At 42.2% G+C, this 72,089-nt stretch overlaps 2 protein-coding genes across 2 annotated transcripts; both read right to left on the reverse strand.

Annotated features, from left to right (window-relative positions):
- Positions 1–35,824: 35,824 nt before the first annotated feature.
- Positions 35,825–39,396, reverse strand: LOC122018702 (indole-3-acetic acid-amido synthetase GH3.17-like). The gene is made up of 4 exons (XM_042576102.1): positions 38,740–39,396; positions 38,568–38,669; positions 37,673–38,484; positions 35,825–36,614 (listed from the first exon to the last, which is right to left on the reverse strand). Exons 1-4 carry the CDS (start codon positions 39,030–39,032, stop codon positions 36,016–36,018), a joined length of 1,806 nt encoding a protein of 601 aa, XP_042432036.1. The 5' UTR covers positions 39,033–39,396; the 3' UTR covers positions 35,825–36,015.
- A 4,774-nt stretch (positions 39,397–44,170) lies between these two features.
- On the reverse strand, positions 44,171–45,786 carry LOC122019002 (vegetative cell wall protein gp1-like). Its single transcript, XM_042576513.1, has 3 exons — positions 45,678–45,786; positions 44,796–45,610; positions 44,171–44,638 (listed from the first exon to the last, which is right to left on the reverse strand). The coding sequence occupies exons 1-3, from the start codon at positions 45,784–45,786 to the stop codon at positions 44,171–44,173; spliced, it is 1,392 nt and encodes a 463-aa protein (XP_042432447.1).
- Positions 45,787–72,089: the final 26,303 nt, after the last annotated feature.

Consider the following 72,089-nt stretch of genomic DNA (forward strand, 5'->3'; position numbering starts at 1 on the left):
ATTGGCACAATTTAGGAAACATATGAAAATACCAAGTTGGGACTTTGGTATTTTCTTAGTAATTTAAAGCAAATCTAAGTCTTAATTTAAAGTACTACTCTTGTGGAAAAATGAAATATGCCAACATTTGAGGAATATGCTTGATTTTAATTGGCATAAATTAATCAAGAGAATTAGAAATGTCAATTTAGGTTTTGGCATTTTCTTAAAGTACTTTTGGGCAATCTAGGTTTAATTTTAACTTAGCTAAGGTTTAAGGACACCTAGATAGGTAATCTAGGCATTTTATTTACGCTAAACTTTGTCATGATTGTTTGTCCATTATATGTCATGACATCATGCTTTATTTTTGCACTCATGCCTTATCATGAAAATATAAAAATACCATGTCATGTCATACATACATCATGTAGTTATAAGAAAATTTTCTTTTGAAAATTATTTCTTTTTGATGTATGTCATAAAATTATCATGCATTATGCTTATTTCCTTAAAATTAAGGACAAATGACATTTATCAACAAGTCAACAAGTGACATCCTAAGTGGATGGTCAATATCCACAAAATGCCTAGATAGATATGCATGATCCCTAGATTAGGGCAAAACTAAATTTTACATCTCACAAAGACCTATAAGATGACTTGTATGTGTTTTGTGCACAATAGATACAAGTGAGATGTTAGGATGATGAACAAAACTCAACATGTTGATTTAGTGCATTTCTTTGAGTTTTAAGTTCATCAAAACACATAGTTATGTGTTTTCCCATCATTGGGAAAGCTAATGTACAAGTCATGTGCATTAAGCCCAAGGAACATGGTGAGATATTGGTTTTGAAAATCATTTTATAATGATTTTGGCAAACCTTGATGAAGATTATCTTTTGATAGTAATCATCATTGAATAGTTGAGCACAAACTAGAAGAAAACACTAAAGTTTTTGCAAGTTCTCTAGTTTGTGTCAATCTTGGAAAATATGAAGTATTTTCTTATAAAATTACTTTTCCATGATAATATATGCCCTAAATAATGTCTACAGAAATTTTTACAATTTTTGGATTTTTGTAGATTTTTCTAGGGGTTTCTGAAGTTGACTGAAATGGGATTTCAGCAACTATCAGAACTCCAATCGATCACCCGATCGATTGGAGTGCCTCAATCGATCGGGCGATCGATTGGGAAGGCAAATCCCGTGAGCAGAAGCTCGCTGGATCGATCCACCGATCGATCCAGCCCTTCTGAATCGATCAGTGGATCGATTCAAGCTGGTTCAATCGATTGGAACCCAACTCCAATCGATCGAAGATGCTGATTTTGGTTGGGAAAGCTTATTTTCAGCATTTTGAACCTATTTTAGTCTAGGTAACCATTCCTAACCCCTTAAAATACATTTATATACATAAAAAAGGTGTTTTCATGTTGAAAACAAGGAAGGATTGGCTAAGGAAGACTAAATTGAAGTTTAGGTTGAGGTTTGATTCAAATTTTGAGCTTTTGAACCTCAAAACTTCTAAATTTGGGGTTTCCTAAAGGTTTAGGGATTCCAAGTCATTGTTGGTGTAATGACAGAAGGTACGACCATGTCTTTAGGGGGAGGTACTCTTTAAAGACATGAAAATTATTTTTCATGAACCTTGGAAGGTGGTTAACCTTCTTTCAAGTAAAATGCTCAAGGTTGAGCATTGGATTAAAATGGAGAGTGGATATCTTCATTGTTTAAGTTATAAATGCTCAAGTTTGAGCATTTGTCTATATTGGGGAAAATGTAGGGTTGATAATGAAGGGTATGAGACCATCATTATCGTGTTAATCACAACGAGTGAAGTTGTGAACAACGATGAGCAACTCTTCAGGGGGAGAGTTATCAATAAGTGATTTTGTTGATGTGTGCCCAAAAATGGGGCATGGGTTGATGTGTGCCAATAGGGGGAGAATGAAAGGGAGTAAGTTATGCCTTCATTACCTAGAGGGAGTTTGCCCTCTTAGGAGGAGAATGAAGGGTTTAACTTATGTAGTCATTACCTAGTGGCATGAAGAAGGTTTAGGCTATGGGATTAGCCTAACTTACATGTGGTATTGTAAGTGGTTGTGTGGCAAATTGGAAGTCCTGGTGAGTGAAGCCAGGCACGGGGAAATCCATATGGGTCAAGGTTGACTAGACATCTGGTGAAAGTCCAAGTAGGTCAAGGGAGTGACCGGATACTTGGCATGATGAAGAAAAGTCCAAGTGAGTCAAAGGTATTGACCGGACACTTTGTGAGGAAGTCCTAGCAGGTCAAAGGTGATCGGATGCTAGGCATGATGAATCAACAGGTCATAGAGTGACCGGATGTTGGCTTGGGGGCTTTGGGACTTGGTTTTGGGCAAAAACCAACAGCTTGATCGATCAGCCGATCGATTGGCTGAAGCCCAATCGATCGGCCGATCAATTGGGGTGTCCCTGCGAGAAGCCTTCATCCCAATCGATCGGTGGATCAATTGGGAGGAAGTCGCGAGCGCACAGAATGCCTCTGGATCGATCAGTCGATCGATCCAGAGGTCCCAATCGATCAGTGGATCGATTGGGAAGGTGTTGTATGTCTCGATAAGCTCTGGATCGATCCGCCGATCGATCCAGGCAAATTTCCAGAGCACAGAGACGCTCTGGATCGATCCGTGGATCGATCCAAAGCCTCCCCGATCGATTGGGAGCATTCCAATCGATCGGGATCCGACCGTTGGCGTCGTATTTAGCTGCAGGCGAGCGTTTCCTTCAGTAGAACTTCACCGATTCATCTTATATCACTTCAGTGCTTCCACAGCTTCTCCACAAAGATCAGATCGCCAGTTCTTGAAGGTTCTTGGAGGTTTTCCAAGTCAAGAGGCGGATTTACAGCTGAAGAAGAAAGCTAGGGTTAGGGTTTCTATACTCATTGTAAGCTTTTTCTTGTATTTGTGTATCCTTTCCCTTTCTTCTTGTAGTGTGAACTTGTAGGGCTTCTCCGCATTCGGCAGTTACCAAAATGGAGTGTTTATTAGTTGAGGTGTGTGTGTGCGCGTGGATCCTTGGACTAGTTACCTCTTGTGAGGTGGATACCAAATAAAATCCCGAATGTTAGCGTTGTATGTTTTGTGTTTCTTGTATTACCTCTGCACATCTTCGAAGAAACAAGTAACATCAAGCACCGAGCACGCGCCGAGCTATTCACCCCCCCCCCCCCCCCTAGCTACTTTTCGGTCCCAACAGGGGCTTCATAAGACACAACTCTTATTCTTTTGCTTGGGTGATCTCTTGGTGGTTGACCCTCTCCCTTCTTCCTCTCCCTTTGCTCTCTTCTCCTTGGTGGTGGTGGTGGCCGGATTTTAGAAGAAGAAGGAAGAAGCTTTTGGGTGGTGTTCATCTTGGAGGATCGTCGCCCACACGACGTCCAAGGCGAGGCAAGGAATACGGCAGAAGATCTCGAGGTCATTAGCTTGCAAAGAGAAGGTATAACTAGTAGTTTTCTTCCGCATCATAATAGTTATTTTTCTTTGTATGAATTCTAAATACAAGAGGCAATTAGATCTAGTTTATCGAATTTATTTTTTGATTTTGTGTTTTCTTCTTTTTCGAATTTGTGATTCGATTGTTCTTTTTGGTTAACCTAAAGTTATTTAAGGAAATAAATATTAGCTTTCCTTAAAAGGCTTTGCCTAGGCGGTGGTGGTTGCTCCCATATCCAAGAAGGTCATGTGCCTCGCCATGCAGTCCTGGAAGCCAATTTTGAAAATTAATATTTATGGAATTAATAATTTAGGTAGATTTGAATCAATAGTGTTAAGTTCCGCTTGCGATTCAAATCTAAACCATTAAGAACAGATAAGTTAAATTTGGAATCAATGATGTTAAGTTCCGTCTGCGATTCCTGATTTAACTTCTAAAAAACACAATAGTTTATTTAAGGAAAGGTTCGACACTTGTACAAAAATTTTTGTACAGTGGAACCGGTACATTTTCCTAGGATTAACCAACAGTTTCAACAATGCCTCTGCCACCACATCATCTTTAGTTTTCTTAAAATATGACTTCGCTTGCTGAACAAATACATAGAGACAAGTTTTCTATGTGAGAAATTATATGTGAATTAGGACTAAAAGACAAAACATTTAACCAACTAAAATCGTACCTTAATGATTTTTTATTTTTGTTTGACAAGTGTATATAAGAGTTTAGTTGATGAAGATGTGGTAACTACATCAGTAGATGAGACAAGGGCTTGTTGTACTTTAACAGGAGGCTCAACATTTTCCTCTCCTTTGCCCTTGGTCATCTCTGTCTCATGCTCATCTTGGAAAGTGAGTCTTTTACTCCTTTTGGCCAAGGGCACTCCCTTAATCTCTTTGGCAGTTAGGGGTGCCCTTCTCTTTGTAGCACACCTCTTTGACCTTGTTAATGGCCAATTGGCAGGTAATGACACAATAACCTTGGCAAGCAACTAACTTTGAAGATCTTTAATTTTTCTATCTTACTCTGTTATAATTTGATCTTTTACATCTATAATTCTATCATTCTTATCAATTGTTTTGTCCTTGGAAGCTAATGAAGTTTCTGCATCACCGACACATAATTTATTCTCAACAATTAACTCACTAATTTTGGCCTTCATCTGGACAATGAGTCAGTCCTTGTCCTCAACCACAGACTCTAAATGAACAATTTCGGCCTTCCTTGCTTGACAATTTGTACAAGCCACTTTCTCATGCTCAAGACATGCTTGGGGATTTTCGTAAGCGTCGGCTTCCTGTTTAAAAAATTGCTCAGGAACTTGTTCAGGATATTGATCAGCAACTGATTGTAAAAACCCCTCAGTAATTTGTTGATCTATATGCTGCAACATCTTCTAGGGAATCGTTTGAGAGTAGATGTGTCTCTAGGTCCAATGGACTTAAATCAATAATTATTTTGACAGCAGGTAACTCTGCGATCTTAGACTTTATTGTCTCCACACAGGAGACTAACCACTTCCATCTACATATTCTTAGAAGGGCATACTGTTTGTAAGGATCCATTATTCTGATATGTTCACACATCCAAACCTGCAATACAATAAAATTATTTAAATAAGATATTTTCTACATAAATCTTATGAGACTATCATTATATTTAAGCACTTACAGCTAGGAGATGTGCGAACCCTTTGAGCATGGGAGCCTGATTTCCCCCAAGACCCTCTAGTTTCGGCCTCTGTGAAAGCATCACACCAATCGCCCCCAACTAGTAGGCTCATATAGTCATATACATCCTTACACCAATTATACCCACCTAAATTAGCAAAATCATCTACACAATCTATTAGTGACTGTACTGTGTTGGTGTAGCGGAGACCGGCAAGAGGGGGTGAATTGCTGAAAACAAAAACAAACTATACCCTCCTCGGATTTCAACTCAGAATTTAAATCAGCAATAAAATAACAACTAAATTAAGGAGACAGAAAAAGAAACAGAAACAGAATTTAACCTGGTTACAACCAAGGAGGTTGTTAATCCAGGGCGATGAAAAGCTCTACTAGTAGAATCTCCTTTATTGTAGGTGGAGAAGCCTTTTTACACTTAGAACGCTCACTTAGTTGCTAGGAATTGAGTACAGATTGATTGCTTGAGTTGTTGATTCATTCCTAGCTCCAGGGGCCTTTATATAGCTCCTGGAAAGTCTATCCCGAGGGTCCAAGGCGCCTCCAACAAGGTTCAAGGCGCCTCTAGCTCGGTCAGCGGATAAAACTTTATCCGCAACGCAAACGGTCAAATCTGACCTGTTGAAGGCGCCTTCAACAGGGTTGAAGGCACCTTCATGATGGAGGCGCCTCCAAGCCTGCTGGAGGCGCCTCCAAGCTGGCAGCTCCATTTTTCAGCTTGGTTTCTTCAGCTTCCGATGCTCCGTTCTTTTGGGTGATTGCGGCCAACCGGAATAGGGCTCACCCGAACCCAATTCCCGGCCTTCTCCTCGAGCAGCCTTCCGTCCCGGCTTAACGTCCCTCGAACGCCGCGCACGCTCTTCACGCCCACCGGAGTACTCTTCCGCAGCTCTCTCGTCCTTCGGACGCACCGAGCCCGTCGGCTCCCTCCCCGTGCCGTCCTTCTCGCTAGCTGCGTCTTCCGCTCGACTTTGTAACATCCCAAAATTTCACTATTTGAAGTTCTAAAAGTTCTTATAAAAATCTGGAAATGCTTTTAAAATATTCTAGAGATTTTTAGGAATTTTTAGAGTATTTTTATGCAATTTTTGGAGTTCGTTTGGTATTTTTACCCAGAGGAAGAAGTTTTAAAAATAAAATAAAAAGAAAAGAAAAAAAATAAAGTTTGTAGAAGCTGGGGTTCGAACCCAGCTCCTCGGCCCAAGCAGAAATCGGCCCAACCAGCTGAGTTACACGATTTTTGTTAACCTTATATGGAGCGAAATATATATAAGCAGTATTTAGGAATGTTTAAATAAATTGAAAATAAAAGTGCGCGGATGAGGAATCGAAGCTGCGACCTGGGATTTTGGTTAAAACTGGGTTAACCAATTGTGCTAGCAGTCATTTGTTATTATAGAAGGATAAAAATTCTATTTAAGCAGTAGTTAGGAAACAGAGAATAATAGGAAATAAAATGGTTGCAGCTGGGATTCGAACACGCGAGTCGCGCCCGAAGCAGAATGCAGCCAACCAACAGACCAACCGCGGGTTTGTTAATAAAACCCGAATCAAGTTGTATTTAAGCAATAGTTAGTTAACAGAATATTAAAGTTATAAGAAGAGAACTTAGGTTTTCCCCGTGACAAAATCTTCTCCTCTCCTCCTCTCGTGACGGCGTTTTTTCCTCTCGGGCGAAAACAGAGACGAAGCTAGGGCTTCGTCTCCGGCGGCCGGCGAGCACCCTTCTCCGCGAGTTCTTCATACCTTTGTGATCCTCTCGTCGAGGAGAGCAAGAAGATACCAAGAGATCGTCGAGGAAGCATATATCCGAAGCCCTAGAAGCCTCCTTCTTCTCGGTTGTAAGTCCAAGAACAGCGAGGTGAGTTGCTTCTCACCTGCAGTAGGAGTAGCTCCGAATTGGCTTTGGTGTTTTTCTTGTTTTCTTGAGTTTTGCCGTGAAGAATCTTGGTTTTTGTTTGCTGCCGTGAACCTTAAAGAAAGAAGAGACAAATTAGTTCAGTAAGCATGAAGAACAGATTTTCGGATTCCTGTGTTGGGCAAGGAATAAGGAAGAGTTTAGTTTCCTTTAAAGCATGTAGTTTGATTTTGTAGAATGGTATGTTATGATACAATACATGAAGAACAACCATGTTTTCCTAGGTTTTCAGTAGCAAATCTTTGTTTGGTTGCAAGGTGTGTACAATGGCACAATATTGGTGAATATGCTGTGAGATACTTGATTGTAGTTTAGTCCTTAAAGCATGTAGGTAAATGTACTGCAGATTTATGCAATTGATATGGAATTTGTGATGTGTTCAGATTATGGTGGTGTAGAATCAATTCTGTTGATGCTCTGTGAACAGTTAGGCTAAGAAATTTTGTAGACAGTAAGTGGTAATATGATGAGCAAGTTGATTTATAAAAGCTGGAGAGAAGATTATTTTATAGCAAATAGAAAGATGTAAGTGCAGGTGGTGACAAAATTAAATCTTGGACGTGAAAGATTTTATGGATCTTAAAAGGAAAACGAGAGTATGAAGCTTTTTAATGTTAAAAGATCTTAGTTGAAGAATTAGCAATGTGAGAGACACAGTAATATAAAGATAAATAAGAGTTAGAGGGAGACAAGGGATAGTCATAACATATGACAGTATTAAGCTCTATAATAAGTCAGATCAGCAGGAATGATGATAAGAGAATACTAGTAATGTTAGATGGATTCTAAGTAAATTGTAGTATATAGTATATTTACTGCAACTCTACTTGCACTATTCAGCTTATATCAGTTAGATCTCTTAATGGCTAATTTAAACATGCAGTGATCTCTTCATTTTGTAGTTTAGTGTTTCAGTTTGAAATTGTTCTGTTAATTCCGAGCACGAACAGTTTAGATTTCCTTTGCCTATAGGTTAATGCTATTGTGAGTAGTTGATCTATTTAATTTATGGTAGTTACTTCACTTATCAGCTTTGGAGATGTAGAACCATGGAACAATTAGAATTGTAGCCTAGATTCTACCATGCACGAATAGTTTTTTTTGAAGCTTGCTGTGAGGTTTCGGTTTGTAGCAGATAAAACAGATTTTCAAAGTGTTAAAGATGGTTTCTAGCGTGCATTGTATTCCTTGGGTTGACTGCAGAATTTCTGGACAGATTAGAAGGAATAGATTTAGGTGTGGTAGTAGATGTGTTCATTGTTTCACTTTTAGTGTAGTTTGCTTTAAGCAACTAGTGCTATAGCAGTGCAGATTTTTTTTATTAGTATGCAGATTTTGCTAAGCTTAGTATACAGATTTTAGATAAGCTTAATATGCAGATTTTAGTTAAACTTAGCATGCAGATTTATGTTAAGCTTTGTATATAGATTTTCAGTACGTAGGGTGTGTTCTAGTGCACACCAAGTGTTCGATAGAATGCTTAGCTCAGTAGGATGCTACAGTAAGCATCTAAATAGCACAGTGAATGCAGTAAGAAGCATTTAATTCAGCTTATATAGTCTTGCTATAGCTTTTATGGACTAGATGTCCAGTGGGTGGGCTCCCACAGTCGCCTCTAGGTTCAGATAACCTAGTTAAAGCAAGGTAAGAAAATTAATTATGAAATCAGTATTTTATTTTCAGCAAAGGCACTGTACTGGATTAGATATCCATTGGGTTGGGCTCCCACAGTCGTCCCTAGGTTTAGATAACCTAGTAAACCCTACTAGACTCGGAACTTGCAATCCCGGGTTTAGTTAGGGATGCGCGCACAGCAAGTACAGTTGCCGGGCCCATCAGCAGCATGATTATTATTTTGATCTATTATGTAAATAGTTTTCAAAACTTCACAAATTAGTTATGTGAATACAAGTTAGACTCAGTTTAGCATTAATTAGTTTAGCTTAGGTATCAATTCAGTTTCTTATTGATACACATGATAGTTCTATGATTAGCTATACATGTTTAGTATTTCAGTTAGTATGATTCCTTTATTGGTTTATGAGCATGATTAGCTATACATGTTTAGTATTTCAGTTAGTATGATTCCTTTATTGGTTTATGAGCATGATTAGCTATACATGTTTAGTATTTCAGTTAGTATGATTCTTTTATTGGTTTATGAGCATGATTAGCTATGCATGTTTAGTATTTCAGTTAGTTAGATTTCTTTGCTATTTATGAGCATGATTAGCTTTTCAGTTAGTTCCTTTGCTATTTATGAGCATGAGTAGCTTTACATGTTAGCATTCAGTTTTAGCATGTTTTTATTTATATACATGCATATCGAGTTTTTGTGAGTAGGATAGCGCTCACTAAGCTTTTAGCTTATAGATACTATTTTCCTCCTACTGCAGATAAAGGAAAAAGCTAAAGTATAAGGAAGAAGGCGACAAGGAGGTGCTGTGACGGTGTGTGATGTGTGGACTATGGAGAGATCCAGAATTAGCTGGCAAAATTGTCAAGACTTTTCTTTTAGTTCTCTTTTAATGTTATATTGAAATTGAGTTTATTTCCGCATTTGTAGTTTGATACCTCCTATTGTTGGAGTGATATGGTTGTTTGCCATTGCTAGAGTAGTTTCATATTTTTATTGTGCTATTATACTGCGTGGTGGTGAAATTATATGTTCCAGCCGCCTGTGGCTGAGTATACATGTTATGTATCCCAGTTTGGGGTCACCGGTACAGGGGAGACTCTGCCGAAATTTTTCGATAGAGTTTCTATGTGATTTTTAATCATACCGGTTAAGTAGAGTTAGTAGTCAAGTAACGGTCATCCTTAGAGTGTAGTAGTAGTAAGAAGGGTGGTCGTTACAGACTTCCTGTGCTCCTAAGCTCCTGCACACTCAGACACAGGGATCAAACACAGCAAGACCTAACCAACTTGGTTGATCACATCAAAATTACCACGGGGTCCAACATACTGGTAATCTAGATATACTGCTAGTAGTAGTAAATAAAATAGAAATAAAGAAATACAATATTAAAAATTGCAAAAGAGAGTATCAGATTTAGCAGATGAAGGTTGTTTGCTGAGGATGATCATCTTGTTCTCTAACTCCTTTTGTGTACACTCCACATTACTGAAGTGTTAAAGAAATGGTGGGGTGGTGGCAGCATGCTGCTGCAAATTTACTACATCGCCTTGGTCTGGGAGTCCTAAAATCAGTGAAACATCTTTCCTTGTGAAGCTAATCTCCTTATCATGAAATATGAAACATCTGGCTTCAACGTCTCAATTGTCAAACATATTTTGTATAAGGCTTCGGATATTTACAATTTCAGGCATGGCTATTGCCCAAGCAAATGGGCTTCCATTGATCATCTCCATCTATCAGTCGTTTATGTGTAGTAATGATAAAAAGCCCTTGAAGTGTGGATAATTACTTTTCCAATGCACTTTCTTACGATATGCCCAGGAAGCAGCAGTTCTCTGGCTCACCATTTAATTCTGTCAAACAAATATATAACATCTTAGTGATACTCAGTTGCCTTTAGTGTAATGCAGTTGGTTTTCACTCATACTATGATACATTATACTGTTATTTTTTTAACCATAATATGATACATTACAATGTATATAATTTCTCCTAGGTAATACAATGTGAGTAGTTGCTGCTAAACATGAGTAGCTGCTATACGTTGTAGTAGTTAAGGTCAAGTAGCTGTTACAATAGCGAGAAGTCAATCGGGATTGTAGGGTTTAACCACGTTGTATCAATCAATAGGGTTCAACTACAGTAGTTGCTACAACAAAGATAAACCTTTTTTTAATCACTCTATTCCCTCAACCATAATCTTAAACCCGAAAGTCCTAAAATCATTAAACCCCATTGTAGCAGTTAGGAGATGAATCAAAACCTTAAAAATTCAAACCCCTAAACAAAACGAGATGACTCGAAACTTTCATCCCTAACAGAATACTTACGATGGAAGCGAATATTTGGATGAGAAACAAGTCGTCACAGTGAGATTGATTGACGAAGACACCGTGTGGGGCACCGATCTACTATGATTGAAATTCTTTCAAAATATTTTTTACACGACGAGTTTAGGGGTTAAACCTTTGACCAATGAGGGTAAAAATGTAATTGCACAGTATATACATTTGCACAATAATTGTAAAAAGGTAATTGGTAAGAAAAGGTTATTTGGAGATCAACAGTATCTACTACGCGTCGTAGCAGCTATTCTGGAATAGCTGCTACAAAGTGTAGCAGCTAATCAGAAGTAACTGCTACACAATGTAGCTGCCACTCTTGACAAGCTGCTACAACGTATAGCAACTTCTGACGACTAGCTTCTTTAACGTGTTGCAGTTGTTTCTACAACGTGTAGAACCTCATTTAATTGATCTAAATAAAAAACTAAGATTGCTATGATCTATTATTGGTTGAAAATGCAGAGTAACATCTTGTTGAGCGTAAATGAAGAAATAGTTGTTACATCGTTGTAGCAACTAACATTCCAAGTTAGCTGCTACAAGTTGTAGCAGCTACATGGAAAGTTAGCTGCTACAAGGTGTAGCAGTTATTTGTCGAAGTAGCTGCTACAATGTGTAGCAACAAAGCAAAGGCGCTGCAGCAGCATAAATAATTTTAAATAATTTTTTAACAAGTGGATATACAGCTACAAAAATATTTTTAGGGTTAATATTTGCTAGAAAATATAGTTATAAAAAAATGACTTACCAAGCGGCTGCTACAAGTTGTAGCAACTACATGGAGAGTTAGCTGCAATAAGGAGTAGCAGTTAACTGTCGAAGTAGCTGCTACACATTGTAGTAGTTGCACGTACAATTAGCTGCTACAAGGTGTAGCAGTTAACTGTCGAAGTAACTGCTATAAATTGTAGCAGCAAAGGAAAGTCAAAGTGGCTGTAGGCGTTTGTAGCAGGCGTCGACCTTGTATGTCGTAGCATAAATCCTTCCTTCCTTCTATGACCACCATTCCAAGTTAGCAGCTACAAGGACATTTTACTGCGAAGTAGTTGCTGCAACATTTAGAAGCGAAGCAAAGACGTTGCATCAGTAAAAAATAATTTCAAATAATTTTTTACCAAGTTGATATACATGAACTTAAATATTTGTAGGGGTAATATTGCTAGAAATGTAGCTACAAAAAAAATGACTTACCAAGTGGTTGTTTCACGTTTGTAGCTGCTACAATGTGTAGCAGCTAACGCGCAGACGTGGCTGTAGCTGGCAGGCGTTTGTAGCCGCCGTCGTCCCTACACGTTATAACATTAATCCTTCTAATATATGTATGTTATAACTGTGGGGAATAACAAATTAAAATGAAACGAATTACTATTGAGAATGGAGAGAGGTAGTATGCTCTCATAGCAGCTGTGAGATTAAAGACGCCGGTGAAACTTTTCCAGCGGGAGCGTGAGGTCCGACGGATGGCGGACGACAGAGACGGAGGGAGCGAGAGAGAGAGAGCGGCGAGGAAGATTTTAATTTGGGAAATTTCTCACGCAGAAATTTTGAATAGAAGGCGGAAGGGGAGAGAGAATAAATGACATTTTTTTTTTATAGGAAAATTGAGCTGGCAATATCACGTCTGCGTCTCACTCACGGTCACGCACAAAGCATTGCTCAGCATATCAAATTCTGTTGACACCAGATATCACACATGCCACACGATATTGCTGTATGCTGATACAGTGAATCTTTTTATAATATAAACCATCAGTTCTTGCTTAATGCGTGTTACTTATTCTCTCTGTGTAATTGCAACTTTATCTTGCTTAATGCCTTGCTAATTCCAACATCCTTTTGAAATTTGAATTGTGTGGATAATAGATAGGATATCAAATTTAAAGAATAAATACAGTGAAATCCATGAAGGTATCGTCACATCTTGATTCTGCATTAAGCCTAACACTTCTTAAGAGTGCTGAATGATGTATGTTTACATAAACTTGAAATAGCTTAAGGAAAAAAATGGTCCTTATCCCACCTTGTAGCTATCAAGATGACTTTGGTATCATCTTTAATGATCTTTTCTTTTTTCTCCAGCTTAAAGAAAATGGCTACGCTCAATTCTTATTTTTCAAAATCTTCTAGGACCTCTATAACATTCAGCAACTTTGACTAGATTTGAGTCTTATCTCCACCTAGATTCAGTTAGGATTTGATCCTGTCCGAACGCTGAATCGATGAACGCTGGACACGTGGCGCTCTTCCAACTGATGACACGGATCTCTGACCGGCCGTACGGATCTCCGGCGAACCTGCAAAGAAGTCGGGCCGGGAAGGGGTTCCCGGCGACGACCCTCCGACGCTCAAGTCAGGCAAGAGGAAAATGATAGTCCTTCAAAGATGTGAGATCGCGTGATTGCGTACCTCCGCCGATGTCTGAGGGCTCTTATATAAAGCTGTGGGGAGGCGTATGCACACCTACCGAGGCGTACACGTGTCCTTTACCATACCTTAGTATGGGCTTGCCAGAGGAACATGCCTGACACCATACTGCTACAGTCCGAGCACCTCTCTGATGGGACAGCAGAACCTTCTGCCGTAAGATTCTGCGTATGGCTTGATCATCGAACATGCCTGTTGTCAGAAGATGTCTCCCAATGTCCCCTTGTCGTTGTATCCTTTTTCCCTGAGCCGAGCATCCCTCCGCTCGGCAGGCATCGATCCGACCGGACATAGATATCGATCCGACCGGGTGCTCGACTGAGATTGTTCTTGCACAGTATTGATGCTTTACGCCTCGGCCAAGCGGGCTACCCGCTCGGCCCAGCGACCCTGTTCACCATGAGCGTCGGAAACCCGACTCCATGTCGGGTTGTTTTTGATTCCGCTCGGATCCGTTCGGCCGATCGACCCACCCCTTCTCAGATCGGCCGAACCTCATGCTGATCCTTTTGACTTTTGACGTCCACGTGGCATTGACTCCCCTCCAGAGGGGGTCCCCCGACCTTACTGCTGTTGGTTGCTACTCGGAAAACCTAAAGGTTCCACTGTACAAAAATTTTGTACAAAGGTCTGAACCTTTTCCTAGCTACCATGTGTTCTTTTAAATTAAATTTTGGATCGCCTGCGGAACTTAACACGTTTGATCCAAAACTTAATCTATTCGTTCTTTTAGGTTTTGACTTGGGTCTCCTACGGAACTTAACACGTTCGACCCAAATCACCTTAAGTTATTAATTCCATTAAATATTAATTTCCATAATTGGTTCCCAGTACTGACGTGGCGAGACACATGACCTTCTTGGATATGGGAGCAACCACCACCGACTAGACAAAACCTTTTATAGAAAGCTAATATTTAATTTCCTAAAATAACTTTAGGTTAACCGAAAAGAACAATCAAATCACAAGGAAAAATAAAACAAAAGAACACAACATCGAAAAACATATTCGAAATACTAGAATCGTAAGCCTCTTGTATTTGGTATTATTTTCATAAATAACTAGCATGATGCGGAAAAGGAAAAACTACTAGTTATACCTTCTAGAAAAACCTCTTGATCTTCTACCGTATTCCTCTTCTAACCTCGGACGTTGTGTGGGCAACGATCTTCCGAGATGAGAAACCACCAACCACCTTCTTCTCCTCCTAGCTAGGTTCGGCCACAAAGAAGCTTTACCAAGGATGAAGAACAAAACACCAACCAAGCTCCAAGAGACGCAAGCTTTCTCTCCTTCTTCTTCTTCTTCTCCAAGTAGTATCCGGCCGCCGCAAGAGCTCCAAGGGGAGAGAGAGGTTCGGCCACCACAAGAGGAAGAGAGGGAGAGGATGATGATGATGGCCGGCCACACCAAGGAACAAAAGAGGGAGAGAAAATAATAGAGGTTGTGCACCATGAAGGCACCCCTACTCCTTCTTTTATATTCCTTGGCTTTGGTAAATAAGGAAATTTATTTATAATAAAATTTTCTTAACTTTCCTTGACAACAATTAATTAATAAAAAAAATTAAATAAATTTTCCTAATTAATTGTATGTGGTCGGCCACCTCATGTAGAGCAAATAGGATAATTTTAATCAACAATTAAAACTTCCTTTTTTGTCTTTGGAAATTTTAAAAAATAAAATTTCCTTTTAAAATCCCTTCATGGTTGATAAAAAGAAATTTCTATAATTTTAATTTTCAACATGTGAATAATTTTTCAGAGAGAAAAAATAAAATATCTTTCCAATCTACAAATAAGAAAAGAGATCTAATCTCTTTCTTTTAATCTTTTGTAGATCTTTTAAAGAGAGATATTTTAATTTTAATTCTCTGTAATAAATTATATCTTCCACATAATAAAAATTAAAATTAAAATTCTTTTTAATTTAATGGGGGTCGGCCACCTAAGCTTGGGTTCAAGCTAGGGCCCGACCCTAGCTTGAACCGCAAGCTAGCTTGGTCGGCCCCCTTCTCATGGGTATGAATGTGGGTATAGGTGGGTATAGTATTCTATAAATAAGAGGCTACGATAGGGACCGAGAGGAGGAATTGGTTTTAGTCTCCCGATAAAATTAAGCATCCCGTGTTCGCCCCGAACACACAACTTAATTTTATCAATAATAATTCATTCCACTAGAGAACTATTATTGAACTACCGCACCAATCCCAAATTACATTTTTGGGCTCCTTCTTATTATGAGTGTGTTAGTCTCCCTGTGTTTAAGATATCGAATGTCCACTAATTAAGTGAGTTACTGACAACTCATTTAATTAATATCTTAGTCCAAGAGTAGTACCACTCAACCTTATCATCATGTCGGACTAAGTCCACCTGCAGGGTTTAACATGACAATCCTTATGAGCTCTTCTTGAGGACATTATCAACCTAGTATCTCTAGGACACAGTTTTCTTCTATAATCAACAACACACACTATAAGTGATATCATTTCCCAACTTATCAGGCTTATTGATTCATCGAACTAAATCTCACCCATTGATAAATTAAAGAAATAAATATCAAATATATGTGTTTGTTATTATATTAGGATTAAGAGCACACACTTCCATAATAACCGAGGTCTTTGTTTCTTTATAAAGTCAGTATAAAAGAAACGACCTCAAATGGTCCTACTCAATACACTCTAAGTGTACTAGTGTAATTATATAGTCAAGATAAACTAATTCCTAATTACACTACGACCTTCCAATGGTTTGTTCCTTTCCATTTTGGTCGTGAGCTACTGTTTATAATTTATAAGGTACTTGATAACATCATCTTCTATATGTGACACCACATACTATGTTATCTACAATATAAATTAATTAAACAACTACAAACAAATGTAGATAAATTGACCAAATGTGATTCTTTATTTAACATAAATGTTTACAAAAGCTTAGGCTTTCAGTATACACTCCAATAATCTCCCACTTATACTAATGACTAAGCTGCCATATCTTCTACCATACATTTGATTCTCATTCCCTCCACATGCCGATCAAAAGCTTTCGCCGGAAGGGCCTTAGTGAAAGGATCTGCCAGGTTATCCGCTGATGCAATCTTGGCGATGACAACTTCTCCTCGCTTCACGATATCTCGTATCAGGTGGTACTTGCGCTCTATATGTTTACTTGCCTTATGAGCTCGTGGTTCCTTCGAGTTTGCAACTGCACCGCTATTATCACAATAAATTGTGATGATTTTGGGCAAACCAGGAATCACATCTAAGTCCATCAGAAAGTTCCTGAGTCATACTGCTTCTTTAGCCGCCTCAGAGGCTACTACATACTCTGCTTCCATGGTTGAGTCCGAAACACATTTCTGCTTAACACTCCTCCATGAAATGGCTTCACCTCCTAAAGTAAACACATAGCCTGATGTAGACTTACTGTTATCCCTATCTGATTGGAAATCTGAATCCGTGTAACCCACAGGGAGTAAATCGTCTGCTTGGTAAACTAGCATATAATCTCTAGTCCTTCTCAGAAATTTTAATATATGCTTTACCGCAGTCCAATGTCCTTGTCCAGGGTTACTCTGATATCTGCTGACCATGCCCACGGCAAAATAAATATCAGGTCTCGTACATAGCATTGCATACATAAGGCTTCCTACAGCCGAGGCATAAGGAACTGCTTTCATGTCTTCTATCTCCTTTGAAATCTTAGGAGACATCTCTTTAGATAGAGCTATTCCATGCCTGAAAGGTAAGAAACCTTTCTTGGAATCCTGCATGCTAAAACGAGCAAGGATTGTATCTATATATGAAGCTTGGGACAGACACAACATTCTTTTCTTGCGATCCCTTATTACTTTGACCCCAAGTATGTGTGCACACTCTCCTAAGTCCTTCATATCAAATTGTTTGGACAACCATACCCTTACGTCTGACAATACCTTGACATTGTTGCCAATTAACAAAATATCATCTACGTATAGTACAAGAAATACCACCACGTTTCCGTTACACTTCTTATATACACAAGACTCATCCAGACTTTGAATAAATCCATATGACTGGATTACTTCATTAAACCGGATGTTCCAAGATCTTGAAGCTTGCTTCAGTCCATAAATGGACCGATTGAGCTTACACACTAGATGCTCTTTGCCTTTTTCAATGAACCCTTCTAGTTGCTTCATATGGATGTTCTCTTCAAGACTTCCATTAAGGAAAGCTGTATTGACATCCATTTGCCAAATCTCATAATCCATATGAGCAGCAATGGATAAGAGTATCCGGATGGACTTAAGCATGGCTACCGGTGAAAAGGTTTCCTCATAATCGATTCCCTCTTTCTGAGTGTACCCTTTCGCAACATGCTTAGCTTTGAAGGTTTCTACCTTCCCGTCTGTCCCTCTTTTCCTTTTGTAGATCCATTTGCATCCAACGGCTTTTACACCATCAGGTGGTTCTACAAGCTCCCAGACCTTATTAGAGTACATAGACTCTATTTCAGAATTCATCGCCTTTTGCTAAGATGCTGCATCTATATCTTGGAGTGCTTCGTCATATGTCCGGGGATCAGGTTCATGTTTACCCGGGATCAAGTCCGAAGACTCTCCCAAAAACATGAATCTCTCAGGCTACCTTACAACCCTCCCACTACGACGAGGCACTGTCTATGGTTGTGTATCATGTGTGACACGTGTTGCAGTTTCTTGTGGTACTTCATCTTGTACTGTTGGTACTAAAATAGACGTGTCCTCTCTTAGTTCTTCTAAAACAACTTTACTACTGGGCTTGTGATCCATTATATAGTCTTCTTCTAAAAACTGGGCATTGGTGCTAACAATGACCTTCTAGTCTTTAGGACTATAAAATAAACCTCCTTTTATTCCTTTGGGATATCCCACAAACACTCGAACTTCTGTACGAGATTCTAACTTATCAGCATCTGGTTTCAGCACATGTGCTGGACTACCCCAAATCCGAATATGTCTTAGACTGGGTTTTCGCCCATTCCACAATTCTATGGGAGTAGAAGAAACTGATTTAGAAGGTACTAAGTTCAGAACATACACTGCTGTTTCCAGAGCATATCCCCAAAACGAATTTGGTAATTCTGAATAACTCATCATCGATCTAACTATCTCCATAAGAGTCATATTCCTTCGTTCTGCCATACCATTTTGTTGGGGTGTACCAGGTGCGGACAGTTGGGATTGAATCCCGGCCTCTGATAAGTAATTCCTAAACTCTCCTAAGAGGTATTCGCCACCACGATCTGACCGTAGTGTCTTGATACTTTTACCTAGTCGTTTCTCCACATCAGCCTTGTATTCTTTGAACTTATCAAAGCACTCGGACTTGCGGCGCATTAGGTAAATGTATCCATATCTTGAATAATCGTCTATGAAAGAGACAAAATATTCAAAACCTCCTCTTGCCTGGACAGACATAGGACCACACAAATCAGAGTGACTAACTCTAACACTTCTTTGGCTCTATACCCCTTGGTCTTGAACGACCTCTTGGTCATTTTACCTTCCAAGCAGGATTCACAAGTTGAAAAATTTTCCAACTCTAATGAACCCAAAAGTCCATCGGCTATAAGCCTCTGAATCCTACTTAAGTTAATATGACCAAGCCTTAGATGCCAAAGATATGCTTGGTTCATTCCCGAAGGTTCTTTTCTTTTATTTGAGTTAGAAGATGAGTTATAAATTTCCATGTTTTGCTTTGTGGAATAAATTAGATTTAAAGTATACAAATTGCCAACTAATGTACCAGAACAGATAATCACTTTATTTCTCTTAATAACTACATCGTTACTGAAAGAAACTGAATATCCATCTAAAAACAGTTTAGAAACTGAAATTAAATTCTTTCTAAAACTGAGTACATAAAGACAATTTCTTAAAACCAAATTTTTATTTCTACTAAAAGATAAGTAGACGTCTCCCACTGCAACAGCTGCCACCTTAGTAGCATTGCCTATGTAGACAGTAATTTCTCCTTCAGATAGTCGTCGGGTTTCCTGGAACCCCTGCAAGGAATTGCAGACATGATCAGTGGCTCCTGTATCTACACACCAGGTGCTGGTAGATAACACCGCTAAACATGTTTCAACAACTAGAGCATGAGATATACCTTTGTTTTGGTTCCTACGAGGACAGTCCGCCTTCCAATGTCCTCGCTGCTTGCAGATAAAGCACTTGCCCTTCGGCTTCTTCACTCCAACTTTAAATCCCGTACTCTGAGACTTATTCACTTTCTTTGCTGAACCGACTTGTTTCTTCTTCTTCTTTCCTCTCGGCTTAGAAGTAGAACCATTTTCAGCATAATGAATTTGAGCATTGTGACGAAATAATCCTTCTGCTGCCTGAAGTTCTGTCAGTAGTTCCGCCAATGAATATACCCTTTTATTCATATTGTAATTCAGGCGGAATTGCTCAAAACTTCTATGTAGTGTTTGGAGGATCATATCGATCTGGGTTTCCCCATCAATTTCTCCTCCAAGGATCTGTATCTCGTTCAGATAAGTCATCATCTTTAGGATATGATCCCTCACAGGAGTACCCTCTTGCATGGTGGCTGTCATTATCTTTCTCATGGCTTCTTGTCTAGAAGCTATATCCTGATGACCAAAGAGTTACTTGAGATTGTTCATAATATCATAGGCTGTTGGTAAATCTTGATGCTGATGTTGCAATACATTTGACATTGAAGCCAAAATGTAACACCGCGCCATCTCATCTGCTTTTACCCATTTCCTATGATATTCAATCTCCTCTTGGGTAGATTCACCAGTAGGTGTTTCAGGACAAGGCTCAATCAGTACAAATTTATAGCTTTCAGCAGTAAGAACAATGTCCAGGTTCCTTTTCCAATCTATGTAATTAGGTCCAGTAAGTCTATTCTGTTGAAGTATGATGGACAATGGGTTGAAAGTCATCATAAGAATCACAAATAACTTTTGGTCAGAACTCTAAATTTAGAATAATATTGATTCCTCAAACAATACTATTTTAAATTAACCAACACCTTAAAACACCGTGAATTTTATATGCCACGTTAGTGTGGACGTATACAAATTCAATATTTGTAAAAGGAGGGTTTTAACCCAATAATTTTATTATCTTGTCAACCTAACTTTTTGACAAATAAAATTAATAGTTGGTGTATTTTGGTCACACAAATAATAGCAGTGACTCCGATGGGGAGGATACTATTAGATGTGTCTAAGTGTATACCATTACTTAACACTAAGTCCATTAATAAGATTATGCCCCTTCCGTTGGGGAAGATCACATGCTCTTAATTAACTTCCTATAGTCATCCAAAAATGGAAGTCTGTTCTAGTGATCCACAAACAAGCTCATCCGTTATGGAGGAAGGCACTCAGAGCCAACGCGCAAGCTTGTTTGCATCACTTACAAACCAGTAATGGAGACCATGGGATTTACTTAAAAATCCCTCTCCCACTTAGTTATTTATAAATGAGGAATTTTAACTATGCTAGCCTACTAAACATGTAAACTAACATACACACACAGCACAATATAAAAGCAATAAATAGAAAATCTAATTTTCAACTATTATGGCTTTTATCTCTAGTTGTCCTCCGTGTGTTGTCATCCCAAGCTGCTGCCATATTTGGCCACCGCCACCGGGTCTAGCTGTCGCATCCATCTCGCTCCTAGTTCCGCTGCGCCTCTGGTCCTTAGAAGGTTCCACGCTTTGCAAGATTCGATCCACGACATAAATAGAATTTTACATTTTTGATCCTATATTCCATAAAAGGAATGTACATGTATCTAGATCAAAAATAAAATCCTAATAAAACTAAATACAGCTCCTGCTGTATTTTTAATACAATCATGCACACACATATAAATGCCCTTGACATGTCCAAGGGTCCAATCACACACATAATAACTAAAAGCCATAATAGTTGGATCATGCATCCACAAAGTTAGCACATCCTACTATTAATCTGCCTAAATTATGTATGACATGTGCATAATTAAACTAATACCAAATACACAGAGGCAAAAACCCTAGCTCTGATACCAATTGTTGGTTACTACTCGGAAAACCTAAAGGTTCCACTGTACAAAAATTTTGTACAAAGGTCTGAACCTTTTCCTAGCTACCATGTGTTCTTTTAAATTAAATTTTGGATCGCCTGCGGAAATTAACACGTTTGATCCAAAACTTAATCTATTCGTTCTTTTAGGTTTTGACTTGGGTGTCCTGCGGAACTTAACACGTTCGACCCAAATCACCTTAAGTTATTAATTCCATTAAATATTAATTTCCATAATTGGTTCCCAGTACTGACGTGGCGAGGCACATGGCCTTCTTGGATATGGGAGCAACCACCACCGACTAGACAAAACCTTTTATAGAAAGCTAATATTTAATTTCCTAAAATAACTTTAGGTTAACCGAAAAGAACAATCAAATCACAAGGAAAAATAAAACAAAAGAACACAACACCGAAAAACATATTCGAAATACTAGAATCGTAAGCCTCTTATATTTAATATTATTTCCATTAATAACTAGCATGATGCGGAAAAGGAAAAACTACTAGTTATACCTTCTAGAAAAACCTCTTGATCTTCTACCGTATTCCTCTTCTAACCTCGGACATTGTGTGGGCAACGATCTTCCGAGATGAGAAACCACCAACCACCTTCTTCTCCTCCTAGCTAGGTTCGGCCACAAAGAAGCTTTACCAAGGATGAAGAACAAAACACCAACCAAGCTCCAAGAGACGCAAGCTTTCTCTCCTTCTTCTTCTTCTTCTCCAAGTAGTATCCGGCCGCCGCAAGAGCTCCAAGGGGAGAGAGAGGTTCGGCCACCACAAGAGGAAGAGAGGGAGAGGATGATGATGATGGCCGGCCACACCAAGGAACAAAAGAGGGAGAGAAAATAATAGAGGTTGTGCACCATGAAGGCACCCCTACCCCTTCTTTTATATTCCTTGGCTTTCGTAAATAAGGAAATTTATTTATAATAAAATTTCCTTAACTTTCCTTGACAACAATTAATTAAGAAAAAAAAATTAAATAAATTTTCCTAATTAATTGTATGTGGCCGACCACCTCATGTAGAGCAAATAGGATAATTTTAATCAACAATTAAAACTTCCTTTTTTGTCTTTGGAAATTTTAAAAAATAAAATTTCCTTTTAAAATCCCTTCATGGTTGATAAAAAGAAATTTCTATAATTTTAATTTTCAACATGTGAATAATTTTTCAGAGAGAAAAAATAAAATATCTTTCCAATCTACAAATAAGATAAGAGATCTAATCTCTTTCTTTTAATCTTTTGTAGATCTTTTAAAGAGAGATATTTTAATTTTAATTCTTTGTAATAAATTATATCTTCCACATAATAAAAATAAAAATTAAAATTCTTTTTAATTTAATGGGGGTCGGCCACCTAAGCTTGGGTTCAAGCTAGGGCCGGCCACCCATGAACCAAGGCTTGGCCGGCCCTAGCTTGAACCACAAGCTAGCTTGGTCGGCCCCCTTCTCATGGGTATGAAGGTGGGTATAGGTGGGTATAGTATTCTATAAATAAGAGGCTACGATAGGGACCGAGAGGAGGAATTGGTTTTAGTCTCCCGATAAAATTAAGCATCCCGTGTTCGCCCCGAACACACAACTTAATTTTATCAATAATAATTCATTCCACTAGAGAACTATTATTGAACTACCGCACCAATCCCAAATTACATTTTTGGGCTCCTTCTTATTATGAGTGTGTTAGTCTCCCTGTGTTTAAGATATCGAATGTCCACTAATTAAGTGAGTTACTGACAACTCATTTAATTAATATCTTAGTCCAAGAGTAGTACCACTCAACCTTATCATCATGTCGGACTAAGTCCACCTGCAGGGTTTAACATGACAATCCTTATGAGCTCCTCTTGAGGACATTATCAACCTAGTATCTCTAGGACACAGTTTTCTTCTATAATCAACAACACACACTATAAGTGATATCATTTCCCAACTTATCAGGCTTATTGATTCATCGAACTAAATCTCACCCATTGATAAATTAAAGAAATAAATATCAAATATATGTGTTTGTTATTATATTAGGATTAAGAGCACACACTTCCATAATAACCGAGGTCTTTGTTTCTTTATAAAGTCAGTATAAAAGAAACGACCTCAAATGGTCCTACTCAATACACTCTAAGTGTACTAGTGTAATTATATAGTCAAGATAAACTAATTCCTAATTACACTACGACCTTCCAATGGTTTGTTCCTTTCCATTTTGGTCGTGAGCTACTATTTATAATTTATAAGGTACTTGATAACATCATCTTCTATATGTGACACCACATACTATGTTATCTACAATATAAATTAATTAAACAACTACAAACAAATGTAGATAAATTGACCAAATGTGATTCTTTATTTAACATAAATGTTTACAAAAGCTTAGGCTTTCAGTATACACTCCAACAACTGCCGGATCACTTGCCTCTCCTTCAAGTCTAGTCGAAGGAGGCGATTAGTCCGACTGACTGGACGCCTGTAGTGCCGAGCGGCTCATTTGAGAAACCATCCCCCGATCGGCTCGTGTGAGGGTAGCTACGGCCTCAGTCAACGCCACCCTCCCTTGTATCTCCTCGAAATTCACGCCAATCTTCGTCATTAAGGCCGAGCACGCGCTTATTAAATGCACTCCAGTAGCCGAATGCCACGTGGCGATGCTGCCGTCATCGTACGGCGGCGGCGTGGTGTCCGACGGGATCGAGGCGGTTTGAAATGGATGGCCCGATGCGTGCTTTGGTTCCCGTGACCTGCATCCGACGGTGGAGGCCGCTCGGGCTCAACCTTATAAAGCCTTCACCTTCTTCCTTCGCCGCATTTCTGCTCTCGTGTGCTCCCCAGTTTTTCTATCTAAGCACTCCGGCGATCCTGCTCTTCTGTTTTCCGACGATCTCCGGCGTTCTTCCCTCGATCCTCCGTTTCGTTGTAAGGTTCTCCTACTTTCTCTCTCTGTTAGCCTTGTGTTTCTTGTCGAGTTTTCGTCCTCTGGTCGCTGTCTAGTTCATCCTCTTCTCCCCTCTGTCGTTGGCCTTTTTTTTCGCCTTTCGCTTGCTCTGCCGTTCGGACAATGGCCAGTTCTTCTCAGTCTCAAGACCCATCCCTCGGCCCGTGGTATACCACCATGGAGTCGTGCTTCGATCGGCGCGACGCCGATATTCTGATGGATAATTTTGACATCCCCTCTGATTTTGAACTTATCTTACCCTCCCCTTCTGCTCGGCCACACAAACCGTCGCGCGGAGCTTTCTGTATTTTCCGCGACCAGTTCATAGCCGGTCTGCACTTTCCAATCCATCCCTTCATCGTAGAAGTTTGTAATTTTTTCGGCATTCCGCTCAGAAGCCTAGTCCCTAACACTTTCCGCCTTATATGCAGCGTTGTCGTCTTGTTCAAAATCCACAACATTCCCCTCCGATCGGAGGTCCTCTACTATTTTTATTACCCTAAACAGTCCGAGCTGGGTACCTACATGTTCCAGGCTCGGCCCGGTTTAGTTTTCTTTAATAAACTGCCCTCTTCCAATAAACATTGGAAAGAGTTCTTCTTCTACCTTCGTCTGCCCGAGCGAGCCGCTTTCTGAACCCAGTGGCAGGTCGAACCGCCAATCTCCCCTGGGTTGAAAAGATTCAAGACTTGACCGGACTACCTTCATGCTACCAACATGCTAGTCGGTCTGAAGTTTGACATCAATAAGTTCTTGCCTGAAGGGGTGATGTACATATTTGGCCTGAGTCCGATCAGGACCCCCCCCTCCCGAGCGGCTTCGGTAAGAATTTTACTTGTGCATTTGCTTTGATTGCTAATTGATTTTCTCCTTTTTCCTTTGCAGTGAATATCGTCATAGAGTCCATGATGGCCGACATTTTGAAGAGGAAAGCGGCGGCGCTCGAGGCCGCAGCTGCCAAGGAGATGGAGGCGCTTGGCATTGAGCCGGTCGGCTCACACGAAGGAGAGAGCGACACAAATGCGGGGGAGTCGGCTGCTCAGGCTTCTCTCCCGGAGCCGGCGGTTGGCATAACTTCCAGCCAGGGACCTTCCACCCGGGAGGAAGGCTCCGCTCAGGAAGAAGAACGCCCTCTTCGACAAAAGAGGCGCCGAGTGGAGACACCCCTTCGATTGGCGACTTCCGCGGTCCAGTCGTACGAGCGGACCACCGCTGATTCCCGCGGCAAAGCCCCAGCGGTGGAGGCGATTTTGTCCGATCGGACTCCGTCTCATCTGGATGCGCCCGCGGACCCCCTCTAGGTCGTGCCTGTCAGCGCCATTCCGCCTTCTCCCGGCTGAGTCCAACGCTCGGCCATTTTGTCCCAGATGTGTGCACCGGCCTCCGATCCTTCTCCAGCTTACGCCCACACGACTCCCGGTCGACACCGCACCATCAGGGTTTCCCTGCATCTCCCCACCGAAGAGCTGATGCCCGAATTCGATCGGCCAACCGTGCCCGAGCACATGATCACCATGAAGGGGCCTCTAGCCGAAATGTGGGTCGACGCTCGAGCACGTGTCGCCATGATTCCGCTCAGCAATCTGGCCAATAGCCATATGCAGCAGGCCACTGGGGTAAGCGTGTTTTCTCAAGTCCTTTTTGCATTCTTTCTGATCGACTATTAACAATTTTGCTTATGTCAGAGATGGGTGGAGGAGATTGCGGTCTCCAATCGTCTGGCTATGGTGGACGAGGAGCTAAAGAGGCTGAAGGCTTCGGGCTGCCCGCTCGGCTCTCAAGGCCCCTCCTACGCCGAGCTACAGAAAGAGCTCAAAAAGACCCAAGACTTGTTGGCGGCTGAGCAAAAAAAGACGGTCGATCAGGCCCATACTCTAGCCGAGCTCGAGTGACAGGTCAAATCACGGGACCACAAAATAAGTCTGGCAACTGAGCGGAAGAACACGGCTATCACCGATCTGGAGAAGAAGAATGTCGAGGCTCGAAGCCTGGAGCAACGGGTTAAGGAGCTGATGGAGCAACTGGACGGTGAGAGGGCGAGTCGCTCGGCCGAGGCAACTAAACAAAAAGATGAACTGAAGATGTTGCAGGAGTCTCTCGAAGCTTCTCAAGTCGCCTTCAAGGAATATCAAGCGGCGGAACCTGGCCGAGTTGCAACCCTGAGGCTGAATTACATCCGCTCGACCGAATTTTCTGAAAAAGTGTGCGAGCGGATGTATAATGCCTTTGAGCTTGCCATCACCGCTACAACGGACTACCTAAAGTCCAAGGCTCAACTTCCCGACTCCACTACTATCTCGGCCGAAGATTATGTGGCGCTTATCTCCTCCATCCCGAATACCATTTATAAATTTCTCGAGTAGTGCTCCTTGTAACCCTTCCGATCGGCCCTAAAGGCCTAAATTGTAATGGAGCTACGCCATATTTTTAGCAACTTAATCTTTTTCTTCTTCTTTTTTTCTTTCCAATGCTTGTATCTTCCGATCGGCTTGCAAATTACTGCCGTTCGCGTCTCCCTCTTCTTTCTTCTTCGTTAATCGTTTCACGAAGTATTCTACATAACCGGGCCGCTCGGCTGATCGCCCCCCACTTTTTTAAATGGGATTCCCGATAAATGTTCGCGAAGTACCTTTGGTTAAATGGTCGATCGGCCCAACGATTTATAAGCCGACCTATTTATTGCCTTCGTCCGGTCGGAGGGGTTATAGTCGCCGGTGCGACTCTCGATATTTAACGTCGGAGCTCGACGGTCTTCCGCCCGGAGGGTTTACAGTCGCCGGTGCGACTCTCGATATTTAACGTCGGAGCTCGACGGTCTTCCGCCCGGAGGGTTTATAGTCGCCGGTGCGACTCTCGATATTTAACGTCGGAGCTCGACGGTTGTTCCGACCGGAAGGTTTATAGTCGCCGGTGCGACTCTCGATTTTTAACGTCAGAGCTCGACGGTTCTTCCGACCGGAGGGTTTATAGTCGCCGGTTCGACTCTTGATAGTTAACGTCAGAGCTCGACGGTCTTCCGGCTGGAGGGTTTATAGTAGCCGGTTCGACTCTCGATATTTAACGTCGGAGCTCGACGGTTCTTCCGACAGGAGGGTTTATAGTCGCCGGTTCGACTCTCGATATTTAACGTCGGAGCTCGACGGTCTTCCGGCCGGAGGGTTTATAGTCACCGGTTCGACTCTCGATATTTAACGTCGGAGCTCGACGGTTCTTCCGACCGGAGGGTTTATAGTTGCCAGTTCGACTCTCGATATTTAACGTCGGAGCTCGATATTCTTCCGGCCGGAGGATTTATAGTCGCCAGTTCGACTCTCGATATTTAACGTCGGAGCTCGACGGTTCTTCCGACCAGAGGGTTTATAGTCACCGGTTCGACTCTTGATATTTAACGTCGGAGCTCGACGGTCTTCCGCCCGGAGGGTTTATAGTCGCCGGTTCGACTCTCGATATTTAACGTCGGAGCTCGACGGTTCTTCCGACCGGAGGGTTTATAGTCGCCGGTTTGACTCTCGATATTTAATGTCAGAGCTCGACGGTTCTTCCGACCGGAGGGTTTATAGTCGCCGATTCGACTCTCGATATTTAACGTCGGAGCTCGACGGTCTTCCACCCGGAAGGTTTATAGTCGTCGGTTCGACTCTCGATATTTAACGTCGGAGCTCGACAGTTCTTCCGACTGGAGGGTTTATAGTCGCCGGTTCGACTCTTGATATTTAACGTCGGAGCTCGACGGTCTTCCGCCCGGAGGGTTTATAGTCGCCGGTTCGACTCTCGATATTTAACATCGGAGCTCGACGGTCTTCCGCCTGGAGGGTTTATAGTCGCCGGTTCGACTCTCGATATTTAACGTCTGATCTCGACGGTCTTCCGCCCGGAGGGTTTATAGTCGCCGGTTCGACTCTCGATATTTAACGTCGGAGCTCGACGGTCTTCCGCCCGGAGGTTTTATAGTTGCTGGTTCGACTCTCGATATTTAACGTCGTAGCTCGACGGTCTTCCGATTCGGCTGACGATGCTCTATACTTGAGCTAATTTTTCGATTTTTTACTCCTGCATTTCAAGTATACAACCGAACGGAAAAGATACAGCATACATTACATTGGCGCACCTTTCACCCCGCCCGGTAAGGCTGGAGGTGGTTCGCGCTCCATGGTCGATCCAGTTGTCGTCCGTCTTCATCCTCCAGATAATAGGCACCCGAGCGGAGCTTTTCGATGACTTTGAAAGGGCCCGCCCAAGGAGCCTCCAGCTTGCCAATGTCCCCGACCGGCTTACTTTCTTCCACACTAGGTCGCCGACCTGGAATGCTCTGGAGATCACGCGCCGGTTGTAGTTTTGCTTCATTCTCTGCCGGTACGCCATCAACCCGATGGACGCCTTGGCTCGCTCTTCGTCGATCAAGTCCAACTCCATCTCCCTCCGCTCGGGATTGTCGTCATCATAGTTCTGGATTCGGGCGGACTCTACGCCGACTTCAACTGGGATAACTGCTTCGCTATCGTACACTAAATGGAACGGCGTGACGCCCGTTCCCTCCTTTGGAGTCGTGCAGATAGCCCATAGGACGCCCGGCAGCTCGTCCGCCCAGCTTCCTCCCATATGGTCGAGCCGAGCCCAAAGAATGCGAAGAATCTCCCGATTGACTACTTCGGCTTGACCATTGCTCTGGGGATATGCCACGGAAGTAAAGTGTTGTTCGATGCCATAACTTTTACACCATTCTTCGAGCTGCTTCCCGGCGAACTGTCGCCTGTTATCAGATATGAGCCGGCGAGGAATGCCGAACCGACAGATTATATGCTGCCAAATAAACCTTTTGACCATCTGCTCAGTGATCTTGGCCAGTGGCTTGGCCTCCACCCATTTGGAAAAGTAGTCGACCGCCACTAAAAGAAACTTTCGCTGACCGGTAGCCATAGGGAACGGACCCCATTGATCGAACGGACAGGACACAGCAGATGCTTTCATCTCCTCTACCAGTCGGTGGGAGACGTTGTGGTACTTCTGGCAGGAGAGGCACGTCGTGACGGTCCGAGCGGCGTCTGCTTGCAGGGTTGGCCAAAAGTACTCGGCCAGCAGGATCTTCCTAGCCAGCGATTGTCCGCCCGGATGTCCCCCGCACGATCCTTGGTGCACTTCGTGGAGGATGTACTTTGCGTCCTCCGAGCTTACACACTTCAAAAGTGGGCAGGAGAAAGCCTTCTTGTAGAGTTGGTCTCCAACGAGTGTGAACCGGCCGGCTCTCCTCCTCAATAGCTGGGCTTCCTCCCGATCGGACGGTGTCGCACCCGAGCGCAGAAACTCCATGATGGATGCCCTCCAATCACTCGGGAATGCGAGGCCCTCCATCCGGTCAATGTGCGCCACCAAGGATACTTGCTCAATTGGCTGCTGGATGATGATCGGTGATATTGAACTTGCGAGCTTGGCTAACTCATCTGCCGCCTGGTTCTCCGCTCGGGGTATCTTCTGGATAATGACATCTCTGAAGTGGGCCTTGAGCTTTTCGAAGGCCTCAGCGTAGAGCTTGAGCCGAGCGTTGTTAATCTCAAAAGTGGCCGAGAGCTGCTGAGCGGCCAGCTGGGAGTCTGAATGGAGTGTCACCCGACCGTCACCTACATGCCGAGCTGCTTGCAAACCGGCTATGAGGGCCTCATACTCCGCTTCATTATTTGTGGCTTTGTAGTCCAGCCGGACGGATAAGTGCATCCGTTCTTCTTGGGGGGAGAGTAACAATACACCAATTCCGCTCCCGAGCCGAGTGGATGATCCATCCACAAATATTTTCCACATAGCTTCGGGCTCGGGCTTTTGCACTTCGATAACAAAATCTGCTAAGGATTGCGCCTTTATCGTCGAACGGGGTTGATATTGAATGTCAAATTCACTCAACTCCGTTGTCCATTTGATGAGCCGTCCGGACGCTTCTGGATTCAGCAGTACTCTTCCCAATGGGCTATTTGTCGAGACGATGATTGTATGTGCCATGAAATAAGGACGCAGTCTCCAAGCAGTGAGGACCAAAGCAAAAGCCAACTTCTCGAGCCCAGTGTAGCGAGATTCAACATCTTTTAGAATATGGCTCAAGAAGTACACGGGTTGTTCTTCACCGCTCGTCCTCACTAATGCCGAGCCTACTGCCCGCTCGGTTGAAGATAAATAAATACAGAGCGGCTCACCTACAGCTGGCTTGGCTAACACGGGCAAGGAATTCAGTTATGCCTTCAGCTCCTCAAACGCCCGATCGCATTCCTCGTCCCAATGAAACTTAGTAGCTTTGCGCAAGATCTTGAAAAAAGGGAGGCTCCGGTCGGCAGTCTTGGAGATGAATCTTGACAACGCAGTTATCCGACCGGTCAGGCGTTGTACTTCCCTTAGATTTCTTGGGGGCGGCATATCTTGCAACGCTTTCACCTTGCTGGGATTTGCCTCTATGCCCTGCTCGGTCACTATATAGCCCAAGAAACGCCCGCCTTTTGCTCCGAACAGACATTTCTGAGGGTTCAGCTTGACTCCATACTTCCTCAGCGTTCAGAAGGTCTCCTACATGTCCGCAAAAAGATCGGCCGCTCGGACAGACTTGATGAGAATATCATCCACGTACACTTCTAAATTGCGTTCGATCTGCTCCTTGAATACTTTGTTCATCAAGCGCTGGTATGTTGCTCCTGCGTTCTTCAATCCGAACGACATTACATTGTAGCAGTAAGTGTCGTCGGCTGTGACGAAGCTGACCTTCTCTTGATCTTCTCGGGCGAGCGGCACTTGATGGTAGCCCTGATAGGCATCTAGCATGCATATCAGCTCGCAGCCGGCTGTGGAGTCCACCAGTTGATCAATCTGGGGCAGAGGGTAAAAATCCTTTGGGCATGCTTTGTTGAGATCCCTAAAATCGATGCAAACCCTCCACTTGTTGCCTGGCTTGGAGACTAGTACTATATTTGCGAGCCAGCTCAGGAACTGGACCTCCCTTATATGGCCGGCCTCCAGGAGCTTATCGACCTCCACTCGGATGATGGCGTTTTGTTCAACGCTAAAGTCCCTCTTCCTTTGCTTCACCGGCCGAGCGTCCGGTCGGACGTGGAGATCATGCTGTGCTATACTTGGCAAAATTCCCGGCAGCTCATGCGTTGACCAAACGAAGACGTCGCAGTTCCTCTGGAGACATTTGATCACCTCCTTTTTTTGGCTTGCCTCCAGATCGGCCGCAATGAATGTGGTGACCTTCGATCGGGTGGGGTGGATCTGCACCTCCTCTTTTTCTTCATAAACCAAAGAGGGTGGTTTTTCAGTTATGGCGTTCACCTCGATCCGTGGCGTCTTTTGAGCGAAATTAGCTTCGGCTCGGACCATCTCGACATAGCATCGCTGAGCCGCCAGCTGGTCTCCTCGCACTTCTCCAACTTTATCTTCAACCGGGAACTTAATTTTCTGGTAGAAGGTGGAGACGGCCGCTCGGAACTCACTGAGCGCCGGTCGTCCCAAGATAACATTGTATGCTGAAGAAGAGTCGACCACGATGAAGTTGGCAGTCCGCGTCCTTCTGAGTGACTCTTCTCCCAGCGAAATAGCCAGTCGGATCTATCCGACCGGCAGAACTTCATTGCCCGTAAACCCGTAGAGGGGGGTTGTCATGGGCAACAACTCAGCTCGATCAATTTGCAGTTGGTCGAAAGCCTTTTTGAATATAATATTGACCGAGCTGCCTGTATCGATAAAAATGCGGTGAATAGTATAGTTTGCTATTACCGCTTTGATGAGGAGGGCGTCGTCATGTGGCACTTCGACTCCCTCAAGGTCCCTGGGCCCGAAACTGATTTCGGGCCCGCTCGCCCGTTCTTGACTGCAGCCGACCGCATGGATTTGGAGCTGCCTGACACTCGCCTTCCTTGCTCTGTTGGAGTCACCTCCGGTCGGTCCGCCAGCGATGATGTTGATTTCGCCTCGGAACGTGTTGCTTCTATTTTCTTCCTCCTGTGCGGACGGCCTAGGTCGTTCCTTGGACATCCGGGGATTGCCCTCGTGCCTCTGAGGATGATGCTGCTCAGGAGACAGTCGCTGTCGCCTGTCGGATATCCGCCGCTCGACTTCATGGTGTCGCTGTCGCCTGTCGGATGATGGCGATTGACGACGGCTATTCCGAGGAGCGGGATGGGCGATCAGGGGAAGGCTTCGGCAATCTCGTGTGTTATGCGTGTCGGTCCGATGGAACGAGCAAAACATGGGAGTCCATACCTTCTTCTTTGGTTTGGGTCGCTCGGCAGCTACCTCTTGGACGGCATGGGACCTCGTATGGTGAGAGCGGACTGCTTCGGCCCGCGGTCCTCTGGGCGGCTCCTGTCGAGTGACAGCCTTCCGCTCGGCAGGGGCTAGCCGCTCAGTTGAAATTTCTTTTCTTCGGACCGCCTGGGCTTCCTCCACATTAATGTACTCATTGGCCCGGTGTAACATATGATCGTAGTCTCGGGGCGGCTTCCGAATAAGTGAACGGAAGAAGTCACCGTCCACGAGGCCTTGCGTGAACGCATTCATCATCGTTTCTGAGGTGGTCGTTGGAATATCCATGGCCACTTGGTTGAATCATTGGATGTAAGCTCTGAGCGGCTCCCTGGGCTCTTGCTTGATGGAGAATAGGATTACACTGGTCTTCTGGTAACGCCGACTGCTTGCAAAATGATGAAGAAAGGCGACGCGAAACTCTTTAAAGCTGGTGATGGATCCGTCCGGCAGCCTCCGGAACCATCGTTGCGCCGATCCCGAGAGGGTGGTAAGGAACACCCGGCATTTCACTCCATCTGTGTATTGATGTAGTGTAGCTGTGTTGTCGAACTTACCCAGATGGTCGTCCGGGTCGGTGGTTCCGTTGTATTCCCCGATCGCCGGGGGCACATAATGTTTTGGCAGAGGGTCCTGCAGGATGTCCTCTGAAAATTGCCCGTTGATCCGCTCGGGGGAGGCGTCCGTTCGGGGAGCCTTGCCTTTTCTGTTGTCTCGCCTGGGCGCCTCGTCGGATGAAGATCCTCGATCACGGTTAACTGTTGCGACTTCAGGAGGCGCACGGAATAGGGCCCGATGAAATGGAACCGTGGCAGGCGGTGCTTCTGCTCGGCCCTCTGACGCTGACGTCGCTTGTTACTCCAGCCGCTCGGCTTGCGCCTTCTGTTTCTGTTGTTCCACAAGCTTAGCTGCTCTTGCCTCAATTAGAGCGTCGAGTTCCTCCTGGGAGAGCATCACGGTGTGCTGTCGTCCAGCTTCGTCCATCTCTTCCGCTCGGATGCAGGTGTGTTCCAATAGACGGTGCCAATTTGATCCTGTCCGAACGCTGAATCAATGGACGCTGGGCACGTGGCGCTCTTAATTTGATCCTGTCCGAACGCTGAATCGATGGACGTTGGGCACGTGGCGCTCTTCCAACTGATGACGCGGATCTCTGACCGGCCGTACGGATCTCCGGCGAACCTACAAAGAAGTCGGGTCCAGAAGAGGTTCCTGGCGACGACCCTCCGACGCTCAAGTCAGGCAAGAGGAAAATGATAGTGGCTTCGAAGATGTGAGATCGCGTGATTGCGTACCTCCGCCGAAGTTTGAGGGCTCTTATATAGAGCTATGGGGAGGCGTATTCACACCTACCGAGGCGTACACGTATCATTTATCATACCTTAGTATGAGCTTGCCAGAGGAATATGCCTGACACCATACTGCTACAGTCCGAGCACCTCTCTGATGGGACAGCAGAACCTTCTGCCGTAAGATTCTGCATATGGCTTAATCATCGAACATGCCTGTTGTCAGAAGATGTCTCCCAATGTCCCCTTGTCCTTGTATCCTTTTTCCCTGAGCCGAGCGTCCCTCCGCTCGGCAGGCATCGATCCGACCGGACATAGATATCGATCCGACAGGGTGCTCGGCTGAGACTGTTCTTGCACAGTATTGATGCTTTACGCCTCGGCCGAGCGGGCTACCCGCTCGGTCCGGCGACCCTGTTCACCATGAGCGTCGGAAATCCGACTCCCTGTCGGGTTGTTTTTGATTCCGCTCGGATCCGTTCGGCCGATCGACCCACCCCTTCTCAGATCGGCCGAACCTCATGCTGATCCTTTTGACTTTTGACTTCCACGTGATGTTGACTCCCCTCCAGAGGAGGTCCCCCGACCTTACTGCCGGATCAGGATCCATACGATAGGAGGTTGATCATGCTTTTGAGTATTGGGCGGATCTAGGAATCTAGGATGAAGAACTGTTCTGGGTAGATAACTGACGTGGTTACAAGGATTTGTATTCATGCCATGGATTGAATTTGAACAGGATTGACATGCAACACTTTTCTGGATCATTATAGCTTTGCGACGCCCACTTTAATGATAGACTATGTATTCTCATCTTATAATTGTGGCTACCTTCATGTTAATTAAGCAAAAAAGGTTAATAAGCTACCTGCCCTGTCAATGTTTAGGTATGAAAGGCATCTAGCAGCCAATCATACGGGTTCAATGAGATAAAGTTGAGATGTTCAATATGCATGGATGCAGTGGAGGAGATAACCACTACTTGTGGCCACATTTTGTTTGTTGTTTTTTTTTTGTGCAATAGCTGTATCGCCAATGTCATTCATGTACAGCGCAAAAGGCCAACCTGCTGATTCAATCTCTCTCCGAGTCGCAGGAGCAAGTTCCTGACTTTTCAGAGTATTCTAAAATCTTGATTCCTGCTTCGGATCACTTCATAATCTACCACTCTGACCACCACCTAAGTGAATTGACCATCTTTATTTGCCTTGTTGAGCGAGGAAGTCTCTCCCCAGGCTATATGTGATTTGTTCAAACTTAAAAAATGTAGTAAGATCAGTGTTTAGTCTTGTATTATTGGTAGCTCTCAAGACCATTGTGATATCTTAGTGTATGGAATGATGACTTAATTGTTGTTTGCTTTAATTTGTTAATCTGATTCACCGACTAATGTTGTCATATCCTAGCCGTGTTGTTGGCATCCAGTTTGTGTGGGAAACCTGATCAAGGCAAAAGACAACAATAATTGTGGAGCAATAATTTGACAGAAAATTTGATGGGGGGTTGTTTATCCCTATCCAGGTCAGGTCAGGTCAGGAGAGGCACCCTTGTCCTCCACCTGAAGCCACTAGAAGCCATGGATTGCATCAGGACACACCACTTCCAATCAAATTAACCGTATGAAACCAACACCTCACATCCCATTTAATGTGGTCAGATGTCATGCATGCATGCATGTTAGATTAGGAATCGGCATATCTTCGTCACAATGATAGGCCCTGCTCTTCTCCAGTACCCCTGTGTGCTCGTGCGTAAGTTATTATATTCTTATTTAATTTGCAAAGAGATGCAAACTTCAAACTAATTTCGACATCATGACGTTGACAAATCGATCAACGGAGATAAACCTGAACCATCAATCCAGCATACTGTTATCACTGAACTGACAGTGGACCAACCGCGAACACCTTCCGTGCATCTTTAGTCACGTACGTCAGAGCAGATCATGCTTCACGAGGAAGAAGAAGGATCACAGGGCTCCCAAAAGGGCACCTTACGGCTGAAGAACCTCCCCACCACCACCTCGTCGAGGAGCCGGATGGCCTCCGGCGACTTGATGCACCGCGGCGTCTTGTACTGGTTCACCGACGACCCCCGTGAGACGCAGTAGTCCATGAGCGCGTCGAACGCACCGGCGCGGACCACCCTGATCTCCAGCGGCCCCACGGAGCGGTCCCGGTTCCGACACCGCCGGTAGACGGCGTCGAGGCTGGCCTCGACCGCGGCGCAGCAGTTCTCCATGACGGCCGAGTCGAGCGGGACGCCGTCGTTGTCGGAGCTCCCGACCGTGGTCCGGAGCTCCCAGAAGAGGACGTAGTGGCCGGGGATGGAAGCGCTGTCGGCGTAGCTGCTGTACTCCGTCAGCAGCCACCCTAGCGGCTCGAGCAGGAGCTTGGCACGTGTCACCGCCCGGAGGAGGTCCTCCTCATTGGTCTTGTCGGAGTCGACGCTGAGCACCACGTTGCGCCGGTGCACAAACCGGAATTGCGGCGCAGCGTTCTGGAAACCGGTCACCTTGAGGATGTCGCCCACCCTGTATCTGTACAAACCTATCAACGCCCCCATTCCAATTAAACAACAATTAGTCGAACATGATACAAAAAGGTTGGAACCGCCAACCCAGCGGCCCCCTCACCCCGGCCCCACAAGTATGAGAGGGAGTAAATCACGGTGAATACAGGCCCAGTTATGACACGGCGGTCTTAGGTGTTTAGCACGGACAGATATTGATATTATCGCAATTGCTGCCGCAGACCTTCGACCTCCCGACTCATGATGCAAGAATACCATGTCATAACCGGCTGATCCCGCCCGTGGAGGCAACAATTAGTCGAACATGATCACACCATCAATTCATTATTCATTTTCACGATGTTTATAGTCTATCTCAGCACTGCGATTCAGATAGGAAGCATATCAAATCGCAGACAGAGGATTGAATGCAGGTATATATAAATATATAAATAATAATTAGGCTAATCAGTCTATCTGTTGGACAAGAATAAGTGGACCAAAATCTAGAGAAAGGTCCACGACAAATTAAACGATAAGGAGATTAAGATCCGGCTTAGATTCCACCAGATGATCCAGTGGGACACTTGTCTTCTTCAGCAGCATTGCTTTTTCTTGTAGGAAGCAATCTTGTCGTCTTCTTCATAGTCTCAAAACAAAAATGAAGGTAAAAGGGGGGAAATGAAGACAGGACAAAGAAGACGCAATGATCGAATAGGCGTAACAGAAAGATGCCATAAGTCCAGGAGAAAGAGATCTATAATTACTTATTGATTTTTTTAAACTGGAAGACAAAGTTTTGAAATATAAGTTAGAGCTTAATCTGCAACAATGACTGTGATTCTTGCTTAGTCTATGATTTTTTGTTCCAATTACCACTTGATCTCCCCCAAATCAAAGAGATCGAATGAAGTTGTATAAATGGCTAATTATCTAGAAAAAATGTCAAATTTTAATCGCATTGTTTATGCTTAATTTGGACATGCAAGATCTAATCACTGAAAATAATGGGAGGAGATCAATTATGTTCCCATTAGATGAACAAGGAGACTAATGGAGTCATGTTGGTGCAAACCTAAGGAAAGCGAAGTCTCACCGGTGAACGTGGTGACAACGAGCTCGTAGTAGCGGCCGACCTCGACGTCCACGAGATCCACCACCTTGAGATCGCCGGTGTATTCGACGTCGGCGTCGGTCCGGTCGTCGACGACCTGCAAGAACTCGAAGTGGGCCATGTTGGGGAGGAGGGTGTAGGAGACGTCGGCCGGCCTGTCGAGAGGCCGGAGGTTGATGCCGAGGTAGCACTCAGAGGAGCCGTACATGGTGGACACCAGCGGGAGGCCGCCGCCGTAGAATTCCAGGAGCGGAATGTACTGCGCCATGGAGCCGGTGACGATGACGTCGACGTACTTGGTCCGGGGCCAGAGCCGCCGCACGATGCCTTCCCATGCCTCCCGGCCGCACTCCGCCTCGATGAGATCGGCGAGCGCAGGGTTCGGCCGCGCTAATACTCGGCTGCTGATGGCCTCGCGGCAGGGCCCGTCGGTGATCCAGTCACTGATTTGACCGGCGCGGATGTTGGCGCACAGCTCGCGCCAGTGCTCCTCCAGGAACTTGACGGTGCGGAGGAAGGCGGAAGCGAAGACTGCGCCGACCCGGAGCACGTCGTTGCGCTGGACCAGGCCGCAGAGCAACTGGCAGAACATGCTCTGCTTCGAGTCTGAACAGAGGATGGCTTCGTCGGGGCTCGTGTACACATTAAACCTATTGAACGGCCGGTTCCGGAAGTGGCGACTCTTGTAGTAGCTCGTCAGCACCGGCCGCGCCGGTAGCCCCGACGGCGTGCTGATCTCCGGTTTCACGAATAGCAGGTACATGCTCTTCCCCTCCTCCAGCCCCTCCACGTACCTGATCACCTCACCACGCAATTACTCACTGCACTGTTACATTACTTACCCTAATTAAACAAAGATTTAATCGTATAATCTCACCGGTTCATCACGGGGATCAAGATATTGTAGAAGAAGGTTTTCCGGTCGAGTTCCTCCGCCGTCGACGGCATCATCTTCGGCTTCCCGCCTGAAGTCCCTGAGCTGTCAGGCAGAATTCGCAACACAACATCAGCGTGCATGAAACAAACCAAGTGGCCCTGGGCTTGTTTACCTCGTTAGGAGCTCTAAGATGGGCTCTGTGGAGATGATCTGCGAAGGCTCTCCATTGGCAAGACGGTCGATGTAGGGCTTAACTCGATCGTAATCCACCACGGGGACCTGCTTCTTGAACTGCTCGCTGCTGCTCCGGCCACGGAGGAACCCCTGTAGGTACTCCGTCCCCGAGTTCCTCTCCAAGATCTCCTGCAGCACCTCCTCCTGGATTCGGCCAGCATTGCAGGTGAGCTCTTCTATGAGCCGCATGCTGCCTTCCAAGTCATTGGGATCGCAACTGAGCACCACCATCGATCTGCCTCTTCAAAACAACAACAACAACAACAATAACAAGGTGGAGGAATTCAGTTCAAATAGAAACAATAGCCATGCCGTTAAGCTGAGGAGGGATTGAAGGTGTTGGGATCATATATATATAAAGATCCTCCCCCCACGCCCCCTCTCACACTCATGGGACTTGTCTGTGGAGTTGGGGTTTCTACTTCTTGGTGGCTTCTGAGGCGAGGATCAGGGGGAGGAGGAATAAACAAGCGTAAATTGGATTGGAATTTTCGGAATTGGTGCACTTACAACAGTTTTATTGGAAAGAGCATTATATGTAGGGGGAGAGAAGAGGTTGTGAAGGTCCTACAACATGTGCTCATGTCTGTTAACATGCACTTCTGTTTTGTTTTGGGTCAAACTCATTATATGTATATGAAAAATACAGTGTTCTACGGTCACTAACAAGTGATTGAATCAGGCTGCTAAGTACTTATTTTTCACGTTGTTGTACCTTAGCTCAAAACAAGTACCAAATCACTTTGGCAGACTGTTTTTGGGTTCACGACCGTCTTAGCTCTGGAGTTTTGGGAATGGATTGAGACATGCACTTCTGGTTCAATTGATGTAGTCCTACTGTTTTACCTGAGCACATAAATACAACTCGTATACTGCCACTGTTTTACCGGTCATGAACTAATGCTGTAGTCTGGAGCTTCAGGCGTACACTCTAGAAATGTGTCATTTAGATAGAGCTAGCATTATTGACTTCTAAACTAAGATTTGGAAGGACAAGATACATCCAAATTGAGCTTGATTAAGCATTAGTACTAATTAGGTAGAATATTCTTCTCGTGTTCGCTCTAGCTCTTCTGCCGGTCTCTAGCAGTAAGCCAGAAGAATGCAGAGCAAAATCTGAAGAAAAGAATTAGTTGCATCTATCTAACATCCTTAGATACTTAAGCCAATTTGTACTGAAATTTTAAGATTCTACTCTATAATGTGGGAAGAAGTACGCATATATGCTTCCTTGTACAGTATTCATTATGCAGAATATGGATAATAGAACCAAATTCTTGGTTTGTGATCTGTTGGATTCTTTGCACCAGGCTTGGGTCATAAAAAAAACAAAGATCTGAGTGTATGTCTTTTATGGGAACACAGGATACTTGGAAAGGGCAGGAGAAGAGCAGGAAAACCAGGGTGGGAGAGAGCAGCACCCGATCGCTTCGTCAACGCTAACCATAATTATATGTATTTAATGCTCTAAGTCCATAGGAAGTTTCAGCTTCACTGCGCTCGTGAGATTTCCATGCAACGATGACTATGGAAGCAACCAAGTGAGCGTTTACTAGAATCAAGTTACAGAGCCCGACAAATTAAAGAAGACTCTTTAGCACTTATGGCACGCATATAGACACACATGAAGTCACTCAAGCTGGCTGTAATTGTTGCCTCGCCGCCGGCAAAGTCCCAAGAAAAGTGCACAAGAGTTACGCATAGGATTCCTCGCAGGAAGACCTACTTTGTCCCTAATAATAGCTGGCCAAAAGCCTCAAAATCTTACCCTACCACACATTTATGAGCAGGAGACAGCAAAATTCGTACATATATAACTACGAGAGGAAAGGAAGTAGTTTCTTTAGCTCCGAGTGAAATATAAAAGATATAGTAGAATGATCACCATTCAGTATTTAGTCATGAATGTTCCCTTCTCAATTCCCATGCACGTTGCACGCTAAGAGATACATCAGTAAGATTCGAGTGAAGATGCAACAACCGGTTTCCTGGATGGTTCTCATGATGGTTAAAAAGCTTGGTTTTAGGAGCCCTTATTAGGACCACAGCATCCAGTAATGGTTAAGCAGCTTTGAACATCTTGTCCTCAGGACCACGAGGCATTTGGGAGATCCATGACCTCCAATGCTTCCTTAAGGGGTACATGGTCACTTCTATTAGCTTAATTCAAGTGAAAATTTTAACAAAACTTCGAATCGATAGCTTAACATTGTGTGCTCCACATGCAGTCAGGGAAACAAAATCTAGGTCAGCAGATCCAAGAAGTGGTCTTCAACACTTAAAGAAAGCACCAGCTTGATCATGAGGGAACATGCCACATGAACGAGGGTGGGTGGTATTCTGTGCGAGTAGTATGTCGAATCGAAGTAATCCGGTCAGAAGGATCACCACCGGTGGATTTGATAAGCTTGCTTTGCAGCAATCTTTCTCCAAGGAGGAGCACATGATGCACTTCAGGCCATGCACATGGAGCCTGCAGAGTTATCAGTATCTGATGTTATTTAATGAGCTATTTCTGATGTGATAGGTTTGTTTTGATTAGAAGCTGAAGCTCCATCTCGTGAAAACCTCTGGATCACTTGTGTGCTCATTGAATTCAAGTCTGCAAAGTTTGCCACATCTTGAGTATGGATTTTTTTGACAATCAGAATGTGAAATTGTCACAACATCTCATTATTCATGCTGTTTAACTGAGAAAATTGTACATAGGCGTAGTACTTTACTGCAATTGAATTATGCACAGTACAAATCATAAAACTGAATCTTTGACTACTACTACTACTTCAAATGAGGAAAACAAAAACAAACTGTTCATTTTTTTATTTCATTTAAATTTTGAGCCTCATGTATGGTTGTCGACGTTTTCTTGTCAATCATCACTGGACCTACCACATTACAGATGAGGTTCTCCATGATCCACAACTCCATGCATCAAACAAAAAATTGATTGATGGTACTTAACAGTGCATCTAATTTATTATTTATTGTGCGCACACGGATGGGTGAGTGAGCAGCTGTACATGCACTCATCATTTGGGAGACCATTTTTCATGTGTTCATTTCCTTTCTTGCATATCTGTTCTCATGAATACGGCCTGCCTAGTCGAATGCAAATACACAAGGAAATAACTGGGAGTTCATTCACAAAGGAGTTTTTTTTTTATCCTGAGAACTTTTGTGGGGAACTAAAAAGACTAAATAATGATTAGTGAAAGAAGAGGGATTACACTTGATTCTTTTCTTGATTTGTAGGGTGATGGTGCCTTTTCCTTTTGCTCCTACTACGAACAATATATGTTATTGGGAGTCCACTAAGTCTATTTCAAATATTACATATAAAACCTGGCAACGGAGGGTTATTAAGTTGTTTTGGAAAATACCTTAGTAGATCTCTACTACCTAAGATTGAGGTGGGGGTGATGCCGTCAAGGTGACAGGGGCGACATGTTTAAGACTTGGTCAACACAGATGTCATCAGTATAATGAAGTTCAATTAAGATGTTTCTTAAGAAATATCTCGATGAACCTTTAGTATGCGAATTTTAAATTTAAGAGCTTCCTGGTTCTTAAAAATCCTACTGAGTCTATTCCAAGTCTCAAAATGTAGATAGTGTTAGCAGATGAAGAGCATAAAAAAAACCTATAACACTCAAGATGGGAGGAAACTACTTCTTATTTTTTTCATATTTAAATTGTTAAATACATAAGATATTTATAGGGAGTATCCAAGATGTATCTACATAAATATATGAACTAATATTAAATGACTTACATGCATCATCCAAAGAGTTATTCATGAATCCTCCAATATTCATGCACATAATATTAAATAACTTTAATTTTGATTTATATTTTCAACATATAGTGGAGAATCATCTAAGTATTTCTTCCAAATGGAAGAAGAGGAAAAGAGAAGGGTGAAAAAAGAGAGATGAAAATTAGAAAGGAGATAACCATTATAAAAATAAAGAGAGTGATGAGAAGAGAGGAATAAGAAGAGAAATAGTGGGAAAATGATGGAGAAGAAGGATGAGAAAAGATATGAGGAAGGGGAAAATCCTATGAAGTTGAAGAAAATAAATTGAAAAGTACGAGGTCGATGAATTAAAAAGGAGATGAATAACAAATAGAATGGGAAAAAGAAAGATGGGAAGGAAAAGATGAAAAAAAAGGACATTATAGAAACATTTAAGATGAGAAGATAAGGATGAAAATAAAGAAGAGAAATAGGGGGGAAATAAAAGAGGAGAAAGATGAGAAAAAAAAATGAGGAATGGGAAAATCCTATAAAGTTGAAGAAAATAAATTGAGAAGGAGGAGGACGATGAAAAACAAAAGAAGGGAGATGAAGAACAAATAGAAGGGAAAAAAAGAAAGATGGAAAGGAAAAAGAGGAAAAAAAAGAGTGTAGAAACATTTAAGATGATGAAAATAAAGAAGAGAAATAAAAGAGAAGGAGAAAAAAGATGAGGAATGGGAAAATCCTATAAAGTTGAAGAAAATAAATTTAGATGTAGGAGGACGATGAAAAACAAAAGAAGGGAGATGAAGAACAAATAGAAGGGGAAAAAAGAAAATTGGGAAGAAAATTAAAAGATGAAAAAAAGGACATTGTAGAAACTTTTAAGAAGAGAAAAGGAGGATGAAAATAAAGAAGAGGGCTAGAGTTGCCTCTTGTATAATATACTTCACTTCAAATTTGATACGGTTGGTAATGGAGGGGCTCATGAGGAAAGGGTTAGAAAAGTCAAGGTCATATAGCGGTCAAAAGTCAAGAGGACGTGGGGATCAATAGTCAAGGTGATGCGGCAGTCAATGGTCAGGCTGACGGGGCGGTTAGAGGCAAGCAGGTGTGATAGTCAGAGGTCAGGCAGACTGGTCGATCAAGGGGGCAAAGCAGTTGGAAGACGAGGGAAGACGTCAGGCGGAACACAAGTCACGGGTCGGCATCGGCAGGACTGTCCAGAGGAAGTCTGAGCTACAGGCCTGTGATTCAAAGAACTGGAAGTATAGGCCAATGGGTCGGAAGCGGCAGAGCTGATCAGAAGCAGCCCGAGCTACAGACCTGCGGTTGAGGGTCGGGAAGTACAAAGCGCAGGATGCAAGTCGGTATCGGCAGGGCTGTCCAGAGGAAGTCCGAGCTACAAGCCCGTGATTCAAAGGACTGGAGGTACAAGTCACGGGTCGGCATCGGCAGGGCTATCCAGAGGAAGTCCGATCTACAGGCCTGCGATTCAAAGAACTAGAAGTATAGGCCAATGGGTCGGAAGCGGAAGAGCTGATCAGAAGCAGCCCGAGCTACAGACCTGCGGTTGAGGGCCAAGAAATACAAAGCGCAAGATGCAGGTTGAAGATCAGCGTAGCTGTGTCTAGACAGCTAGGGCCAAGGATAAATCGCTCTGGCCCTGAGACACCGCTTCCTGGACCTTCGATAACTCTGCTTGTAGGGATTGGAGGGTGGCTTGGCACGCTTCCCATTGAGTCCGCATGGTTGTTTCCCGGCCAGCGACAGCACTAGCCAGGGCCTGGGCATCGGCCAAACCCATCTGCAAGAGCTCTTGACCTTGCCGTAGCAGCGTCAGCTCCTCCGATTGGGAGAGCAGCTCTGCCTCTCTGGCTTTCAGTTCAGAAACTGTCGCTTGATGCCGAGCCGCTTCAGAAGCCCAGGAAGACTCACTCGCCTTCAAAGCCGCTTCCAACTGTTGAAGTTTATCGAAGGCAGCATGGGAAATAGCCCGAGCAGAGGCCGTCGACTCCCCGGCGGCGCGCAGATAAGCATCCAAGCTTCCCAGAGAAGGCTCGGGAGGAGCGGAGGAGGCCGCAAGGTGCTCCAGTTCCTAAAGACGTGCCTTGAGTGCCGCGTTCTCTCGCTGAAGCTCGGCTGCACATTGCACGACGCTCAGACTCGCGGAGCAGGTCTGTAAATAGCCGGAAGAAGAGAAAAAGGGTTACAAAGATACACAGACACCAGGAAAAAGAAGAGAAAAAGCTTACCGCCACCAGAGAACGAGCAATTTGATCAAACTCCCCCATAGGGGAACGGCTCTCCCAGAACTGGTCACTGGCTGATTGCCAGGAGATGGCCAGATCCCCATAGAAATCAACTCTGCCGAAGATGGACGATGAATCGGCAGCGGGCGTGTAGGCCGGATCGGTCTCCGAAGGGAGCTGCCATAACGCTTCAAAGGCTGGGTCTGTAGAGGGCAGGTTCGGGAGCGGCATGGCTGAGCTCGGAGGCGTGATGAGAGGAGACGCAGAGGACATCGGTAAGCCCAGGGGCTGATCGTCAGGGGACAAGGGCGGAGCAGGTAATGTACTCTGAATTGGTAGTGGAGCAGGTAGGTCCGAAGGCGGGTCAGAAACCTGCGGATCGGAGGCCTTCTCCCGGGCCAAGCTTGTCTCCTGGGGCAAGCTCATGTCCGAGGACCTGGTGGGAGAAGAGATGCTCAATACGCGTTGACGGCGAGGAGGTGGAGGAGAAGTTGCGGTGACTGGGGCCGTCCGTTTGCCTTTGCGTGTCAGGCGCAGCTTCATAGTCGGAGGAAGAGAAGACACTTGTTCTGCAGGCGATGGCTCGGCCGTAGGTTGGTCAAAGGTGCAAGGCAGGGCTGAGTCCGCTGGATTAAGTGCAGGTGGCTCAACAAGCATCGGAGCCTCCTCCGCATCAGAAGGCCGGGGTTCCGAAAGTTGCGGACCGGCGGCGACGGCGGGAGCAGAAGGTAGACCCTGTGTTAGCTCCTCATTCAGAGCTTGTAGAACGGCTACCGCGGGTGTCTCTTGACTGGCGAAGGAACGGAGGATTGCGGCCGCTGTAAAAATAAGAAGAAAAAGCACCTCAGTTAGCGAAGAGCAGTATACGAAAAGATAATGACTTACCGAAAGGAGCTCCAATTTCGGTAGGGATAGGACTAAGGCCAAAAACATGCAGGATGCCTTCCAGCATCAGCGCAGACAGGCGAACAACGACACCTTTCAGCTTATCCATAGCAGCGGAGCAGGCAGGTTCATGGACATGCGAAGGGAAGTCCGAAGCGAGGAGAGAGCGCCATTGGGAAGGCCCGGCTAAGGGGACGGGGGGCTTGAGGAAGAAAAAGCGAGACCTCCAGCCTTTATTGGAAGAAGGTAGGTCATCAAAAAACCTATGGCCCGGCTTAGCCTGAACATTGAATACCCCCGCTTCGGCTCGTCAGAAGGAATAAAAGTGATGGAATAGTCTTGCGGTCAAGGGGATTTGGTAAATGCGGCACAAGATGATGGTTCCGCAGACCGCTCGGAACACATTGGGGGCAAATTGAGAGATACCAATCCTGCAATACTGACTCAACTCAGAGAGAAAAGGATGTAACGGGAAGCGAAGACCGCCTACGACCTGATCCTTAAAGACTGTGATAAACCCTTCGGGGGGAGAAGAAGGATGTTCGTCTGTCGTGGGAAGGCGAAGCTCATATGTGGCGTCTAGCCCCAAGTTGGATTGCAGTGAAGACAGGTCGTGATGGTCTAAATCAGAGATGTAATGTGAATACCAGAGGGGGTCCTTACCATCCATGGCTGTGGAGAGCAAACAGGCGAGGGGGATGAAGATAAGAAGGGTCACAGGTCAGGTGCAAGCAGGAAGACGAGGAGCTGCACTGCTAGAAACGGCCGCAAATGAAGGGAGGAGGAAGGCGAAGCATCGGGGTAAGGAAAGCGGACTGCCTTTAGGGTTTATAAAGCCCATTCATTCCTAGGAAACATCAAGAGTTGAGCCGAATATCTTTTTGGGGTAACATGCCTCAACGCCGTCGGATGAGAAACAAGTGCCGAAGGTTGCAAGAGGGGGTCAGATGCTGGCGTCAGGAGGCGTGCGCAGTAAAGGCGCCGGACAGGTGTCATCGCGAGAAGAAACGCATTAAATATCGACAAAGCAAGGTAATCATGAAAGGGTGTGGCCTCAAAAAAGAAGCATTCTTCGTGAAAAGCTCGAGGCTAGGCGGGAAGTCTCATGAAGCTGCAGAAGCCAAGCAATTCAAAAGAGTCGCAGGTAAGACGGGGCATTGGAAGCGATTGCCAGACCAGAAAAGTAGCAAGCAGGTCTGTGGGGATGTTCCTCGACCGAGCAAGCAGCTCTGCATAGGTAGCCCTGATCCGAGCAGCTGACCAGGCGCGTCACGAGAACTGCGGAGTCATCATAAGATGCAAGGGCGTTGTGGCCCACGGGTGGAGTAAGGTTTTTACGTTCCCTCTCTCGTTCTTAATTCTATACCATGCGTGATGCAATTGCAGGAGGAGACGCGACGCAAATGAGTAAGGCCAAAGTTAGCAATAACTACCAGATTAACTAAAGCAAGAGGAGCGGCGCAGGCAGGACGGATGAAGGCAGTACATCTAGGTCTGTGCTGTCTGGAGTTCTTACTGGTCTCGGACCAGCGCCATCGCCACCGGTCTCGGACCGGAGTATTATTACTGGTCTCGGACCAGCGCCATCGCCACCGGTCTCGGACCGGAGTATTATTACTAGTCTCGGACCAGCGCCATCACCACCGGTCTCGGACCGGAGTAGCCCCAGACTCTCGCCTCAGTGCGAGTTATAAGTGAGCTCTGCTCTCACGCCCAACGACCTTTCAGGTCGGCTCCCATGCGAGAATTAAAAGTGAGCCCCGTGCTCACGCCCAACGACCTTTCAGGTCGGTAATCCCAGACTCTCGCCTCAGTGCGAGTTATAAGTGAGCTCTGCTCTCACGCCCAACGACCTTTCAGGTCGGTAGTCCCAGACTCTCGCCTCAGTGCGAGTTATAAGTGAGCTCTGCTCTCACGCCCAACGACCTTTCAGGTCGGCTCCCATGCGAGAATTATATGTGAGCCCTGTGCTCACGCCCAACGGCCTTTCAGGTCGGTAGTCCCAGACTCTCGCCTCAGTGCGAGTTATAAGTGAGCTATGCTCTCACGCCCAACGACCTTTCAGGTCGGCTCCCATGCGAGAATCGAAAGTGAGCTTTGTCCTCACGCCCAACGACCTTTCAGGTCGGCCCCCACGCGGGGATGAAAAATCAACTCCTCTGCGAAAATCATAAGCGAGCTCGGTGCCTATACCTGACTACCTTTCTGAGGGATGTGCCTCACCCTGAGCGGAGCGTTTTCCATAATCAGGTCAGCTACATCTGTCTTTACTTTACGCAAATTTCAAATATGCAGCAAATACACAGGGCAAAGGATGCGGAACGTCATCTACCCTACTCCTAGAGCATCAGTATTAACTACGAAATCAGGTTTTGCGCGTTCATTACAGTTTTAAGTCTTATGCTCTATGTCGGTTTTATTATCCCAAATTCACACATGAAAAGGAATCATGAAGCAATTATTGACTCTTACATACGGACTAGTTTCTAAAAAACACTTGCTAGATGAAAATTGAGCAGGAAAGACCATGTCAGAAGGAGACAGATGTACAAGCATTGCAGCACAGTCCAACAAGGGGGTGATACAGCCTAGGCCACAAGCAGGAACGTCGTATGACAAAGGAGCCACTGAGACAACTATCCCCCAGACCAGCCTTAACTCGTGGAAGGGACTGACCATGGAGAATGAGCACTTCCACGTGAAGACCTGTCGGGAGACTCAGGGGCGTTCTGAGCCCGAGCCAGCTCCGCACGTAAGGAGTCGATAACCGCCTGTTGCTGGGCGATCGTGTCTTGCTTGACGTCAAGGCACGTGCGAAGAAGGGATAACTCCGCCTCATGATCTTGCGTCAAGCGTTCTTGGAGGCTAATTTGGCGCTGCAGGCTAGCCTGGCATTCCTCTTTCCTCGCCTTTTCCGCATGCACGCAGTGCTTCGCCAGACGGTACTGATCTTCCATGGAACGTAGGGCAGCCTTCTGGCGATCCCGATCCTGGGACACGCGCTCCAATTCGCGTTCTCTCGCGACAAGTAGCGAGGTGAGCTGATTTATCTGCATTTGGGAGGGCGGTTGATCAACTTCGTCAGAGGAAGGAGAATGCATATTAAGGGGAGAAAGAAAGCAAGTAGGAAAGCCAGAATGGAGATGGATAGGGTAAAAGAGTGACCGTGAGACTCTTTATAAAGAAGGTGGGTGCCCGAGTCAAAGCAAGTGCGTGGGGACGGCGCCCCAGGCGACTGCCGAGGCAATTAAGGAGGCATGGTATCCCAGGCGACACGACACAAAGGTTGATGTGAAAGCCCAGGCGACGCGACACAAAAGTTGGTGCGTGACGCAGGAAGCAGAGCGCGCAGAGATATGCTGAGGTCACAGAGATGCGCTGAGGTAGAAGCACGGAGATATGCTGAGGTCTCAAAGATATGCTGACGTCGTAGAGGGGTGCGAAGGTCTAGTCAGTCAGACTGTCGTCCTCCTTCGACTAGACTTGTGAGGGAGGCTTGTGATACGGTTGGTAATGGAGGGGCCCATGAGGAAAGGGTTAGAAAAGTCAAGGCCATATAGCGGTCAAAAGTCAAGAGGACGTGGGGGTCAATAGTCAAGGTGATGCGGCAGTCAATGGTCAGGCTGACGGGGTGGTTAGAGGCAAGCAGGTGTGATAGTCAGAGGTCAGGCAGACTGGTCGATCAAGGGGGCAAAGCAGTTGGAAGACGAGGGAAGACGTCAGGCGGAACACAAGTCACGGGTCGGCATCGACAGGGCTGTCCAGAGGAAGTCTGAGCTACAGGCCTGTGATTCAAAGAACTGGAAGTATAGGCCAATGGGTCGGAAGCGGCAGAGCTGATCAGAAGCAGCCCGAGCTACAGACCTGCGGTTGAGGGCCGGGAAGTACAAAGCGCAGGATGCAAGTCGGTATCGGCAGGGCTGTCCAGAGGAAGTCCGAGCTACAAGCCCGTGATTCAAAGGACTGGAGGTACAAGTCACGGGTCGGCATCGGCAGGGCTGTCCAGAGGAAGTCCGATCTACAGGCCTGTGATTCAAAGAACTGGAAGTATAGGCCAATGGGTCGGAAGCGGCAGAGCTGATCAGAAGCAGCCCGAGCTACAGACTTGCGGTTGAGGGCCAAGAAATACAAAGCGTAGGATGCAGGTTGAAGATCAGCGTAGTTGTGTCTAGACAGCTAGGGCTGCAGGTCTGCGAGTTGGAGGCCCGGAAATGCGAACCACGGGTGCAGGCCGGTGCAGGGACACAATGGATCGGAGGAGCTAAGTAATACGGGTGCGGAGAATCTCAACGGTCCGTCGAGGAGAGTCATTACATATCAACACTACGGGCGACAGCGGAGATTCCTAAAACGAAAAGATGCCCTCATAACCAGTAGTAACCTGCCAGCTGTCCCCCACTACAAGACAAAATCCATGTACGAAGGCGGAGGTTCCAAAACGGAAAGATGCTTGCACAACAAATAGCAGCACGACAGGTGTTTGGAACTAGGCGACAAAGCCCAGCGTTTAACGTTTTTTCTGACAGGATGGCAGGCTCCAAAAGGGGGAGGCATAAAAGGCGAAGAATCCCTCGTATGCAGGTATGCGCACACACTCTCTGGTCACTTTTTTCCACAACTGTTTTCCTTCTTCTTCTCTCTGTTCTTTCTGGGGAAAAAGGATCTGACTTGAGCGTCGGAGGGCCTGATCCGGGGACTTTTTCCCTGGGTTTCGGTCTCTAACGTGAAGAGGGAGATTGTCTGAGTGTGTGCAGGGTCCTGCAGCAGCGTCAGCCACCCGTGGGAGCCGAATCATCTTCTACGACCTTCCGTCAACCATCAGGACACCTCGACCAGCCTCCGTCCGACTCAGCCTCCGGACGGGATCAAAATTAATTTATATTTTTGATAATGATCATGGCGAGCATACAATTTTCATTGGACATGAATATGTCTTCAATTTGAGATGTAATAACGTGGCTATACAAGCCTTGGAATTAGACATATCATGGGACATGCTCATTGGTATTCCTTCACAAACTTGATAATATTGTATTACAAGAACCTCTTACATTTTTTTTTTCATTCGTTCAAAAGTATTATTCTCTTGGACATGATGAATAAGCATTTTGATAGAGTTTCTGGCACCTACACTACACATTGAACATTGGGCTCTTTGGGTTGTGTTTTAGGCTCAGCCCATATGGCAAGCCTAACTGTTCTGCCCATAATATGAAAAGTACACCAAGCAGAACATGAGCAAGCCTCTTCAGTGGGTGATCATTCGGTTAATTCGATTTATTCGGTTAATTTAATATTAATTTTGTATAAATTCTTTTTATTGTTGTGTTAAACAAATTTAGTTAATTCGGTGTTAATTGAAATAGCTAATTTGATTAATTCAGTTTTAGTAAAATTTTGATTTGATTCGGTAAGCCAACACTAAATCGGTTTTCGGTTAATTCGGTTAATTTATGGACCGAATTAACCGAATGCTCACCCCTACTAGTCTTCACATGGTATGGTTCATCCATATTTTAATCTAACAAATATACATAATAAAGTTTTGATATACTGTGCCCCATTTTATATGCGTCATTACTGCACGATTGAGAGTCAGGATGATCGGAAGTGACTTGGATGCCCCGACTTTGACTCACTTGGAGTGCTCAGATCACTTTCGAGATCCAACTCACTCAGTCATGTAGCACCGGCGCAAAAGTGAGCTAGGTGTGCAACATATCAAAACTAAAACATAATATACCATATAGGCAATATATCCATTGTAGTAATTAATAATTTGATGAGCCCCGCCGGTTGGTAATGGGGAGGTGGGCTACCCATGAAGCTCATGTTAGTCATATTTCCTTAGGATAATTTACCGACATACTTCTCACGGGATTCCTATTATTTAATTGTCCAATTTATTCGTCCAAAAAAGGTATGTCCGTGAGAATAAAGAAGAAGATCATCCATAAAGTATGCATGGATTTGGTTGTGACTATTGAAAAGCTCTTCATTTTTTTGCAACTGCTCTTCTGACGGCAAGCACGAATCTTCTACGAAGAACGGGATTTATCCTTGTAAATCACTGTAAGTATTTACAATTTATTTATTTTTTATCAAATCATGCATTTCAAATTCTAGCAATGGTATCACAGCAGTTTTTTTTTTTTTTTTTTGAAATGCATGTTCTATTTGCAATCACAACGCATGTTAAAGTTAAAATGATAGTGTGCACATTGAAAATTTTATATTCCTTCAAAAAGAATCAATTCATTGCATAAAATAATGAAAAAAAAAAAAACTGAACACCTCACCCCCCTGTTTGATGTCGGAGAAAATGCCGACGAAATTTGTCTTCATCGCATTCTATCTCCATCACGTTTGAGATCGTTGCCAGGTAAAATCATGATTGTGTCATGATATGTTGTCATTGTCGAGAGCCCCGATCAGTGGCCACTTCCATGGAGTTCGTCTCCATTCTCTTTTGAGGATGAGCGAAAGAAAGAAATAAGGATCGCTTAAGGGTTGGTGGCGTGTGAGAAGAAGCACAGACGAAACATGTTTTTATCTGATGCATGTATGCATGCATTGGTTTGCATAAACCATTGAGATGTTGATTTCATTTAATGTTATGCGTTATTAACTGCCTCAATTAATTAATTAAGTTTAAACTTTTTGGTCGGATTTAAATTGGATTTGGTTCACTGAACTAACCAATAAAGCTGGTTTAAGTAGACCAATTTTGATCTAATTAATTAGACCCCAATTTAGTTTGAACTATTAATTGGTTTAACTATACCAATTAGATCCAAATTAAAACCAATTTAGGATAGTAAGATTAAAATGAGTCTAGGCTAATCATAATATTGGTCAGTTTGATTTATTAGACTGGATCTTTCTAGATTTGATCGAATATGTTAGATTTGTTCTAATAGCCAGAATTGATCAAATTGGCCAGAATAGCTAACGAGTCAAAATTAATTAAATGGGCTTACACTTAAATAAGAACAACCTAGGTTATACATCCCTATCCAATTAGATTAGTTCTAACAAGGACAATGGATAAAATTCAGGATCCAATTTTTCAATCGACTAGTCGAGTGTGTCAGTTCACTGGAGCTCCTCAAATAAAGAAAATTAGTTTTTTCTTTGCTTATGGATTCTGCATATTTTTCTATGCATATTCTAAATTGAATAAACCAGTTTTGTTATCAGTTTGTCGGTTTTATACTAACATTATTATTTTTCAATTTCAGATGCCTCGGATGATATGCACGATGACTCGTCATGATGTATGACGGAATGAACTACAAGAGGAGATTTAGGAGATTGAGTATAACTCATTTCATGGAGTCAAATGACATATTAGACGGTTTGACCGGTTGTTCTAGAAACTTGAATAGGAAGAGTTTCCAGTCCTAGTTAATTAAAGGATCTGGGCTTTGATTTGTTCATTGCGGGGGAATCCAAAGGTAGTAGCACACCATATATGGGGCTCTCCGAAGGGAGAATCTTATATGAACAATTGTGTGTGGAACTACTTCATCATGAGTTCCTAGAGGAGGAACCTAAATAATCCGAGGAAGATCTAGAGGAATATCTTGAAAATTTTGAGGAGGATTCAAAGGAGGGCCCTGAAAAATCTGAGCAAGAATCTGAAGAAGGTTATGTTGGTGTAGTTGACACCAATGGTCAAACCTAAATTTTAATGAATGACAAGTGAATTAAAGTTAGATGTGTTGTGATCTAACATTTCTACCAAATGTGTAAGACTTGACTGGTCTGACATCAGACTGAAATCTAGTTAGGTTTCGAGGACTTGATAGCTGGTGTAGAAGTTCAGATAGGTTAAGGAGTGACCTGATATCTGGCAGAAAGTCCGGCTGGGTCCATGAGACCTAATAGCTGGCCAAAGTCTAGTTGGGTCTGCATACCTGATAATTGTCGGGAATGTTGGAGTGTATACTAAAAGCCTAGCTTTTGTAAACATTTATTTTTGAAATAAAATAATCACATTGGTCAAATGTCTATATTTATTTGTTAAATATAGTTGTTCAATTAATTTATAAAGTAGATAACATGGTGTGTGGTGTCATACACAGAAGATCATGTTATCAGCTCTTTATAAATTATAAACAGTTGCTCACGACTAAGATGGAAAGGAACAAACCATTGGTATAGTCATAGTGTAATTAGGTATTAGTTTATCTTGACTAATAAATTACACTAGTACACTCTAAGTGTATTGAGTAGGACCATTTTAGGTAAGTTCTTTTTATACTGACTTAATAAAAGAACTAGACCTTAGTTATTATGGAAGTGTGTGCTCTTAATCCTAATATAATAACAAGCACATATATTTAGTATTTATTTTTTTAACTTATCAAAGGGTGAGATTTAGCTTGATAAATCAATAGGCCCGATAAGTTGAGAAATGATATTACTTATAGTGTGTGTTGTTGATTATAGAAGGAAACTGTGTCCTAGTTATCTAGGTTGAGAATGTCCCCAAGAGGAGCTCATAAGGATTGTCATGTTAAACCCTGCAGGTGGACTTAGTCCGACATGACAATGAAGTTGAGTGGTACTACTCTTGGAGCTAGATATTAATTAAGTGAGTTGTCAATAACTTACTTAATTAGTGGACATTCGTTATCTTAAACACAGAGAGACTAACACACTCATGGTAAGAAGGAGCCCATAAATGTAATTTGGGATTGGTGCGGTAATGCAATAATAACTCTCTAGTGGAATGAGTTATTGTTTATGAACTTGAGTTGTGTGTTCAGGGTGAACATGGGATACTCAAGCTCATCGGAAGGCCAAAACCAATTTCTCCTCTAGGTCCCTGTCGTAGCCTCATTAAAGTCTCAAGTCAATCCAAATATAAGCTCATCTTGGTGTCCAAGAAGGGGGTCGGTCCAATGCTTGATGACCAAGCAAGGGTCGGCCACATCCTCTTCTATAGGGGCCAATCCTATTGCTTGGTGACTAAGCAAGTAGGGGCCAGCCATGATTAGTTCAAATAGGAAGGTGTTTTGAATTTTTAAAATCTTCTCTTTGTAGAAAACTATAAGTTTTAAAAGAGAGTTTTTAAAATATAAAATATTTCTTATTTGAATTAGGTCACATGGTTTAATAGAGAGTTTTAAAAATTTTAAAACTTTCCTTTTTTAACCATCCTCATGGTTTTAGAAAAAAGGAAGAGAAGTTTTAAAAATTAAAATTTTCTTTTCATGTTAAAAAGGAAATTTTTGAAGAGAAGTTTTAAATTTTAAAACATGGTTTTAATTTTTAAAACTTTCATTTTTTAACATCCACTTTTAGAAAGAGAGCTTGTAAAATTTTATAAGAGGTTTTCTTCTTTTATAAAATTTTATAAAAAAATATTTTCTTCCTCTTTAAGGGGGCCGGCCACCCTTGCTTGGTGCCCAAGCAAGGTGGCCGGCCAAATAAAAGTAAAAAATAAAAAATAAAATCATCATCTAATGATTTGGTGATTGATTCAATCAAGAGGAAAGAAAAGTAAAAATAAAAGGGAAAAGAAAAAACTAGAGGAAGGTTTTAATTTTTGTAAAAATTCTTCCCTTATTTGCCTTGGGCAAGTAATATAAAAGAAGGGGTGAGGAGACCTCATGTGATAACAATTCTTATTCTCTTGGTGGAGACTCTCTTGGTGTGGCCGGCCCTCTCTCTTCTCCCTTTCCCTTTGCTCTCTTTTCTTTTGTGGTGGTGGTGGCCGAAAATTAGAAGAAGGAGAAGAAGGCTTTGGGTGGTGTTTATCTTGGAGGATCGTCGCCCACACGACGTCCAAGGCGAGGCGAGGAATATGGCAGAAGATCTCGAGGTCATTAGCATACAAAGAGAAGGTATAACTAGTATTTTTCTTCCGCATCATACTAATTATTTTTCTTTGTAAGAATTCCAAACACAAGAGGCATTAGATCTAGTTTTTTGAATTAGTAATTCGTGTTTGTGTTTTTCTTTTTTTTCAAATTTGTGATTCGATTGTTCTTTTTGGTTAAACCTAGAGTTATATAAGGAAATTAAATATTAGCTTTCCTTAAAAGGCTTTGTCTAGGTGGTGGTGGATGCTCCCATACCCAAGAAGGTCATGTGCCTCACCATGCAGTCCTGGAAGCCAATTTTGGAAATTAATATTTAATTGAATTTATAACGTAGGTGGATTTGGATCAATAGTGTTAAGTTCTGCTTGCGATTCAAGTCTAAACCATTAAGAACAGATAAGTTAAATTTTGAATCAATAATGTTAAGTTCCGTTTGCGATTCCCAATTTAACTTCTAAAGAACACAATAGGTTATTTAAGGAAAGGTTTGACACTTGTACAAAATTTTTGTACAGTGGAATTGATACGATTTTCCTAGGACTAACCAACAATTGGTATCAGAGCTAGGGTTTGCCTATGTGTGTTTTGGTTTTCAAATTAATTATGCACATGTCATATATAATTTAGGCAGGATAATAGTAGGATGTGCTAACTTTGTGGTTGCAGGCTCCAACTATTATGACATTTAGATATTGTGTGTGATTGGACCCTTGGACATGTCAAGGGCATTATTTTGTGTGCATGATTGTATGTATCAAATACAGTAGGAGCTATATTATTTTTAGAATTTTATTTTTGTTCAATCTAGAATACATGTACATTCCTTTATGGAATATAGGATCGATATATGTAAAATTCTATATTTGTCGCGGATCGTATCTTTGCGAGGCGTGGTGCTTTTGGAGGACCAGAGACGCAGCAGAATAAGAAGCAAGATAGATGCGACAACTCGACCCGATGGTGATGGCTAAAGATGGCAACAACTAGGGTTGGAGCATACTGAAGACAGTGATGGAAAAATGCCATAATAGTTGGAAAATTAATTTCTAATTTTATTGCTTTTATTTACTGTGATGTTTATGTGCATGTGATGTATGCTAGCATAGGTTAAAATCCTCATTTTTAAATAACTAAGTGGGAGAGGGATTTTAATAAATTCCACGGTCTCCATTGCTGATTTGTAAGTGATGCAACAAGCTTGCGTGTTGGCTCTGAGTGCCTCCCTCCACAACGGATGAGTTTGTTGCGGATCATTAGATCAAACTTCCTTTATGGATGGTTATAGGAAATTATTTAGGAGTGTGTGATCTTCTCCAACTGAAGGGGCATAATCCTATTTAATGGACTAAGTATCAAGTAATGATATATACTTAGATGCATTCAATAGTATCCTCCCAACGGAGTCACTGCTATTGTTTTGTGTGACCAAAGGAAAACCAACTATTAATTTTATTTGTCATAAAGTTAGGATGACAAGATAATAAAATTAATGGGTTACACCCTCCTCTTACAAATGTTGAATTTGTATACGTCCACACTAACGTTGCATGCAATATTTATGGTGCTTTGAGGTATTGGTAAATTTAAATAGTATTGTTTGAGGAATCAATATTATTCTAAATTTAGAGTCCTGACCAAAATTTATTTTGTGATTCTTAGGATGACTTTCAACCCACTGGCCATTATTCTAAAAGAGAATAGACTTACCGGTCCAAACTATATAGATTGGAAAAGAAACCTGGATATTGTCTTAACTGCTGAAAGCTATAAGTTTGTACTGTCAGAAGTATGCCCAGATACACCTAATGATGACTCTACCCCAGAGGAGATTGAGTATCATAAGAAATGGGTAAAAGCATATGAGATGGCGTGGTGTTACATTTTGGCTTCAATGTCAAATGTATTACAACATCAGCATCAAGATTTACCAACCGCTTATGATATAATGAACAATCTCAAAGAACTCTTTGGGCACTAGAGTCGGACTGCTAGGCAAGAGGCAATGAGAAAGTTAATGACAACCACCATGTCTGAGGGGACACCCGTAAGGGATCATATCCTCAAAATGATGGCTTATTTGAATGAAATACAAGTCCTTGGAGGAGAAATCGATGGGGAAACCCATGTCGATATAATTCTCCAAACGCTACCCAGAAGTTTTGAGTAGTTCCGCCTGAACTATAACATGAACAAAAGAGAGTATACGTTGGCGGAACTTCTGACAGAACTACAGGCAGCAGAAGGAATATTTTGTCACAGTTCTCAGATTCACTATGATGAAAATGGTTCTACTTCTAAGTTGAAAGACAAGAAGAAGAAGAAACAGGTCTTTTCAGCAAAGAAGGTGAATAAACCTCAGGGTACAGGACAAAAAGATGGAATGAAGAAGCTGAAGGGCAAGTGCTTCATCTGCAAGCAGTCAAGACATTGGAAGGCGGACTGTCCTCGTAGGAATCAGAACAATAAAGGTATATCTCATGCTCTAGTAGTTTAAGCATGTTTAGCGGTGTTATCTACCAGCACCTGGTGTGTAGATACAGGAGCCACTGATCATGTCTGTAATTTTTTGCAGAGGTTCCAAGAAACCCGACGACTATTTGAAGGAGAGATAACCGTATACATGGGCAATGCTACTAAGGTGGCGGCTGTTATAGTGGGAGACGTCTACTTATCTTTTGATAGGAATAGAAGTTTGATTTTAAGAAATTATCTTTATGTACCCAGTTTTAGAAAAAAAGTTAATTTCAGTTTCTAAACTGTATATGGATGGATATTCTGTTTGCTTTAGTAACAATGTCGTTATAAAGAGAAATAAGGTGATTATATGTTCTGGTGCATTGGTTGGTAATTTATATACTTTAAATCCAATTTCTTCCACAAAACAAAATATGAAAATTAATAACACATCTTCTAACTCTAATAAGAGAAAAGAACCTTCGGAAATGAACCAAACGTATCTTTGGCATCTAAGGCTTGGTCATATTAACTTAAGTAGGATTCAAAGGCTTGTAGCCGATGGACTCTTGGGTTCATTAGAGTTGGAAAACTTTCTAACATGTGAATCCTACTTGGAAGGTAAAATGACCAAGAGACCTTTTAAGGCCAAAGGGTATAGAGCCAAATATGCGTTAGAACTAGTTCATTCTAATTTGTGTGGTCCTATGTTTATCCAGGCAAGAAGTGGTTATGAATACTTTATCTGCTTTATAGACGATTATTCAAGATACGGATACATTTACCTGATATGCCGCAAGTCTGAATGCTTTGACAAGTTCAAAGAATATAGGGCTGATGTGGAGAAACGTCATAGTAAAAGTATCAAGACACTACGGTCTGACCGTGGTGGCGAATACCTCTTTGGAGAGTTTAGGAATTACTTATCAGAAGTCGGGATTCAATCCTAATTGTCTGCACCTGGTACACCCCAACAGAATGGTGTGGCAGAACGAAGGAATAAGACTCTTATGGAAATAGTTAGATCGATGATGAGTTATTCAGAATTACCAAATTCATTTTGGGGATATGCTCTGGAAACAACAGTGTACATTCTGAATATGGTACCTTCTAAAACAGTTCTTTCTACTCTCATGGAATTATGGAATGGGCGTAAGCCTAGTCTGGATCATATCCAGATATGGGGTAATCCAACACATGTACTGAAGGGAGATACTGACAAGTTGGAATCACGTACAGAAGTTTGTTTGTTTGTGGGATATCCTAAGGGAACGAAAGGTGGGTTGTTTTATAATCCTAAAAATTAGAAGATCATTGTTAGCACCAATGCTCAATTTTTAGAAGAAAATTATGTAATGAACCATAAGTCCATGAGTGAAATAGTTCTAGAAGAAATAAGAGAGGACACATCTGCTTTAGTACCAACAGTACAAGATGAAGTATCACAAGAAACTGCAACACGTGTCACACATGATACACAACCAGAGACAGTGCCTCGTCGTAGTGGGAGGGTTGTAAGGCAACCTGAGATATTCATGTTTTTGGGAGAGTCTTCGGACTTGATCCCGGGTAAACATGAACTTGATCCCCGAACATATGACGAAGCACTCCAAGATATAGATGCAGTATCTTGGCAAAAAGCAATGAATTCTGAAATAGAGTCTATGTATTCTAATAAGGTCTGAGAGCTTGTAGAACCACCAGATAGTGTAAAAGTCGTTAGATGCAAATGGATCTACAAAAGGAAAAGAGGAACAGACGGGAAGGTAGAAACCTTCAAAGTAAGGCTTGTTGCGAAAGGGTATACTCAGAAAGAGAGAATCGATTATGAGGAGACTTTTTCGCCGGTAGCTATGATTAAGTCTATCTGGATACTCTTATCCATTGCCGCTCATATGGATTATGAGATTTGACAAATGGATGTCAAGATAGCTTTCCTTAACGGAAGTCTTGAAGAAAACATCTATATGAAGCAACCAGATTCATTGAAAAAGGCAAAGAGCATTTAGTATGCAAGCTGAATCGGTCCATTTATGGACTGAAGCAAGCTTCAAGATCTTGGAACATTCGGTTTAATGAAGTAATCTAGTCATATGGATTTATTCAGTGTAACACCCCTAGTTTTTTTTTTACACATAATAAAATATAAATTGTGGGCGTCACCTATTCTTACTTCCATAAAGGTTTCTTAGTTCAAATTACATAGATGGTTCAAAGATAAACATAACAAAATACATAATTTAATCTGGATAGTCTTCGGGTTGTACTGTCCTTGTTTCGAACTGGCTCACTGGTCAATACCTCTTGTCTCATTTGTCTCATTATCTGAAAAAAGTATAATATATGAGTTGAGAGACTCAATATATTCGAAACAGTGTTATGTATTAATTAGCGAATATAATCTAGTGTACTAAGGGGAATCACATACAAGGTAACTTGGGGTCTCTCTACTAGCATACTATGAACGTAAGCATAGGCACCGATATAAGCAAGAGAGAATAAACATGAGTGTGCATATTAACAACCATAATCATGAGCATGAACATAAGCATGAATAGACTTAATCGTGGGTATGAACATAGCATATCATGAACTTAATATGTTTATAACATATTATGGACTTAACGTATTCATAACATAACATGGATCTGAATTTAGCTTATCCTGAACCTAACTTATTCATAACATATTATGGAAACTGATATTGGGCTCCCTTTGGGGCCTTGTCCCATAAACGGGCTCCCTCTGGGGCATTTTCCCGTAAACGGGCTCCCTCTGGGGCCTTTTCCCGTAAATGGGCTCCCTCCGGGGCCTTTTCTCTCACAGTATTCCCATCAAACCTCATCATGTTGTCGTAGTAGACTTACCGATATTGAGCCCCTCTGGGGCCTTCTCCTGTAGACGGGTTCCCTCTGGGGCCTTCTCTCGTAAACGGGTTCCCTATGGGGCCTTCTCCCGTAAACAGGCTCCCTCTGGGGTCTTCTCCCATAAACAGACTCCCTCTCCCTCACGGTATTTTTATTAAATTTTTATTAATTAATTTACCCGATATTGGGCTCCCTCTGGGGCCTTCTCTCATAAACGGGCTCCCTATGGGGCCTTCTCTAGTAAATATGATCCCTCTGGGGCCTTCTCCCATAAACAGGCTCCTTCTGGGGCCTTCTCCCGTAAACAGGCTCCCTCTGGGGCTTTCTCCCTCATGGTATCCTCTTATTAAATCGTTATCATTATCATTATCACTTTGATGAGTTGTTAAGGTTATTGATTTCTTAACATTTATCATGAAATTTAGGCTATAACATGTGATATTAAATAATTAACATGTCAACATGATCATTTGATGACCTTAATACCTGGAATTTGAAGATCCTCACATATTTTTACAGTATTTAAGAGACCTTAAATTCTGATAAAATATCCTAAAATGTTCTCTACATAGTAACTATGAGTTCCATGATTCTAAGGGTCATTGTAAGCATCAATAAAGTGAAGAAACTAATAAAGAGTTAAAACTACAAATAAGAATATGATTTATTGAAGCGAGAAGAATCCTAACTTGTTCACCAGTGGTTAAATGACTCTAAATTCATATTTAATTCATCTAAATGTTCTTTTAACAATCTAAAATCATTCCACAATTCCTAATGGGGTCAAAGGAAAACCAACCATGATCATATAAATGAGAAAACACAACATAGAGGTATATCTACATAGAACATGTGAGTTGTACCTTTCTTTTTGATATTTCTTAACAAGAGAAAGTCAGGTTATATAGTTCCTACCAAACCTTAGGGGTACATCTACAGTAATCACATGAAAATAATCTTCTAATTACTTTTAATCAAATTATTAATCCCAATAAATTCATCCATTAATTGGTAACCCAATTAATTATTAAACAGATTAATACTCAATTAAACCTTTTAGTTAAACAGACTCACCAATTAATCGAACAAGCTTTAAACTATAATTCAACTTATCTTTAATACTTCGCCATTCAATCTTTTTAATCATAATTACTATTTCAATCAATCCGTTAACTATGTCTCCAACCCTAAACCACCTCAAAAAAAACTTATTAATTAACTAACTTTAATTAATAAATACCTAGCAGCCAAGCCTAGAATTATTCTGACTAATTAAACCTTACAGTACCCTATCGACAAGAAGCTGGTGGATCATAATGGACATTAAGAAGTGCTTATCTCCTATGTTTCCATGCCTTAACATTATTATAGGAATTGACTAAGGCTAAAACAATATAGAACGTGCATATAGGTTTCAATAATTATATACAAGTGTAGTTTTAGGCATGCAACGATACTGCTCAATGGAAATCAAGGAATAAAGTTACCGCATTATACCATTGCATGAACACAGAACAAATAAAAACATCTGTCATATCATCACTTGCTCAAATAATTTTGGTTAATAAAGTTTTCTAACGTCTAAGGTAAACAAATGGTAAATCATGAATCGAACTATAGAGCAACCTCAACATGATTAACTCTACGATAGTAATTAAATCTGAACCCTATAAAAATCCGGATTCCCCTAAATTATAAAACTAACTAGAGCATTAAACAAGGTTGGGAACATGCACAATTCATATAGGTTGAAACATGATATCATTAACAAGAAAAACAAGCTAACCTTATAAGCTATAAAAATTCTGAAGCTATACAAGACTATAGAGGCTAATTACTACATAACATGGTGGAGAACATGCCTTCTACCAACTCCCACTTCTCGTCTTCCTTTGGGGCTCTAGAACTGGTGGAGAACAATGAAAAGGACAGGAGCTCCTTAGGGCCGACGTCACATCCAGAGGATGAGGCTTTTGGAGGTAAGGTTTTAAAGAGATGGAGATTAAGATTTTATCTAAATTTTATTCTTCATGTCATATAATTTATTTATCTTTTATATATATATATATATACACTGTATTTCCATATATGTTACACGCTACATACCTAATATATTAAATCTTTTTTTTCTTATTCTTATTTAATTATATATTTTATATTATTTCTATATATATTATATTATATTAAATCTTTTTTTTCTTATTCTTATTTAATTATATCAGGTCGGGTATGCTGGGCGGCGTTCGGTGAGCTTTTGTACACGCCTGTCCACTGTGGCATTCCACCTCACCTTTTCTTTTTTATTTTTTTTATTGTTAATGGTTTTTAAACTCTTTCGAACAACTTTCTTAGCCCTTCCCCTGTTTTCGCCCTGTCTTTTCCTCGCTACCACTCTTCCCTCTCCGTGGCACGTTCTCGTCACGACTCTTCCCTCTCCTCGCCGCAATCCTTGCCGCAGCTCTATCCTTTCCTCTCCTCTCCTCAACGCCGCCCTCGCCGCAACACGTTGGTGGACGCCGTTCTTCACCGCAACAAGTAGGTTTTTCCCTCACCGCGACGTTGTCCCCTCCTTGAGACCTATGTGCGACGCTTTCTGAGCACCGCCACCAAACGTCGTTCCTCGCCCGGTGAGCTTTCTTCTGCCCTTCTTTCTAGGGTTTGCGCATCTTTTCCTTCTTCTTGAAACACTATTTTGACTTAATTTCTATTTTGAAAGCATGCTTTAAGTACTCACTCTCTCATCTTTTGCCTCAACTACGATTTAGTGTCTATAGTTTCACTGATTAACCCTCTCTTTTCGTGGTCTAGATTTGGTTGTAAATTCTTAGTTTTGCTTTTTTATTCTTTTCTTCTTTGGAATATCTTGTGCTCTGTATATGTGCTTGCATGAATTCTTACCCTAGCAAGGGATATCTGAATTCGGTTTATTCATCATGGTTGGTTTAGTTTTTTAAGCACTAGTCTGGAACAGAAATACACCACGAAATAAATTGAAGTGGGTGACATTAAATGACATTGCATTACTGGTTAGCTCATACACAAGAGTAAAATGACCATTGTGACTTAATTTAAGCCATCTTTATCTTGGTTGTTCTTGTGGATCCTTTATAGACTTAATCTCTGTCATGTTGATCTTCATCTTGATCTTGATCTAATATGAAGAAGAATATTTGTCTATTTGATTTAAAATATTTTTGTGGATATATGGTGATATGTAGAGCTGAAGTGTTGATACAAAGAAGAATATTGGTTGAAGTGTTGATTAGAAAATGTTGGTAGTCAAATAGTTATGTTGGTATACCCTATCGAACATTTTGTTTATGGTCATTAGTTAATCTGTTATATTGATTGCTTAGTCAATTGTTGGTTATTCTTGTAGTCGATTATTATGGGTTAATAATTAGGTTCAGAATTCCTTTTTATACTGAGCTCAATAATTGTCGTCCCATTTTTCACAGCTTGATCACTACGCTTCCATGTGTTTAAATGCCTTATTGAACTATATTCTGAATATTGTTTTGTGTAGATTTGTTTGTTGGTTTTTGTAGGACTTTAAGAGCGTCATACATCAATCTTTCAAAATTAGAGAGGAGGCAAAAGAGCTTTTGAAGCACCCATGGATAAAAAATCTGCACCCACATCAAGTGGAAAAGAAATTTCATGTACAACTTCATGTTCAAATTCAAGGGGAAAGTTCCAAAGTCTGAAAAAAATAAGTTGAAAGATGTATTAAAAGAGATAAAGCAACAATTAGATTATCTACAAATTAGTGATGATGAATAAATGTGCTATTGCAAACTGTTATTTGAATTGAGTTCCTGTATATTAACACTACTGAAGTCTTCTATTTGTTTATGTAAACATCGATTGTGTCTTAATATTAACACTACTAAAGTTAGCGTTTGCATCATTAAGCACTAAAATAATGTGTAGATCAATTCTCCATGTCTTTCTTTAGTTATTTGTTTTCGGTTGACCTAAATAAAGTCGAGATTAAAAGTAATTGTCTTTATTAAATGATGATTTTGTATGGATCTTCTATTACTGCTACTACCTTCTTTCTTACTTTCTTCATTTGAGACATAGAAATCAGTAGATAAACAACGTTGTCTGTTTAATTATATTGATAAGGACTTGCAATTTTTTCAACTCTACTAGTTTATTGCAACCATTAGACATGGATGAACGTTTTGTAGCTGGAGTGATGACTTTGTATTATCCCTTTATTGAAAATATTGACACGAGGTCCATTTGAATATTTTATTATAGCATCATAATCCTATTTGCAGCAAGTTACAGACCGACTCACTTGACTATGTATGGATTTGAGATATGTCAAATGTCAATGAAAAACATTGTCACAAGATGTCTCGAAGTTGGGAGGCATTTCGTTTTTCAATGGGTGGTTTTAGTTTCGATAGAGAGGGCACAAGTACTTGGGTGTTGAGTGGCGGTGTATCTTTCAATACAACTGTCACACATAGTAAAAATACTAGGCACATTAGAGAAATATTAGTTTAAGCCCCTCAACTATCCTTATTACCATTCACTGAATCAAAACATAATGAGGATGATAACAGTGCTGTCTTAAAAAAAGTACAATCATTGAGTAAAAATCTCTCATACAAATTTGATTCTCATCTAGTTATCCCATAAATGTAGCATCATAACTAGTCACAAACATCTTAAATTAATAATGCTTTCTAGAGTCTAGAGATGATAGCAAAACATTGCCATAACCAGCGCATCGACTCAAGAAGATATGCTTTTATTAATTCCATAATCCACATTATCCACGGATGTTGTACAATCAAGCTATTTTTGCCCTCCAAAAATCCTATCTTTGGATGCTACATAGAAGAAAGCAGTGAAATGATTCTACAGAGCAGACAAGTATAGTCAAAAAAAGAAGATGTTGGAAAAAAGAGAAGCTTAGTCACCTGACCCATGGATTTCTGCCACTGATCAAACTGAAAACAAAAAATCATTGTGAGAAAAGGATCGTTCTCATCTCACAAATAGCCAATGACGACTTAAACAAACCATTTGCGTGCATATACAATAGTATAATTCTATAAATAAGTCAAGAAAAGAAATAAAAGTATAGTTAACTGAACACACTAAGTGAATCAAGAAAAGCCTAAACATATTTACCTAATTGCAATAGATTATAGTTAACTGAACATCATCCTAGCGTATGTTGTTAGTATCTGCAATAATAAAGATAATTATTAACTTTAATTTCTCAATCAATCATCCACTATAATTTCATATAAAATGAAGCTTTGATGGTACCATCTATAGATGTCAAATTTTCTTCATATGTATCTTCATCGCTGCTATGTTGATTATCTATAGTTGATCTGGAAATTGACACATCATCATATTTATAAAATTATTTGATTTACAAAAACTATCATACAAATATAGGATTAATCAATACATACCCTTGCTGTAAAATTGGACAGTTGCGTTTGTCATGTGACACACCTCGATGCCCGCATCCACGACATAATCGGGACTTTGAGGTTGACTTCTCTTTTGATGATTTCAATCTCTTCCCACATCCTTTTGTTCTTACTGAAGATGGATCAAGAATAACAGGAGCCCCATCCATGGATTTCTTCATTTGACTTTCATTTTCGCATATTCTACTAATGTTCTTCTCTTGAATTTTGCTATAGATACAATCGAATTGTTCATCCAAGAAATTTGTCCCCTCATCAGTCAAAGATGCATCATCAATTAATATTGAAGCTTTATAGGATAATCTCGAATGTCTTGACATCAAAAGTCTTTTTGGATCATCAATAAAATTTTGGTTCCCCAAAACATATATTGCTCCAACCTTTGCATCTCGTGTCCATCTTTTGAGTATATACTTATCAGGTAAATGAAACACTTGGTTGATACGAAAATAAATTAACATATGCCTGCACGGAATGCCCTCAAACTCAAATTTCCTATAGCTACAAGAAATGTAGTCCCTCTGTTTATCATACGTGAGCACCCTTGGCTTGGAGAAAGAACAACTTTGAAAGTTCATCACATGGTAAACTACCAACTCAACTCCAATAGATTTTTGTTGCACATAATAACCATGACTCTCATTCATTTCATTTTGAAACTCCATCCATTTCTTTTTAGTATACAACTTAACCATTTGTGTTTCTATTGGCCAATTTGTCTTAATTTTGGGATGCTCATTCATATCAATATGGTCTGCAACTAACTCATTGTGTCGCTGGTGTCTTAATGCCCTATTGAAACGGATGATAAAATCCATCAATGAATTCTTATTTGAGACATACCTCTTGAAAAATGAATGTGAACCTTCAGATCTCTGATTACTTGACATTCCAGCACAAAATACATGGCTAAAATATGCTGGCACCCACTTGTGTCGCAATTCATACATCAATAATAACCAATCATTTTTCTCTAAGTTAGCACATTTGATAACCTCTTCCCATGAATTCTCAAATTTATTAGGTGTTGTAGAATTTACAATGACATTCTTTATGCTTTGATAGTAGTCACGAAAAATCAAAGGGTGCAATTTATCTGAGAATTTGTTCAATATATGTCATAAACAATATCGATGCACCGTCTGAGGAAAAACTTGGGCAATGGCTTTCGTCATAGCAGGATCTTGATCAGTGATGATCACATTTGGTGCACCTTTAGGCATGACTTCTATGAACTTGTTAAATAGCCAAATAAAAGACTCAATTTTCTCATCACTTATAAGGCCGCAACCAAAAATAATTGTCTGATGATGATGATCTACTCCTACAAATGGTGCAAAAATCAAACCATATTTATTGGTATTATATGTTGTATCAAATACAACTACATCACCAAATAAATTGTATGTCATCCTTGATAAATGATCTGTCCAAAAACATCTAATAAATCTGTTATCTGAGTCAGTCTCGTAATCAAAGAAAAAAGTTGAATTCTTCTCTTTCTCAGATGTAAAAAACTCGATAAGTGTTTCAACATCGATACCCTTTTGTTCATTCCTTAGTTTCTTTTCAAAGTTTCTAATATCTCTTTCTGTGCAACCTACTCTCTCAGGCCCTCCATACTCAATCTCCAATAATCGTATTTGTTGATAAGTTGGCACATTAGCCTCTGAAAACTGTTGAGTTAATGCTTTTTTTACTATCGAAACATTATGATGTGAGCGTAGTAAATGTACCTTTGAAGGAGTTGAAAGTGGATGATTATGACTTTCCATGAAGTTACTGACAACCCAATTAGGTCCAGTTTGTTTCTTGACAAGTGAAATCTTTGACTGACAACCAGTTCTAACTTCGCCACGTGTTCTTTCCTTTTTTTGTTGATCACTTTTTGCCTGTTTATTCCGTTGATCATCTGTGTGCCCTTCTTTAAAGCATACAAATGTTTTCCAGACAACTTCATTTGTCCTCTTATTTTTTTTTGCTATTGCTTATTCTTGCGCTAAATCCGGCTTCTCGTGCATATTGGTTATAGAACAAAAATGCTTCCTCTAGTGATGCAAATTCCATTCCATATTTTGGCTTTCGATCATCTGCAACTTGGGGAATATATAGTTGCACCTCGTTGTCATGGTCTTCCATTGCTGGGGAATGTCAGATTTAGATAAAGTTCAACTTTACATATCACAAAAGCATTATAAATCAAATAAATAAAATACTCTTCTTCATATCAGATCAAGATAAAGATCAAGATGGTAGAAATTAAGTCTATAAGGGATCCACAGGAACTGCCAAGATCAAGTTGGCAAAAATTAAGTCATATTGGTCATTTGTTTTTGTGTATGAGCTAGCTAGTAATGCAATGCCATTCTAATGTCACCCACATGAATTCATTTCCTGATGTATTTCTGTTCGAGATTAGTACTTAAAAATCTAAACCAATCATGATGATTAAATCGAATTCAGATATCCATGCTAGGGTAAGAATTCATGCAAGCACATATACATATCACAAAAAAGATCCAAAGAAGAAAAAAATAAAGAAGCAAAACCAAGAATTTAAAACCAAATACAGATCATGAAAAGAGAGGTCTAATCAGTGAAACAATAGTCATTAAATCATAATCGAGGCAAAAGATGAGAGAGTGAGTACTTAGAGCATACTTTGAAATAAAAATTAAGTTAAAACAGTGTTTCTTCTTCTCATGTATCAACACTTCAGCTCTGCATATCACCATATATCCACAAAAACATTTTAAATCAAATAGACAAATATTCTTCTTCATATCAGATCAAGATCAAGATCAAGATGAAGATCAACATGACAGAGATTAAGTCTATAAGAGATCCACAAGAACGACCAAGATAAAGATGGCTTAAATTAAGTCACAATGGTCATTTTACTCTTGTGTATGAGCTAACCAGTAATGCAATGCCATTTAATGTCACCCACTTCAATTTATTTCATGGTGTATTTCTGTTCCAGACTAGTGCTTAAAAAACTAAACCAATCATGATGAATAAACCGAATTCAGAAATCCCTTGCTAGGGTAAGAATTCATGCAAGCACATATACAGAGCACAAGATATTCCAAAGAAGAAAAGAATAAAAAAGTAAAACTAAGAATTTACAACCAAATCTAGACCACGAAAAGAGAGAGTTAATCAGTGAAACTATAGGCACTAAATCGTAGTTGAGGCAAAAGATGAGAGAGTGAGTACTTAAAGCATGCTTTCAAAATAGAAATTAAGTCAAAATAGTGTTTCAAGAAGAAGGAGAAGATGCGCAAACCCTAGAAAGAAGGGCAGAAGAAAGCTCATCGGGCGAGGAACGACGTTTGGCGGCGGTGCTCAGAAAGCGTCGCACATAGGTCTCGAGGAGGGGACAACGTCGCGGTGAGGGAAAAACCTACTTGTTGCGGCGAAGAACGGCGTCCACCAACGTGTTACGGTGAGGGCGGCGTTGAGGAGAGGAGAGGAAAGGATAGAGCTGCGGCAAGGATTGCGGCGAGGAGAGGGAAGAGTCGTGACGAGAACGCGCCACGGAGAGGGAAGAGTGGCGGTGAGGAAAAGACAGGGCGAAAACAAGGGAAGGGCTAAGAAAGCTGTTCGAAAGAGTTTAAAAACCATTAACAATAAAAAAAAGAAAAAAGAAAAGGTGAGGTGGAATGCCACAGTGGACAGGCCGCCCAGCATAACCGGCCTGTATATATATATATATTTCTTATTTACTTTTATTTATGCTTTATAATTTATATTATACATTTCATATAATATATTATATATATTTTATTTCTATGTTAATCAGATGAATAATCTCTATAAATTTACAGATACTAAATTTTATCCCTAAATGCTAAGTCCATTAATTCCTATATACTAAGTTTTATCCACATGTTTTAATTTCATACTTGTTTATTCTTTATTTACACAATATAATTTATATAATATATTATATATTATACATAATATTGTTAGGACCGAAAAGTAGCTAGAGGGGGAGGGGGGGGGGGGGGGTGAATAGCTTCGCGTGTGCTCGTCGAGCTTCGTTGCTTGTTTCTTCAAAGTGATGCGCAGCGGAATACAAAGAAACAAACTACAACAATGCTAACAATAGGATTTTACTTGGTATCCACCTCACAAGAGGTGACTAGTCCAAGGATCCACGCACACACACACACCTCCACTAATAAACACTCCTTTTCGGTAACTACCGAAGGCGGAGAAGCCCTACAAGACTCTCAATACAAGTAGAAGAAAGGGTAGTAAAGAATAAGCAAAAGCTTACTAGAGATGCAGTAAAAACCCTAGCTTCTTCTTCTTCTCGTTGCAACTCGCCTCTTGACTTGGATGAACCTCCAAGAACCTTCAAGAACTGGCGGTGAGGAACTTAGAGAGTGCTGGGGAGGAGCTGTGATGAATCTGGAATGAATCGGTGAAGTGCTGCTGAAGGAAATGAACGCCTGTGGCTTAAATCGACGCTAACGGTCGAATCCCGATCGATTGGAATGCTCCCAATCGATCGGGGAGGCTTTGGATCGATCCACGGATCGATCCAGAGCGCCTTTGTGCTCTGGAAAAACTTATGGATCGATCCACGGATCGATCCAGCGCTTATCGCGCGAAGCAGCAGCGTCCCAATCGATCCACTGATCGATTGGGACCTCTGGATCGATCCACCGATCGATCCAGAGGGGTTCTGTTTGCGGGGACTCACCGGATCGATCGGTGGATCGATCCAGATCTTCTGGATCGTTCCACTGATCGATCCAGATCTGCTGGATCGATCCACGGATCAATTCAAACCTGTTGGATCAATCCACGGATCAATCCAAACCTGCTGGATCAATCGGCTGATCAATCCAGATATTGGTTTTTGCCCAAAACCAAGCCCAAAGCCCCCTAAACCAACATCTAGTCAACCATGACTTGTTGGTACATAAGACCTAGCATCCGGTCACCCTTGACCAGCTAGGACTCTCTCACCAAGTGTCTGGTCAATCCCTTTGACCCACTTGGATTTTCCTCTTCTTGCCAAGTATCCGGTCACTCCCTAAGACCTACTTGGACTTTTCTTCCTCGTGCCAAGTATCCGGTCAATCCCTTTGACCTACTTGGACTCTCACCAGATGTCTGGTCAACCTTGATCCATCTGGATTTCTCTTGCCTGGCTTCACTCACCAGGACTTTTCCAATTGCCTAGATTCACTCACTAGGTCTTTCACCTGGCTTCACTCACCAGGATTTTTCTCCTGCCTAGCTTCACTTACTAGGACTTCCCAATTGCCTAGCTTCACTCACTAGGTCTTTCACCTGGCTTCACTCACCAGGATTTTTCTCCTGCCTAACATCCCAGTTAGGACTTCCCAATCAAGTATCCGGTCATCCTTGACCTACTTGACTCTTCTTCAATCAACCTTGCATTGTCAAACATCGAAATCCAAACCAAGACTCAAGCTTGATCAACCAGGTCAACCTTGACCCGAGGAATGTTGCACCAACAATCTCCCCCTTTTTGATGTTTGACAATACCAACACTATCACTTACAATACCACATGTAAGTTAGGCTAATCCCATAGCCTAAACCTTATTCATGTCACTAGGTAATGAATACATAAGTTAAGCCCTTCATTCTCCCCCTAAGAGGGCAAACTCCCTCTAGGTGATAAAAGCCTAACTTACTCCCTTTCATTCTCCCCCTATTGGCACACATCAAACCATGCCCCATTTGTGGGCACACATCAACATATTCACTTGTTGAAAACTCTCCCCCTGAAGAGTTGCTCATCGTC

This window comes from Zingiber officinale, chromosome 9A (assembly GCF_018446385.1).
Source record: "Zingiber officinale cultivar Zhangliang chromosome 9A, Zo_v1.1, whole genome shotgun sequence".
Taxonomy (NCBI): Eukaryota; Viridiplantae; Streptophyta; class Magnoliopsida; order Zingiberales; family Zingiberaceae; genus Zingiber; species Zingiber officinale.

Excerpts from the sequence above, each read along its gene's own strand:
- LOC122019002 (XM_042576513.1), bottom strand. The coding sequence starts at position 45,786 with ATGGATAAGCTGAAAGGTGTCGTTGTTCGCCTGTCTGCGCTGATGCTG. Across the intron at positions 45,611-45,677 it reads CGAAATTGGAGCTCCTTTCG|CGGCCGCAATCCTCCGTTCC; the intron begins GTAAGTCATTAT and ends TTATTTTTACAG. Across the intron at positions 44,639-44,795 it reads TTGCTCGTTCTCTGGTGGCG|GAACTGGAGCACCTTGCGGC; the intron begins GTAAGCTTTTTC and ends GCACGTCTTTAG.
- LOC122018702 (XM_042576102.1), bottom strand. The coding sequence starts at position 39,032 with ATGGTGGTGCTCAGTTGCGATCCCAATGACTTGGAAGGCAGCATGCGG. Across the intron at positions 38,670-38,739 it reads ATCTTAGAGCTCCTAACGAG|CTCAGGGACTTCAGGCGGGA; the intron begins GTAAACAAGCCC and ends TCTGCCTGACAG. Across the intron at positions 36,615-37,672 it reads CGTTGTCACCACGTTCACCG|GTTTGTACAGATACAGGGTG; the intron begins GTGAGACTTCGC and ends GGGCGTTGATAG.